This window comes from Alosa alosa, chromosome 5 (genome assembly GCF_017589495.1).
Source record: "Alosa alosa isolate M-15738 ecotype Scorff River chromosome 5, AALO_Geno_1.1, whole genome shotgun sequence".
In the NCBI taxonomy this organism is placed as follows: Eukaryota; Metazoa; Chordata; class Actinopteri; order Clupeiformes; family Clupeidae; genus Alosa; species Alosa alosa.
Window position 1 is genome coordinate 20,670,353 of NC_063193.1, and position 60,931 is coordinate 20,731,283.

The 60,931-nt window shown below is 43.5% G+C and overlaps 2 protein-coding genes and 1 non-coding gene across 5 annotated transcripts; all 3 read left to right on the forward strand.

The window, feature by feature from the left end:
* The first annotated feature begins 10,356 nt into the window (after positions 1-10,356).
* Positions 10,357-44,932, forward strand: notch1b (notch receptor 1b). The gene is given in 36 exon segments (XM_048243233.1): positions 10,357-10,620; positions 11,750-11,825; positions 20,848-21,110; positions 21,360-21,698; positions 23,476-23,598; positions 23,933-24,166; positions 24,375-24,530; positions 24,656-24,841; positions 25,425-25,538; positions 27,777-27,890; positions 28,412-28,645; positions 28,912-29,022; positions 29,902-30,094; positions 30,222-30,367; positions 30,491-30,604; positions 31,507-31,626; positions 31,942-32,094; positions 32,204-32,432; positions 32,965-33,166; positions 33,420-33,573; positions 33,759-33,943; positions 34,513-34,645; positions 35,079-35,336; positions 35,552-35,664; positions 35,905-36,479; positions 36,861-37,295; positions 37,467-37,615; positions 38,778-38,991; positions 39,413-39,503; positions 39,599-39,761; positions 40,879-41,177; positions 41,618-41,765; positions 42,068-42,165; positions 42,418-42,753; positions 42,756-43,106; positions 43,108-44,932. Coding segments are annotated over 36 exon segments (7,515 nt in total). The 5' UTR covers positions 10,357-10,562; the 3' UTR covers positions 43,756-44,932.
* Positions 28,220-28,284, forward strand: LOC125295371. Its single transcript, XR_007193662.1, has one exon. It is a non-coding gene; the product is annotated as a small nucleolar RNA SNORD42 (small nucleolar RNA).
* Positions 44,933-47,236: 2,304 nt separating the features above from the next.
* On the forward strand, positions 47,237-56,845 carry ubac1 (UBA domain containing 1). Of its 3 annotated transcripts, none has more exons than XM_048243651.1 (10): positions 47,237-47,703; positions 48,214-48,334; positions 48,450-48,523; positions 48,666-48,773; positions 49,985-50,087; positions 50,342-50,450; positions 51,091-51,370; positions 51,707-51,793; positions 52,256-52,394; positions 56,550-56,845. In XM_048243651.1, the coding sequence occupies exons 1-10, from the start codon at positions 47,566-47,568 to the stop codon at positions 56,663-56,665; spliced, it is 1,275 nt and encodes a 424-aa protein (XP_048099608.1). In that variant the 5' UTR covers positions 47,237-47,565; the 3' UTR covers positions 56,666-56,845. The 3 variants fall into 3 exon arrangements, with proteins under 3 accessions (XP_048099608.1, XP_048099610.1, XP_048099609.1); XM_048243653.1 differs by having other exon boundaries at positions 49,991-50,087; XM_048243652.1 differs by having other exon boundaries at positions 48,669-48,773.
* The last annotated feature ends 4,086 nt before the right edge of the window (positions 56,846-60,931 follow it).

The window sequence follows — 60,931 nt, forward strand, 5'->3', positions numbered from 1 at the left end:
ATCAACCAATAACCAACCACTGATCTAAAAATTAGAGGTGCATTTTCTGAACCTTCAACTGGTAAACTAGAAAGAGTGCTATACTGCATGCGAACTTCTGCTTCCATTTGTTTACATTTCTAATTGTGTATTTTTTCCTTTGTGCTTCGCAGTACTGTACAACAGCATTGTTTTCCTTTTCTCTGCTGCAATGATGTGGTCTGTCAACAAATAACCGCGCAAAGAGTCACAGCACAAATATCTCCAATCTCTTTCAATCAATCTCCCACATGCAGTAATGTGTAACTTTGTGTAAATTGATTTATGGGAGAGAAAAAGTGTGCATTTTCAATTACTGTCAACAAAACCATAGCCTTAGTTTACATTAGAAAATATTACAGTATTACTGGTTTTACAGGCTCTGCCATATTCAGTGACATTAACATTTAGTTTTCAAGCATCAACTATCACTAGGGATTTTTTTTAAGTTACAGGCCTTTGCAGGACATCCATTGTGTGGTGCTGTTTGTACTATTGTTTTGATATTGTTTTGCATAGGTATGTTAATATTGCATTCAATGTACTGTGTACACTGCCAGCAACTGAGAAAAAAAAAATATTTGAAGTGGTAGAGTCATGTAATTGAAGTGGTATTCTCTGATGAACGATGAACGTTCATTGAAGAGGAGCTTCACAGTCTTTATTTTGTGTTGTTTAAACTAACTCTGTCAAATCACCCCTCTTCCTCAAATGTATTATTATAAACATTGGAGAATAACCTCCACCAGAGCCGTATAGATATATATACGGCTCTGACTCCACCATCAAACATATTCTGAATGCCTTTTTAAAAAATGCGATACCGTATGGTGCAGTCCACCTTACCGTGATCCCAGCATTCATAGTTTACCCACCTCTTATTTTACCACAGCTAAGAACCTATCCTCGATTTCCTCCCATTTTCATGAGGACATATATGTCAAAGATTAGAACCACAAGGCAAGAGCACTGAGGCCATGATAGTGGATGGTTTGAGAAAAGGACATACATACATATATATATATATATATATATATATATATATATACACATTTAGTATGAAATAATTTCGCACCTTTCTTCATCAAGCACACCTAAACTCTCCCACAGGACCATGAGCTGAAATGAGATCCCCTGTTCACATGGTTCAAAAAAACAAAGCCGGTTATTTGACTGCCTCCAATGAATTGGCACCAACTGATCTTTTGTCTGCGTCGACAGTTCTCACAGGCCTGTGGGCCCTCCTTCCCTAATCACCCATATCTCTCTCTCTCTCTCCTGGCTCTGTAGAGTTCATAACCCACTCAGCAAGATTCAAACAGACCTGAAAAGTGTTGACACCTACGGTTAAAATGTTGTCATTGTTTACCCCGAGAGTCCCGAGGATTGAAATTTGAGGAGTCTGTGAACACTGACTGAATTTATGCCCTGTGTATTTTTTTCTCTTGAGAATATTTGTTCCAGTGATTCACAGGAGAAAACAGAGGTTGTTACCTGAACGATTAATTCAAGCAAACGAGCAGGCAGGTGGGAATCAGGTCTCTAATGCCTTGCCTTGGTCCTGGATAAGAGCAGGACTTTAATACTACCTCATACTATGTGTGGCCGAGCTGCGTGATAACAGAAACAAAGAGCCAGGAAGTGAGGTCATGGAAATAAAAACAGCTACATCCGTTGTATTTCAGGCTGTTTTTGACTCCAGCAACAAGTCACAGATGAGAGGGAAACAGTGCATCCATATCAACTACCACTGTCTTTGGAGAGGAATGGTGCTCCATCACAGCCACGGTTCAAGTGGGAATAGAACATTTGGTGTTGAGAGAGGAAGCATTAGTCATAACAGTCTTGACCCCATGATTGAAGTATGGATATTGAACAACTCCATAGATGTTAAGCAATGTGGGCCAAGTGCCAAAGAGTTCCTTTTATGTGCTATACAATAAGAGACTGTGGTTAAATTATTCTATTTTTTACAGAAATATTCATGAACATTGAAAAACGAGGTGCAAATGTCGGATTATGTACTGTATATTTTTGGAGCTAATTGGCTGAGCTGGATATAAAGCCTTACTATGAAATCATATTTGTAACCAATATTTAAATAAAATATTGTTGCTGTTTAGAATTGGAAAGGACCTTCTCCCTTTGGGAGCACTGTTCTGTGGTAAAGAGAAGAGGGTGGAGAGGAAGTCTGGAGTAGTAGGTGAGGTAATCTGTAGTCTTTTTGAGTTAGTTCTTTCAGATAAAGATAAAGTCTGACTGATAGGTCTCCCCGACGATTACAAAACTTCTGGAGGCTCTCCCTCGATTACAGCAGTTTTCCACAGGTCAAGTCCGCATGGTCCACTGACTAAGCCTATCATCATGTCTCTCCTTTCTTAGGCCTTAAGGCATTCCGAACTCATCATTTTGTCACTCAATCTTATGCAGCCTCCCATGAAAAAGACTTGTCATTCAATGATTGTAATACATATAATAACTTGCTTCATTTGTCAAGTTTGTGTTTTTTGTATGTTTGATCAGTGAGATTGTTAAATAAGTTGGTTGTAATCTTAATGAACTTGATATGCAGCAGCACCATAATTTCCCAACTATTAACCAAGGTTTATACATGTTTCAAGGATTACGCAAAATGTCTTTATCTATTAATACAGAGGGGCGGGCTAAATCCTTTATGAGCATGATCTGATTCTGATTCATTGATCTATTGGGCACTGCGGTTAATACATCAGTGCAGTTAATACATTGTCATGTTTTTTTTTTATTTGCAGACAACGGCTAATACACTGGAAAATACTATATTTGAATATATTTGAATTGTGAGAAATTATCTGAATAAGCGTTCTTTGAGAAACTGCAAATGGATGGACGTTTGGAAAACATTTTAGGACTATTTAAGTCTATTCTTTTGCAGTGCCTTATGTTATCTTGATCTTTGCTGGAATAGAACATAACAGTTAAATAGAATAGAACAAAGTATAGCACTTATCTATCAGTAATTTTAAGAATATGTGTATGTACCAAACAGTACACATACTGTGTACATGGCACCTGCTATTGCACACTCTCCTGAAGGACTTGGACTTGAATTTTTGCTGTGTTGGCTCCAAAGAATCAGCCTTGACTTAAGGCATGGCACGCAAAACCACACAATAGTTATTATGGCTTATCAAACAACAAAGGAAGCTATCATAGGAAGCATAACTTCCCACCTTAGTCTACAGTCACTAAGTGTTCTCTTTGTGAGCAGACTCATTGAAATTAACCCATGGCCCTGTAAACATTCCTTTTTCGTGACCTCTGAGCTGTTGGATGGCAGTATTCCATACCGGTAGTCTAGTATTGTTAATGCATTGATAGAAGTAGGTGAGGACCATCTAGGATCGTGATGATTCACTACAAATTCAGTCATTTACAGTCACACTTGTGAACCGGCATGAGGTAATGTGGTGAGACGAATGTGAAGAACGAATGAAAGGTGTGGATGAGTGGCCAGGTTTGGGAGTGGGCATGAAGAAAAGAACAGGGGGGCTAAAGCTGGGAGAAGTAGGGCGACAGGGGGTCTGCTCTGCGCTCTCTCACGCAACAAAGGAAGGAAGGGCTTCTGTGTGACTGGCGCAACATGACTTCCTGTTTGTGACCGGGCAGCCAAAAACAAAGGCCGCACGGCCACGGCCCCCCCGGCAGCAGCCAATGTCAAGCTGTAGGCTCGGGGCCGGGCTGACCTGCTGTGCGCCGTCGGGCCGTAGAACGTCTGCGCGTCCGTTATGCCACCGCAGGGAGATTATGCCACCGCGGGGTGGCAGCGTGCAGGTGAGGACGCCGTTGAAGTCACAGAGGCACTGTATGCGAATAGACATGTGTTGCGTAATTACTTCATCAGTGCAACGGCTTTCCAAGTTTCTCGCTGAAAGGGGCTAGGCCTCTTTGATCTCAGGGGCTGTTGACAGAATGTACAAACAGAAACACATTAATGCAAACACTCTCTCTCTCTCTCTCTCTCTCTCTCACACACACACACACACACACACACACACACAAATACCCCTTTTTATGATCCCTTGCTCTAGCCAGTGGTGAGTGCAGATCTCCATTGTTGCCCCTGGTTCCCCATCGTGTAGAGGGACCTAAAGTGCAGGAGGCCCAGAGAGTACAGGAATGACTTAATGATCCACCAAGGACTTCGATACCACAATAGGGCCATTTTTAGCATTTTACAAGGACCCTTTTTTCACAGATGTCATGTCATCTGTTCAGTCTGGCCAACATCTAACAGCGGATACCACCATGCAATTCAAGGGATGAGTTTTTTCTTCTTCTCTCAACATCTATTGTTGGCCTTCCAGACTGTACTCAGCCGGTGGCCCTGCAAAAAAGGCAGCTTGTCATTTGGCCCGCACTTACACCATTTGACTACCCCTTCTCTCAACCACGGGAGCTGTCTTTGAAGTGTCAGGACTTTTTGCAGGTGACAACATTTGCCACAGGGGTCACAACAGCAGCAAGTGGCACGTTTTTGTTCCTCAAACAGATTAGGCGTGAGGGGATCACCTAAGGAGTGAGGCTAGACCATGGGGTTTAGCGTTTGACTGTGATCAAAAGTGCCATTACAACTACATTACACACTGCTTAAGTTGTAGTGAAAGTCTTGTAAGAATGTACATTCAATCACTAGAAATACGTAGCCTACTTACAAAACAATACAGAAAGATGTAGCCTACTTTAAATATAGTTTTTTTTCTCAGTGATTTAACATTTTAAAAACAGTAAGTGCATTGCTCAAGAAAATATTAATGTTAATGCATATCAGTGCCATCATAATGAAATGTCCTTATGACATTGGGTGCTTTCGTAAATTCAATCTGACACACTCTGGACGCTCCGAGAGTGTGAAACTCTGAATAAACACACGATAATTCCGAATTTACGAACGGTTAAGTGTGCTCGGAGCGCTGAGTGGCAATTTACGAATGCACCCATTGTTTGTTTGACAGTCAGAATGCTTAATCATGTTTTCAATGAAACACTGACGCCTGGAAGTATATAACTTATATCCTTAGGATTTTAGATGAATACTATCCTGGACCTATTCATGTTTATGACGTCAAATTTATGATGTTGGTGGCGACACCAAGCAATTGATAATGTAAGAAACAGTTATATCAATAATTTGCAAGAAGTTGCTTATTGCTTGTTTAATGTGTTTTGTGTCCTTATAACATTTACTTTTACCATGATGTGAATTTCTGTTAGGTGTATCCGACCTTTTAACACCGGTCCATGGACAACAGATGTAAAATAGCCAAATAAACCTTAAATTAAAAATTAGTTGTCAGAGCATTTGTAATTTTTGCAAAAGAATGAGAATCTACTGCAATCCAGCACAAATCTATTACATGATGTGGAGTTTGAACATGCAGCTGTGATCATTGTAATTATGACGATCTGAATAATGCACCAAAGCGACAGAGAAAAACAAATATTCAGAGCACTCAGACCTTGTACCTTTACAGCAAGCGCTATTGTATTATAAAAATAAAGGGGCCTACTGTATTGTTACATATATCCTGTCTTCATGTTAAAGGATGTTTACAACTTTTCTTGATGCCATAATACACAACCTTGGAGTTCCGCAGTTTGAGTGTAGTTTATTTCACATCTGATTCTGAGCTGGGTTTATTGTCCACACTTTTGAGATATGTGTATTGTATCCGTTACTTTTTCAGTTGTGACAGGCCGCAGGGAAACTGCTCACTGCCTTGCGGCATGATCCATGGCCCTAAACTCCCCTGCACTACAGAATCCCTCTCTGAATCCTCACGACTCCCTCTACTTCGAACACCCCCAGGAAACTCTCAGATAAAACAATGGCCATGTTACATGTTGTGGGTAAACCCCAGACCAAACCAAGGTGTCAGCTGTATTTGATGTACTTGAGGTGTTATCTACCTGTGGCTGAGTGCCAGAGTGACTGGTGGTTCAACAGTCAGCCTTTCTTTCCCCTTTATCTCCACCCTCATCTGGTTTTGCTCTGCCCTCATCTCTGTTCTCATCTCTTGTCTCTATGTCACAGCATAACAGCACCACAAACTGATAAACCTAGAGCACATTCGTCCTCACTGTTTCTATTAGCAGATGGAGTGTTCTGCTATAGTATGTCGCCAATTGATATGCACTATACAAATTCCCTTTCCCTTCTTTTGTGCAGAATGTATCATGTTGTGTTTCTTTCTCTCTTTCTTTTCTTTAGCAACACAGTGTATCCTTTGATATACAATAATCTGCTTATTTCGTTTGTATCTCTAAACTTACCATGACCCCTCAAGTCTAGCTTTTCGGATTTAGAATGACAATCTTGTACATTATTTTACAAAAATTAGACTTTTCATATATTTTTGTTGTGTGAAAACAACGTTGCATTGCATTTTGATGGCAACAGCAAGTAGCAGAAAACCTTCCATCCTTCCATGAGTGTTCATTTGTGTTCAGCTATATTCGCCGGAGCAATGGAACACATAGGTACAGCATGCACAGGAGCAAAACAGCGAACTCTTGAAAACGGTAATGATATTGGTGTCCTGTTTACAAATAGATAATCTGAGTAGCAAAAGGTTCCCTCCATTGCATCTTTGTCTGGACATGTTTGAACATGTTCCAAGACCACACAGCTTTTCCCCTTCCATCTGCCATCTCAACTTAATTGTGGGCAACAGGGGAATTCTTGAATAAAAAAGTGTTTTCAATGACTTAGACCCTTGACATGAGGACATGGCATGCTTAATAAAAAATAGGTGGGCAAATGAACAAAACTAAAGGTTAGAAAAACATCTTTTATATAGAGATGTCATAATAACCCAACTCATTTCTAATAACTATCACTGCATTACAATCATGCAGTGTTCATGCATGGATTCACCTACGATCTTATTGGTGACAATGCAGTGGTCAAAGGTACAAAGACATAAAAATGCCTGTGAACATAATCATATATCATATATATATCATGAGAACGCGATATCTGACTTCAAGCTCAGCGATTGGCAAAAATGCATCAAAATGTATTTTTAGATAACATAGCAAATATCCTTTTTATCCTATCCTATTTTAAGTATATCAAAATAAACTACAAAATACAGTAGCCACGCTATGTATCAAAATAAAATACTAAAAATACACTTTAAAGGGAACGTGAAATCACTTTGCAAACCTTCCATATCTGTCTATTTAATCTATTCCTTCATTCTTCATGACTCTGTTGATTAAGTGGACAGTGTTTGAGAGCAACAGCTTTTCTTTGCCTATGAGACACACCATAAACCTACAAACAGTCAACAGATCAAGCTGACCTGCCTGTTACATCTCATATATACTGCCTATACTGTATCAGAGATGCAATCAAAAACACAACTGAACTTTTCAAGTGGTACAAAGTGGAGACAAGTCTCTGACATTGTCAATGCATGCACAGATTGCTTGATATTGCACTGTGTAACGCTGTTGATCAGGAAGGATCATGACCCTTTTAGTTGGTTTTAACTAACTGGGTACCGGGTAAGTGCTATATGGTGTTATATTAACACCAATGGGCATAAATATAAGTTTTTCTTTGTGGTGCTTTATAGGTGATACATGTAGCAAAGTTTTCAGCAATGTTGCCGGGCAAACACATAACCGGTTTCATGTGTTCTGTTTGGACGATTAAAGTTCTTAATAAACTAATGATTAAAGTTCTCATGAACTCCTCTTGCAGGGATCATTTTCCTGAATCTCAATATTCTGATCACAGCAAATTAACACAGCAAAAAAGTCAGCACCAGTCAGAGGCTACATTCATTGTTCACAAACATACACACCTATAAAGTATTTTGATACAAAATACAAAGCAATTTTACTCAACCCAATAACATACAAATTACAAAAATACTATTTTGTATTTGAAATATGTATTTTAAATACATGTATCATAAATACTGTCCATTCCTGTTCAAGCTGCACTGATGTTGTGGGCTTTGACCTTGAGAAAGGTTGTGTGTGAAATACTGCAAGCAGATATCATATTTTACCACTAAAGTAGACTGGGCCAACTGTTGAGGAGATGAAGTATAGGGACTATATTGCTCGTATATTTGTTCACATGCATTACATCCAGATGCAGATCAGTGTGGCCAAACTGTCCACCTAAAAACCTAAAACTGTCCACCTTTTCGTCAATTTTCAATGTACTCAGTGTAGATTTGGTGCTATTTCGAGGAAGATTCAGAGTGCCTCTGGCTAAAAAGTCATTATTCAACAAATCCTTCATTCCCAATGTAATACATACACATCACACACACTCTGCTTTCAATCAAAAGAACATTTTCTAACATGGCAACAATAAAGCTTTTTGAATCTTGAATCTTAATACTGGCGAAAAGGGTAGTGCTCCTTCCTGCAACAACAACATTACAATACCAGGGGTTCCGGGTGTGCATTAGAAATGTCAGAGACTACATTCTTCGTATTGTGAATCAATGTAGCAACAAAATAAGTTTGAGACCATTATTTTAAGTACAGGAACTGCAATGTCATGCTTTAAACCTTCACTTAACATTTCGTACAAGTGGGCTGTCTCAAACTTACTATTGGTGAATATTTCACCACAGAATGTATATACATATACACCAGCTAAGCTCCGTGGGTTGAAAAGTTCCTGGATGTGGCTGCAATATAATTACTATCTGCACCACTTAGCCCTAATGCTAAGTGAATAGGGTATTATCTACTACACTGAAGAGCCAAAGCCTAAATCAAATTCACCTTACCAAGCCTATTTACTCTCTTTAAATGAATAAACTGTTATTAGAATATATTTGTTTTTCCAGATTTTGCTCTCCTACCGGTGCCACATTTCTATCACCACATCTTTCTCTAACTGATCTGCACGGCCTCGTTATCGACAGGTACAATGTGTCATAACAAGCTGTGCACAGGCTCCCACTGACGTCTGTGGGATCTGAGAGAAATGTAGCAGTGTCGTCCCCTATCCTGTGTGTGACCAGAACATAACATCAGCGTCTTAAATGGAGTCGCAGGAAATAAATGGCCAATCCTGAGGGGGTTAGACATGTTTTGCCCTGATCTTTGAGGCCTGTGGGAAGTTCTCATGTCCTGCTAAAAATGGGTGCAGTCACAACAAGACCACTGGATGTATGGGGGGGGGGGGGCTGTGCTGTGCTGACAGCTTGGGAATCATTCAGGGAGATGCCATTTACTTGCTTACAATGCAATACAATATAGGCAGCAGATGCATATTCAGAGGAAAATCTTGTCTATCAAAAGCTGGCATGGGATCACTGTCTGGTCAAAACACGGGCAATGTAATGGATCTCACCCCTGTGGTGCAGGGCCTAAGTCCTCCAGCAGTATAGCAATGATTCAAAGGTACAGTGTCAAAGAAATCACTGGAATGAAAGCAGTGTATTCACGGTCCCGTGCTCTTCAATGATATAGTCTATATAATGCACCAACTTTAATGAACGACCAAGATGCTGTTAATCTAATTTAAACTGAACCAATTACAATAGTGTTTGTATGGCATCTGTCAGATTTGAGAAACTGTAATAGGATCTTACCACCATTGTTTCAGGTGATGGAGTAGAGTTGGATTTTATGGCTTAGTCAGCGGCTATCTTATCAGTAATGGGAAAATCTGATCAGGATTGTGTGGCAACAATTACCCCCAGATTGTAGGCCTATCTGAATTAACTTTGATGACATGGCTTATTAGGTTGGAAATGGGTTGTGATGGAAAGGCTGAAGAATTTTAGATTTTCTTAGTTAGAACTACAACAATCTGATGTTTTGGAGTCATGAAGTTTTGGTTTGGTGTCTGTGTGTGTATGTGTGTGTGTGATAAGTCAAATATCATCTCATATCTATGCAAATAGGCAAATGTAATCACTCCAGGCACAACAAACTGAAAAAAACTTTGAGAAACTGTTAAACATTAACATATTAGCCTAGGCTACACTGTACATGAGCCTATAGCCAAAATCAGTTGGACTACAAAATCCTGTTACATGTCTATAAAGGAGAAAGGATGTATACAACATAATTACACGTTTCACGTTTTAGAATATTATCAGAATACCATGAAATTAATTAGCCTACTCTTCATACCTGTCTGAATTCGTAGGCAAAATTATTACCTTGCATATCCCACTTAAACTGGTTGAGATACGTTTTTAAGCAGTAGGCGTGTTTTTCCCACTGCCACTTCAGAAAGTTGCCTAAAGTAAATGAATAGTTAGGAGAGGTAGTGGTGCGGAAGGAGAACGCCCCTAGACGCGGACCGGAGAATGGAGATGTGAACAGGGGGTCGCAGTCACAGTTGGAGAATCAACGAGTTCACATCACTGCACGGAGTTCGTGGGGACAAAAGAAACGCTCACATTTTTGTATTATTCTTAAATCGTTTTCTGGACTTTTGTGAAGGAAAAAATAACATTGGATCTATGTTAACCCTACGTGGAATTAAAGAGAATTTTTAAACCCGACGAGGAGGAATGCATCGATTCCTTGTGAAACTAACCACTCTACTCGTATTGATAGCTCTAACGAAAGGTAAGAGCAAGCTAGGTTCTTTTGTGGACCATCTCTTTGCCTGATTCTTTGACATTTTTGTTGACTTGTTATAACGTAATCATGTAGAGGCTAGTTCAACTTGTAAAGTTACCCATCACACTTCTAAATCGTATGACAATTGACAAAGTGTAAAGTAACTTAACGTGAATCTGTGTGTTAGGATGGTTGTATGAGGACACTTGTTGCACGAGACTGGCGCATGTGAAGCATCCAAATAGAATGTTTCTCAGAATGTGCACCAGATTTATCTTTCTAGATGTAGCACAGCACAGCAATTGTTTGTTCGTTTATTCGGTTTTGTAGAGCGTTTTTATCAGACATTTACAAATGTCTTTAAAACTACTTTAGTCAGAACTGTAGGCTATTATATTTGGTCCTCTAAAATAACAGTTTATTGGAATGACAAGGTTTCCATTTCAGTGCGCAATTTACTTTCCCTTAACGATTTTACATAGATATGTGGAGACTATAGGTTATATGCTGATTGAAAACAATAACCCTACCTAAACAACTATTGTTTTCTTTATGCGTGAGAGCGTACTTTCGAATAAGGGATGGGCTCGGCACAGTAGTGTTCACTTCCTTTTGAGTGACTAAATGTACCGAGGATTTATTTGTAAAACTTCAGCAGACTTGTGCAGGCGTGTTTGAATCAAGTTTCAAGCAAATAGTCTCCATGGATCTACCAAATATAGTACATTCTTAGGAACAGCTGCAGATGGAAGAATGCATGTACCAGGATGGTGTCAAGTCCCACTGCCCGCAAACATCACTTTAAGGTGCCAGTAATCACACCAAAGTCTCACTCCTGCTGGATTGAGAGCTTAATGTCACCTGGAAAACTGCAAATCGTTTTGTGATTGAATAACAATGCTTATGCGTTTTACTTTCACATTAACATTTGTATTGTTTTCTTCGATACGTTTGGTTTGGCCTTTGTGTGTGTGTGTGTGTATGTGCATGAATATTTTGTGAAGTTGCCGAACAGATTTTGAGATTGGTTTGGTGTGAGGAATTGTAAATGTTATGTTATGTTATGTTATGTTATGTTATTTATTTATTTATTTTTGTTGAATGCATATGTATGCTAACCGTTTTGTGTTTGCAGGGCAAGGATGCACTGGGCCTGACGTGTGCCTGAATGGAGGCATCTGTGAGCCCACCCCTAATGGCAGAGAATGCAAGTAAGTGAAAGACTCAGAACAGAAATCCTCTTCAATGAAAGAACACTTTCTCTGATTTTTTTATCTGAGAATCCAGCCTACTTGGAGTCATTAAAAAATCAGAATTTTAATGAATTTGCCCGGGATTTTGCAAGTGCATGTTAAAGTTTACCCCAACATGGCAACCAGTGGTATTGTGTTTTGAATTCTGCTTTCTTCTTTCATATGCACATTCTTCGAAAGAAAGCTTTGCCATAGCCAATGAATGAATGGCAGGACCGTTGATTGTGCATGTGGGGGTGGGGGGGGGGTGTGTGTATGTGTGCGTGCGCGTGCGTGCGTGTGTGTGTATGGGTGTTTTTGGTCAGAGGTCACACTTTTTCCCCATCCTCTGGACCTGCTGTTGGTGAATACAAGCCACTTCTGCAGCAGAAGTCTCAGATACGTTCAAAGCCCTAAATCTTGTTTCTCTTTTCTTTCACGGAGTGACAGCTGGGCTTTGCCAGAAGCTCGACGCCCATTGTTCCCGAGTCTAGATTAATTCTGTGTGACTAATCTGTGTGAGGCTTCGCAGAATACTCAGACCCCCACCCCTTACCCCTAACCCTGGCTTGGGGTTTTGTCCTGTTTTCAATGGGTATTCACTCTTGCAATTTACATGAGAAGGACAGATGGTAGTGGAGTGTAATTAAACTGGATGTTTTCATAATTGCAAGAAATATGCAATGGGAGAGGCAAACAAATTGTACCGTGGCACATTTGTTCAGACTCTTCACAAATTTGAACAACAAGTGTCTTTGATTAAAAATATTTATAGTCACCTGCTGTCCCTCTTATCCCTCAGTCTTCTAACAAAGACCTGTTGCGGATCAAGTTTCTGCACTCTTTCCATTCAAGACCAGAAGTGTCTATTTACTGTTTTTCTCTCTTTGTCTCTTTTTTTTTTAATCGACATGAGTTTAGAAACTGGAGATTTGAGCGGACAGATAAAAGCTGAAATGGGTTAGGCCTTGTTCTTTTTGGCCTCTCCTGAGGCAGGCAGGCAGGCGGGCTAATGCAGGGAGCCACTCTGGCCGGGGGCCACATCTTAATTCTCCACTGGCAGCCAGCGTGCCACAGTCGGGGTACAAAGGGCCGCATTGTGCCGGCATGTCCTCAGACTCATCCAATTAAACATGGAGATACGATGAGCAGAGAGTCCGGGCCCGGGACACTCGATGACACTCTCTGTCCACTCTTTCATGTATTGTTTCCTCGGTAACAAAGAGGACTGACCAAAACTCCAGCTGCTTGTCTGGAAATGTTTTGGCAAGGACCTTAATATCATATTTTGTTTGTGTCTTTGTTTATGGATCATCTCTAACAATAAGCGTGTGTCTTCTCTTTTTCCAACGCCAAAGTCATTAGGATAAAGTCTCACATTGGTCTAACTACATCAGTATTTTTAGTTGAAGCAGATGTTATCACCCCACTTTCCATTGATAGATATATATATATATTAGTCCTCACAGGTCTATTTCTGGTCACTTGAAGTTAGCATTTGCCTCTTAAATGTTTCTCACTCACTTGGATTTAAGTCACACCAAGCATGGTGTCCTGTTTCATTGGACTTCCTCCGCCATTAAGCTCCCAGTTATGTAGCCACCGGTTGTTTCCTCGGGCAGTATTGCTGTGACCTCGTAACTACTCAACTTGTACCTCTGTGGTTGGTTGGGCCGACATCCCTGTGGTAAAACAAATGGTGGCATGAAGTACACATGAAGTTTGTACCGCAGTGTTGACTTGATTTATTTTCAATAACTTTAACTTCGACATAGGTTTATGTTGTCTAACCCATAAATGTGACCACTGACATGTCATCTATATGGCCTTTGCACATTTTTTGCTAGTATTAGTGGTGTTCATCCCAAGGCTGTAAAATCATGTGGTTGTAATGCTTTAAAAGCATAAAATACCATGTCTGCTGTCCAAAATAAGACAGACCTATCTATGTCCAAGTCACAAGTGGCCGCTGTAACTAGCTGGACATGACATCAATCGTGCTCTGATCAGACAGAAAACAGAGTAGGCATATTCAGAGTAGGCATTTCACCTTGTATCCATGACAACAAGAGCTCTTTGAAGTTTTAGGGAGTGACATTCGGTTTGGCCATATGTTCTCTTGGTGCAACACGCTGTGCTCTCCTAGCCTGGAGTCTTCCTCCTGCTACTTCACTAATTTTAGTGGTTGAGTCATGGTCCATGAGTGTTTAGGTGACTTTGCCCATGAAGTGATGGAAAGTCAGTTCTATTCATGATGGCAGGTTTCATATTGAAGATCACACTTTCAGACTGTTTTGGTGGCGTGGTAGGCCTTGTGCGTGGTTGTCATCATAGGCCCAGTGCCTAGAGAAGAACTCAGTGCTGTCACATGTTCAGAAGACTCTATTAGTGGAATTTAGGATGCACACGTCTCACTCATTAGACAAGTTAACAAGTCAATTAAGCGTGTGCCGTCCCCCATGACGTTTCGCCGGTTGGACACACCTCTCTAGACTCTAGTGAAAAACAGCTCTGTTTACGCGAGGTGCCTTTGTGTCAGCTGTCACTCACTCGCTCACTGAAATAGCCTGGCACTGGCGGTGGTGAAGGACACCGCTGTCTCTACTTGACATGCCATGCCAAGGATGCCATCTCGCATATCTGCAGCTGAGAATGAGGCGCAGCCAGAGCCAGGGATTGATTATCTCCAAGGCTCCCCGGGTACCAAGCCAAACAACTGAGTCTGACATGTCTACGAGCGCCTTGGGCCTGGCAACCAGCGATGGATTCCAAGGGCGCTAGATTGACACTGGCCAGTTGGACTCTAGAGGCTTAGAGCCCAAGATGTAGGACGATGATAGATGTCAAGTGGCTGAAAGTTCACCTGCTTTCCTTCAGCAAATTTTATGCCTGTCAAACTCCTTGATACAGCGAGGCATGTGACCGTAATGCTGCAGCAGGCTAAGTCAAGGAGACTTGACTTTTAGAGGCTGATGGGAGGATCTTCTCGGTCACAGATGCATAGCAGAGTCCAGACGTCTGACTGTTGAATTTTTCACAACGAAATCAAGAGATGTTTCGCTGAGACTGAGCAGGTGGTGTGAGAAAGCTCTGAAGTTGTGTAATAATTTAACTTTTTTTTTTATTTTTTTTTTGTTTTGTTTAGAGGCTGTGAAGTCATAATATCAAAGTTAGATGCATTTATCCTCCAAACTCCCAGCAGAGGCACTCGATGGCAAAAGACCTCTAATTTGGGTGAGATTTTGTGAAGACTGGAACTACTGTAAAAAGCTCTATAGTGGGAAGGCTAGTCCATGTGCAGCAGAGAGAGGATGGCCTCCTCAATGCCCCCATTGTTTGTTGTGGAGGGGAGGTGAGGTATGCTCTGCTTCCCTCTTCTTTGAGAGACAGGAAATGAGCTCTCTGAAGTCAGAGGAAGAGAAGGTGCTGTCTCCGATCATATGAGGACAGAAAGCCCATGGTTAAGAAAAAGGATGCTGGGCTACTCTCTCACTTGGCAAGCACACTGGGGCCTGGATGAAAAGGATTGTCAATGAATGAATTGATTGTGGGTGGATAGTAGTGTGTCAATATCAGGCTAGTGCACATTTAAACTCATTGAAAACATTGAGAAATCCCTCCACCTTTATTTATTAAAAATAAGGGCTGTGTAATGTATAACACTCGGTCATGCTTGACTAGTAGTGAGCCTGAAACGTTTGTTTGTGTGTGTGTGTGTGTGTGTGTGTCTTGGACCACTGAGCTGTAAAGAGAGGGAACATGTGTTAAAGTGGCAGGTGTTACTTCAAGACCTGGCTGCAGAACATGTGCCACATTTGATTTGGACTTTTACTAGACTGAGTACCTTTAGTCCCACCATGTATTTCTTTGAGTTGACTGGTCTTTCTTTCTGTTGCATTTGTTTAATAAAACAGAGGTTTTGGGAGAGGCTGGATGCTTTTAGTTATACAAAGACCTACAAAAACGGACAGTAGCTGTGTGTAACTAGGGTTTCCATTATGTCGACTTTTCTAAGCAGCTAGCTTCTAAGTTTATCTCAGCCAGCTTGAAATCCATCCCTTTAGGGTGCAGCACCTGAAATTGATCAGTTAAACTAAGTGACCTCATGAGTCAAGGAGATGTTGGGGGGGGGACTGCTTGTTATCCCCTCACATCCACAATACCAGACAGAAAGTACTGCCGATTTCCAAACACCTGAAAACACTTACCTGGTTCCCAGGCCCGTAAAGCCACCAGGAGCTGTTCTCATCAGACCAGACAGGATGTAGGAGGCCTCGGGACACGGGGGACCTGGTGGAACATGGGCTCCCCATTTGGGATTGGGGTTGAGGGGACACATAAAAAGGAAGGGACAAATGCAAACAAACAGATGTGGGCCTCTGGTAGGGATTCCGTACAGAGAGAGAGAGGAGGGATGGTGGGAATTCTTCCTTTAAGACCAGACCCAGTCCTCCTGGGGGTTTCTAAGTTTTTCTATAGGATCTCACTGTACTGTACAAGTACTGAGGAGAGAAAGGGAGAGAGGAGGGGACATAAGTATGGTGGAAAAACTGAAAGGCCAGACAACTTTACTGTCAAACGGGCTGAAAATGTTACAAGGATTATTCTTTTGGGGGGTTCACACATGTAAATACTGCAACAGATAGCACCTCATACATTTGACTCTAGTGGCTTTTTAGCTTGTGGATGGTGCTTCCCTTTGTCCTTTGAGACCCCTGTCTCACCTCACCTCCAGATAGCAGCAGAAAGCCAGAGAGAGAGAGAGAGGGAGAGAGAGATTCATTTCTCTGAAAGAGGCCCTTTATTGGGTGACTTGTTGGTGGCAGATGGCAGACTGAGTGACTTGGGCGGGGTGGGGGTGGTGGCTGTGACTCATCTGGCCAAGGGTCAGGTGTCAAGAAAACATCTGCTGTGTCCCAGCACACATTACTACACTGGCTCAAGCCTGTTGCCACGGGCTACTGGTGTCTTTTGTAGGGAGGAATCCCAACAGTGGGCAAAATAGGGTGGACAAAGGGAAGCACCAGTGGAAAACAGAGTTGACCTGATGATGATGATGATATCATGACTGTGACAATAGGCCTTACGTTTTAGGGTTAAACTGTAGTGTGTATCATCTGTTGGGCTTGTGCTTGTGAGAGATTTACATTGTTTTGTTGTCTCATGGTATCTCATGAATGGATTAAATTATGTCATAAGCACTTGGCTAAATTCACAGGGGTATTATATGTGCTGATTTTGAAAAAACAAATCGACCATTCTTTAGTGTTTTTGTTTTTTTTCCCTATAAATGTTTTGGCAGTCACAGTTGACCCCTAGTGTGTGTCTGCTCGTCTCAGTCTAAATCAACCCTAATGGATTATTTGACGGTTGTGTGCCAAGTGAGGGGGCAAACTGGCGGCATTCTCTGGGCAGCAGGCTGGCGTTGACTCTCTGCGTAACCTTATTGCTTGCTTGCCGAAAGCACCACGAGGAGGCTGGCTGGCTGGCTGGGCTGCCTGCCTCCTGTGTTTACATTTGATGCCCGCATGAGAAGTGTTACTATTTGCCTGGCTGGGCTAGACACGAGCCCATTCTCAAAGCTGGTGTGATTTCTCGCACAGTCATGTTAAATGTGCTTGCAGGCTGTCTGTATAGAGACGTGCAGATAGGGTGACTTTTTTTTTTTTTTTTTCCAAATTGCAGCATTCTGCCGTGGCAGGAGCTGACTCCCAGAGACCTCTCAGGCCTAGAGACATAAAACTCAGGCTAATTTCCTTTATTTCAGGCTTCCCCTGCTTGTCTGTTGGCCCTTGTGAAGGGTTATTAAAGGGGGCTGCTGTGAAAGCTCTCCCTTCAGGAATGTTATTAAGGTTGCTTTCATCTTTTGAGGAAACCGAGGGACAGTAAACATCAGGTGCTTTGTTCCCAGGCTAGCAGTTGTAAATGGCTTTGGAAATTTAAATGACTAGACTCCAAAACACCAGGGTTCAAAAGGTAAATGAGATTAAAATCACTGGTCAAAGAATACAACTGTATCAAAATAAAACAACTGACAAAAAACTGAGTAAGCTTTTTGAACACAAAATTCACCCACATAACAGGAACCCCTCTCTTCAATAATTTTGTTTAGCACCACAGACGTGTCAAAGCTACTAAAACTACTGAAATTCTCTGTGCTACATATTTCGCAATAGACAATGTAATCAAAGCATTAGAGAGTATACACACACACTCACCTTTATCTACAGGTGTTACATAGTAAGGAATTCCCAATTTGTTTTTATCAAGATTTACTACAGGAATAAGGTAACTTAACTAAACAAACTATTTCTAATGAGCCTGGACTTTGGAGTCTCTATTAGGGGAGAAGAGTTTAATCAAGGTGAAAAATGGAGTGTGAGTGGGGCTGTATTGGTCTTTAGAGGTGTGTCATCCAAAAACGTGAAAGTGAAAATAACGTTCAGATGGAGGAAGGTGCTAGAAGTGTGAGCTGAAAAGCAAAAGGCATGGAGTGGGTGAGAGAGATTGAGTCAGAGAGAGAGAGAGAGAGAGAGGAGAAGAGAGAAGAGGAGGTTTAACAGCTGAATGCACAACTATCAGCTTGGAGGCGCTCGACCCGCGGTCAGCCATGAATGGCGCGTGGAACAATGGGTCTACTCATGCTGCCTCCCCACGCTGCACCGCGGTAGGGGACGCCTTTCAGCTGCCACCCCCCCAACACACACACACGTACACACACACACACACACACACACACACACTCTATCTTCTGAGTGTGTGTGTGTGTGAGGGAGACAGAGAGTGTGTGTGTTTGTGTGTCTATTTGAGGAGGGAGGGCAGGGTGTGCTGAAGGGGGCATGGAGGGAGGAGGAGGGTGGGGAGAGGGAGCGTGCTATGGATAGCAGCTGCCAGTCGCTCATTAACATGCGCACCTGCTCCCTGTGGCCCTTTTTTAGAGTAAGGTCCAGGCATGCCTCCCAGCCACACCATCCCATTTGGCCCCTGTGTCTCCCCTCCAGCCAACACCACCACCACCAACCCCCAACCCCACCCTCTTGCCCCCAACCCCACCCCATCCCATCCCAGTTTTTAAATGATATTCTCATTAGACTGCCAAAGACTAACGCTGAATGGATAACATGATTATCGTGTGAATGCTAACTTTAGCTCCTTGACCGACAGCAGAACCTGTGGAAGGATGCAGAGAGAGGCCTATACACGATAGTTCCAGGATGTAGTGACATTCTGGTGAGTCAGTGGATGAGACCTTGCAGCTTGGGCTCACAACTAAAGGTGATTTTGGTTTGGTGGTTGGTTTGGTCCATTTCCAACTAAGTGTAGGAATGGCAGGACAATGAGGGGAAATATAGTATTGTGTGAGGTAAAGGGGTGCCATTTCTACACCCCCTCCCCCTTTACAGGCCTTTGTCGTGAACCACCCCCACCCCTCAACCTCCCCAAAGTCCCTTCCACAGCAACCCCCAGTTGTGTTTTCTTTTCCTGCTCAGAATGATTTAGCATCTTAATCCCTGGAGAGACAGCGTAAAAAGCACCCATCACCCCAGGCTCGGCTATTGCCCTGCCCCATCAGACCCTACTGAGGCCTAAAAGGAAAGTGTTTTTGGTAACGATCGGGAGTCAACCACTGTAATGGCACAATCTATGGTGAAGGTGCTAAGTGATTTTGCCACTCCTATGCCAAAGCCCACTGTTCTTCATCCAGGAAGTGAGATCTTTTCTGTAACACAATGCTAATTGACAGACAGATCTGAAGTCTGGAGCTACAGATGTCTCTGGCAGAAATGCATCATTAATCATGATGCTATGTCTTAGACCCCTAAAATGCTGCATTGATCACCAAACCATCCGTGTAAGAGTGTGAATAGCCAAATGCTGAGCACTTGGTTAGATGATTAGGCTGTTTAGCTTGTGTGGGTTGTATTGTTATTACTTTGCCCATTTGTGAAACAAACGCCATTTGTCGCAGCACATGGTGGCCTGTGTGGTCTCTTTGGTCAGCACCACATGACATTTGACCAAGTCAGTAATGGGGAAGCATTACAGAGTGGATTGGAATAGATCATCCAAATACTTAAAGAGTTAAGAGTTAAAAACCATGTATGCTTTCTATCTTATTCCATGAGAGGTTCCCTGAAGTGGTGAACCTACATGGACATGCACATGCTTTTTGTTGCCTCTCCATCTTTGTTCAGTTCACTCTTATTTACAATGAACATCCATGTTGATGATTTTGAAAGACAGACTGATACGAAGCAGTTACTGTTTGGGGAATTCCCGAAACATTTTTAAAATGATTCCCACAGAAACCATTTGCTTTTGTTGACTGAGCACATTATGTAATCCATCTTGACATGTGTCATGGAGTGGTCATATGGTTTTAGAGAAACAATACAAGGTGGTCTGCTGCAGTAATGCTATGTGAAAGAGGACCATGTGCACTCATGCGTTCACACCCTGGGAAACTGTCCCTTTTTAGTAGATTAAAAAAATGGCCTTCCACTGGAATTTTTCTGTATTAACTTTGTAGCAATCTTTGTAGGGTCAACAACTCTCCCATAATGCCAGAGTGGCCACTTGGGAACTTCCCTCCCACTCAAGCTCGTCTTTGCTTAGTTTGACCCATTTTGGATTAAAACAAGCAGACTGCTGGTCAATATAAGGTCTTGTGAGTAGCCAAACAGCAGTGTGTGGTGTCCGAGCACAAAGGGCACTATTCCTTTGCAGGCCCCTCACCAGCGGCCTCTGTCCACTCTACCTCATTTGTTTAAAAAAGTGGGGCATACTGCTGAGTAATGAATCATTAGAGTAGAGAAAGAGAGAGAGAGAAAGAGAGAGAGAGAGAAAAAATGGGGAAGAGATGGGGAGGGCAAGACCAAGTGAGACTTTTTTTAAGAGCTGACTTGAATTGATCCTAGAGTATAATCTCTCTATCTGTCTATCTCTCTCTCTCTCTCTCTCTCTCTCTCTCTCTCTCTCTCTCTGTCTCCTCTCTTATCAGGTGTCCGGAGAAATACCTGGGATCGAGATGTGAGCACCACAACCCCTGTTACTTCAGCCCCTGTGAAAATGGAGGCACCTGTCAGGTGGCTAAACGCGGCATCCGGTACGAGGCTGTCTGCAATTGCCGGCCAGGCTTTATGGACAAGCTGTGCCTGACGCCGATGGACAACGTGTGTTTGAACTCTCCTTGCCGAAATGGAGGCACCTGCGAACTTCTCAGCACCAGGGACTACCGATGTAGATGCCGCCCTGGTTGGTCAGGTGAGACTGTCAAGAGAGCACTGCCAACATAGAGAGTGCTGTCCGGGCCTTAGAACACTCTGTTATGTGTCTATCACATAACATACATGACATTTTGTTATCTCGTTATTTTATTTATTTATGTATTTATCCATTATTTTACCAGGTGAGTCCCATGGAGATCTTACATCTCTTTTTCAAGCATGCTCTGAGCCCTGTGCACAACAATTCTTGAGACATGATGATAATTGTTTTGTTTTTTCACTCTAGGTAAAACATGCCAGCAGGCAGATCCCTGTGCCTCGAACCCCTGTGCCAACAGCGGTACTTGTAGAGCCTTCGAATCCCATTACTTGTGCGACTGCCCGCCAACCTTCTACGGACAGACCTGTAAGCAGGATGTCAATGAGTGCACCCAGAACCCTAACATCTGCAAGAATGGCGGCACTTGTGTCAACGAGGTGGGAACCTACCATTGCCGCTGCCCACAGGAGTACACTGGCAAACACTGCGAGACCCTCTACATGCCCTGCAATCCATCGCCCTGCAACAATGGGGGCACTTGTGTGCAGAAAGGAGATACCACCTACCAGTGCACTTGCCTTCCAGGTATGTTTTTTGTGTGTGTCTGTGTACAAATACATCCACAGTAGATATTTTAAAGTGAACATGTAATCAGAGATGTAAAAATCCGGCTTCGGAAAGTAAAAGTCGTGTATTGGTTCTACCTGTGCGCTTAAATAGGTGATTTCACTAATTAGTTGATCAACCTGGCTTAAGACAGAGACTTCTTAATTAAGAGACACACCACTCAAAGAATCTCCCATAGAAATGGATGGGGTTAGTTCATAACGCAAACATGGCAGTTATCTACACATATTCCGCCAGCAAAAGTTGAGATGTGAATACATCGTGCGAATGTGTTTGTGTTGTATGTATGCTGCTGAGACCTTGAATTTCCCCTGGGGATCAATAAAGTATCTATCTATCTATCTATCTATCTATCTATGTTGTGAATAAATCGTGCCAAACATGTGTTGTGATCTCGCAGCTGGAGCGAGGTTGGTGTCTTGTAGCCTTTGCTTAAGAGTTGTGCTAATTAGAATGAGTAAGTGAATGGTTGGAACAAAAAAGTGGCAGGACTTTTACTTTCTGAAGCCGGACTTCTACACCTCTGCATGTAATATCAAATGGTCGAGGCAGACAATCTTACAAGCCAGTACTGGAGTTGTAGTCCAGGTACAGGTGACCCAGTACTGGAGAATACCTGTCGGTGATGCGCCACTTTTTTGAAAATTTACTTTGTAAATATTTTGACTGAACAATGTCATGCAGAAGGCACAGCAGCTTGACAAACATTTCCTGACTGGAATGTGGACATACAGTGGACAATGTAGCTTGTCCTGAGCTATAGTAGAGCATCTGAATGAATGAGACATGTTTTTCATGTCTTTTAGCACTGTGCCAATGTAAATGTGAGTCTGTTCTTATGTGTGTAAGTTTGCATCTATGACTATCTGCACGCCTGTGAGTGCAGTGTGTGATTGTGTACCAGGGGGCAGGAAAACATTTGCGCTTATCATGAGGAAACGGTCGAAGGACAACATCCTCAGTCTGGATAAGTGCTTTCCTGGCCTGTGCTTTTCAAAATGGCCGCCTGGCCACGGCCATTGTCTGTGATTTAAAAATGGCGGAGGATCCCGTCCGAGCGGCTTCTCCGACCTACTCCAAGCCTGCCAGCGCTTCCTGTCTCCTCTCTGGCCTGTGCTCCTCTATCCCTCTATCCATTTCTCTCTCCCTCCTCTATCCCTCTCTCTCTCTATATCTCTCTCTCTCTCTATCCTCTCTCCTCCTTCTCCTCTATCCTCTCCTCTATCCTCTCTCTCTCCTCTATCTCTCTCTCCCTCCTCGATCCCTCTCTCTCTCTCCTCTATCCCTCTCTCTCTCTTTCTCCTCTATCCCTCTCTCTCTTCTCTATCCCTCTCTCTCTCATCCCTGACTGAGCCAGAGCAGCTGCTGCTGATTGTAGCAAGAGAGGAAACAGCGGTCAGTGTCAGTGAGGTTTGCTGTCCCTAATACAGCCGAGGCCAACTTTTACGACAAAAAAGTTGAATGAAAAAATGAAAGGAAACCGATGACGGACAAACGGGCACCTGTGTGTATTATTTTTTTTCCAAATAAAGATATGAAAAAGGAGAGCATCAAGTCTAATATGAATATTCCAGGAAAAATAAATTATAAGAAGTTTTATTTAGGAATAATGGCAACTTTTTCCAGGTTATGTACATCGCTTCTAAATTGCCTTTGCTTGTAAGATGTGACAGACAGTTCAGTTGTCAGGACAGTTTGAGGCTAAAATGTCTTCTCCACCTTTTAATTCTTTCAGGTTTCAATGGGCAGAACTGTGAACACAACATCAATGACTGTACAGACCACCTGTGTGAGAATGAAGGTGTATGTGTGGATGGAGTGAACACTTACAACTGCCAATGCAAACCGGAGTGGACAGGTACTACACTGACATGCATCCTGTCATATTTGTGTGTATTTCAAATGAATATATTTCAAGTTTATAGTATTCAAACAGCAGGCTATGACATTCTTATTTCATCTAGAATGAATTTGTGTCTTAGTTAGAAATTAGTTTATCTACATTATTAGGAGACATATCCTGTGATCTACTGTACTACTGAGGATCACATACCTCAGTGTTCAAGTTTGATTTAATGTTCATGTGGCCAATAACTGTTGTGATGCATCTGGTAAGCTCTGCTTCCTCACTGGAGTGTAGGTATGCACAGGTCGGCACCGCTAAGAGAGCTCTATTGCTTTGTGTTTCACAGGTCAGCTATGCCGGGAGGACGTCAACGAGTGTGACCTGATGCCAAACGCCTGCCAGAACGGTGGCACCTGCCTCAACTCCCTGGGCGGCTACCACTGTGTGTGCGTGAACGGCTGGTCGGGAGACGACTGCAGCGAGAACATCGACGACTGCGCCGATGCTGCCTGCGCCGCCGGCGCCACCTGCCACGACCGCGTGGCCTCCTTCTACTGCGAGTGCCCCCCTGGTAGAACAGGTCAGTTTCAAGCTCGTCCAGTTGCTACAGCCAGATACATCAAATGTTTATATTTTCAATTCAATTGCGTTGTATTTCTTTTCAAATTTTTTTTAATGTTTTTTATATATATACTTAATGTTGATGTTCTGTTAATAAGACTAAGAATAAGGTTATGGGTTGCACAGTGTAAGTGCTGACGTGGGTTCTTGCCTATGTGTTGATACAGGTCTGCTCTGCCATTTGGAGGATGCCTGCATAAGCAGTCCGTGCAAAAAAGGGTCCAACTGTGACACGAATCCCGTAAACGGCAAAGCGATCTGCACCTGTCCCGCGGGCTACGTTGGGGCATCCTGCGACGTTGACATTGACGAGTGCTCGCTGGGTAAGAATCTTTTCGGTGGCACCTTTTAGTAAAGCATTTGAATAGGTGTACCTGGGCTGAGGTTATACTCACTGGTTTGCTCATGTGGTCTGATGATGGCTGATGTTTGTTGGTGTGCTCTGCAGGTTCCAACCCTTGTGAGCATGGAGGGAAGTGCCTCAACACCAAAGGCTCGTTTCAGTGCAGATGCCCTGCTGGCTACATAGGTGCCCGCTGTGAGCTCGATATCAACGAGTGCATGTCCAACCCTTGCCAAAACGATGCAACCTGCCTGGACCAAATTGGAGGTTTTAAATGCATCTGCATGCCAGGTAAGGGTCCCGCTTAGCAGTTAGGAGCTAGCCGGTACTTTACTCAAGTCGTTTAGTTAAATAGCCAGTATAGAATAGCACATCCACACCCACATTTAACAGTGTTATGCCTCTAGTCTTGGACAATGCTTTATCATTAGCTTCCTTTGTTCAGAGAAGTAACCCTAAACTAGCCTGTGTTATGCATATGATGTCAATTTACCCATCAACCCAAGCAACCTGGCTAGAGTACAAAGGTTTGGTTGATTGATTTCTGCTCTCCTTAATAATGCTGAGGATGACTTAACGCTAATTGGTCCATAAAGCAACAGCCATCCAAAGCTCATGTTATATGTCAAAAATAGAGATAGTTCCACCGCACACTGTTTTATTCAGAGCGAACAACTTTTACTTGATTTTATTCAGAGCGAACAACGCGTTTCGCATACAGCGTCCTCAGGTTCGCTCAGGTATCTCTTGTTATATGTATGCACTAGTAATTCACAATCTGGCCGGGTAAACAAAAGCTTTTTTTGGGCGGGGGAGGATTGATCTCCCTCCATTCTTAATAATGCTGAAGATGATTCTCCATGTTAATTGGCAGGCTACGAGGGAATCTACTGCCAGATCGATACCAACGAGTGCGCCAGCATGCCCTGTCTGAACAATGGGGAGTGCATCGACAAGATCAACAGCTTTGAGTGCCAGTGCCCCACAGGTGAGTGTATGCAGGGGTCGATCCCACCCACATCCCCCATCCCCATCCACCCCCCCAGGACAGGGCCAGAGGGGTGCAGTAAATCCTCACCTCCAGGCGAGCTTAGGGAGCCAGAGGCTGGACGGCCAGGGGAAAATCCATAAGAGGGCTTTTTTAGAAGTGATCTCAGCCAGAGTGCACATCGAAATGCAGCTCGCGCACACTTCCACGTGTGCATACACAACTGTTTTGGAGTTTGGAGGGGTAGATATCCCTTAGAATTGTTTGGAGGCTGTTATGAAAAGCAACTAGCAACAACAATACATCTTTAGAGTCTGTGCACATGATGTGAACTTTATATTGACTGAATATGTATGATGTTAATCAAAGGAACCACTGATGCCAGACAATTCGCATAGCCGTTATTTAGCCTGAATCCTTTTCTTTCTTTAGATCTCATTTCTGTAAACAAGGGAGAAATAAAGACCCAGCTGCCTACATTCCTTATATTGTTGTGGTGTTTTGTAGGGTCAGTACCAGTTTATTGATTTCTTTAAATGTTTTTAATCAAGTTTAATGATATAAAGGGATTCCACTGGTGAGAGACTATGGTGACCATGGTTCCTGGAGGTCTTTGTGCTGTTGTGTTTTTTGCGTGGGGTGCCTCAGGAATGTAACAAGCAAGAGGGACTCTTTTTTTTTATTTTTTCCCGCCAAACGTGTGTTTTTGTAAAGTTTTTTTCCTTCCTCGTTTCTTTTCCCTCTTCTTCTTGGCGCCAGTGAAAGGGAGCGGCCGGGAGGGGGGAGGAGAGGGTGCCATGTAAAAAGGGACAGATTAAAGGTGCCCCCTCACAAAAGGACAAACGGCGTCGCATTTCATCTCAGGATGTGGAGGAATGAGCACGCCGGGAGTGAGGCTGCACTGGGCTCTGCGGCTGAAAAGCTACTCTAGTTTGGCAAGCGCTGGTAGTGTTGGAGGGGTGGGGTGGAGAGTGTGCCCGGTTGGGGGCCTAAAATCCTAGAGCATTTGGAGATTTGTGGGGCCCGGCATGCTGTACTGAAAAGGTGTGTGTGTGTGTGTGTGTGTGTGGTGAAGCATCAGGCCCCCCAGTTCTCCTTGAGATGTAAATTAGTCCCTTTGGAAAGCATGTCAGCCCGGGGCGCCTTTCATTTATGTACACAGCAGTCTCCACAGCAACTGTGGCCGGGATTTTTGAAATGTTCGACAGCAGCACCGGTGCAGAAAGTCCCAGTGACTCAGGAGGGCCATCGCATATGGAAGCACAAGAGAGCCAAGTGCACAGGGTCACAGGGAAGACCACATACCCACAGCCAAGACCCTCAGCTCTGCTCTGTCATTTCTCAATTTAAAAATGACAGTTGTGTTCGTGCTCCCTCAAATGCTAAACCCCAAGTGTAAACAGAAGTGTAGCAGCCTAAAACAAATAAGGAGGGTAGTTTGGGTATGCGCGGCAACAGAGACATGACTTTTATTGTGCAGGCCAGTGCTGGGAGCACACTGGCAGGCAGCAGACGTTGTTAGAGGAGATTAGAATAACTGGGGGAGAGCGAGGGCCTGCTGGGTTCCTCTGAATGATGATGGCGGTGAATGGAGGGGGTCGCCGGGTCAGACAGGGCCCTTTTGTGAAGGGGCCAGTCTGCGAGTAGGATGAAGGCAGGCTGGGCGAATTTCCCCCATTGTGATGGAAAATGTTTCGGAAGAACAAAAGCAAGCAGCAACCGGCGCGGCTCAAGTGCTGCATTGGGGCAGACAGCGCAGCTTTTGTCTGGCCCGGGCTATGGTCAGAGGAGGGCCCCTGAAGGACCCCCCAAACACCCCCCTCCACCCCCCACCCCATGTAACACCCCGCACCCCCAGCCCTCTACTCCATTCTGGCCTCCCTTATAGGGTCCTGCTGAAAGGAGATTTGAAAGGCAAGGAGTAGGGTTGGGGATAGCGGAGGGGGCTGAGGTGTCAGTGAATGCAAGGTGGCAGCCCCTGCTCCCCAACCCCACCCCAACCCCAAACTCCTCACCCCCACCCCAACCCCTGACCCCCCTCTTCCTCCTCCTGCTCTCCCAAATGCTCACATGGGCCCTGTAATGGCCGTGTTGGGAGGAGATGACTGAAGGAATGGCAGGCTTTGCTAGAGTGAGAAGCAGCAGGAGTGAAAGAAGGACACACACACACACACAACCCCAACCCCCCTTCCCTTGGCCTGGGTTTCTCACCACTCCCCTCCCTCCTTCTCTTCTCAGGCTTCAGTGGGAGCCAATGCCAGGTGGATGCAGATGAGTGCGCCAGCACACCATGCAAGAATGGCGCCAAATGCACAGACGGGCCCAACAAGTACACATGTGAATGCACTGAAGGTACGAGCACATCACACAGTCAGCCCTGTCGGCATACTCTACTCTTCATACTACATTTGTCTGTACACAGTCAGCCCTGTCGGCATACTCTGCTCTTCATACTATATTTGGCTGTACACAGTCAGCCCTGTCGGCATACTCTGCTCTTCACACTACATTTGGCTGTACACAGTCAGTCCTGTCGGCATACTCTGCTCTTCACACTACATTTGGCTGCCCTATATGCCCCGGCACTGGGGTGGCTCTGCTTACCACTGAAGTTGATTGGAGGATGTTATGAAAAGCAACTAGCACACAAAATTCGCCTTATAACGGTTGACCACATGTCTGTGCATATGATGTGAAGTTTATATTAACTGAATACTTGAAGAATTCAAAGGAACCACTGATGCGAGACAATTCAGACATGGTTTTTATAAAGAATGTTTTTTTTAGATCTGCATTCTAAATGGAGAAATTAAAAAAAAAAAAGAGTTGGTCAGAATAACATTATTTGACGCCTTGTGCGTTTCCCCACTCAGGTTACACCGGACAGCACTGCGAGCTTGACGTCGACGAATGTGCGTCCAACCCTTGCCACTATGGCACATGCAAGGACGGCCTGGCCTCCTTCAGCTGCCAGTGCAAGGCGGGCTACACCGGGCGCCTGTGCGAGACCAACATCAACGAGTGCCTCAGCCAGCCATGCCAGAACGGAGGCACCTGCCAGGACAGCGTCAACGCCTACCGTTGCCTCTGCCCCAAGGGCACCTCAGGTAAAGCGAGCGCATCTTAAAGTCCTCAGGCATTGTGCCTGATTTCAGGTGTGGGATGGGTATATATTTGAAAGTAGATAGTGATGCATAATGGTTTTTAACTTCAGGCTCAGACATTTTCCTTGCTTTGAGCCCTGAGCAAGTCATACAAATAAATTAGACTTGGCTTGACTTATCCTTGTTGAGTCTGCAATCACACCAGTTGTTTTGTGAGAACAAATGCATGTCAGGAACTGTAGGCTCAAACCCAATGGATGACTCCACAGGTATCAACTGTGAAATCGACTTGGATGACTGCAAAAGCAACCCGTGTGACTCCGGGACGTGCATCGACAAGATCAACGGCTACGAGTGCACGTGCAAGCCAGGCTACACAGGTAAGAAAACGGAAACAGAAATGAGTCAGTAAGTGTAATAAAGCGGTCTAGGTAAGGAGTAACCTGAGTAAATGGCACATGAAACAGAAGCGCTGTGTAGCACCGTGTCGTTGTGGCGCTGAGGGTTCCGTGTTGTGGCGCTGAGGTTCCGTGTTGTGGCGCTGAGGTTCCGTGTTGTGGCGCTGAGGGTTCCGTGTGTGCTGACTGGGCGGGCCTGCGGGAACGCCTCCGCTCAGGTAAGAAAGGGTTACGCAGGTGGGAGCGGAGACAAAGGAGGGTGTGGGGAAGACAGCTGGCCAGCGAGCGCTGCACCTCCCACCCACCCCATCCCCTCAGACCCGGGTGTCAGTTTACCAGAGCACACACACACACACACACACACGCACACACAGACTGAGGCACAATCCCTTGCCGGTCCCTAGGCTGTGGCACGGACACACAAGCCACCTCAGTCCACATTCAGCTGAAAGGACATCGGAACATCTGGGACTCAAACGGGAGAAACGATTTTGGGAAAGATTTTGAAAGTCAATCTCTTAAAAGGGAGGGGGCAGGTGGGGTGAGGTGGAGGTGGTGGTGGAGCTGGGAGCAGGTTTGCTGAGTGTAGTTGGCCAGCACTGAAAAGACTGCGTGTGAACAGTGTCTGCAGTTGAATGGTGTCTGTTGCAGCAAGTGGAAAGTCAAAAGGAATCCTACACCCTAAATACTGTACAAGTGCAGCCATAGCAGCATGAATAGAAATTGGCCCCTTTTAAGAGGCTTTGTTGTTTAGTATGCACTGAGTCTTTAACATAATAGACACCTACAAAGGTCTGCAAGAATCAAAATAAACTGCAGCACAGAGCAGAGCCAATGTTTTTGTTTGAACTTGCATTGCAGGAACCATGTGCAACATCAACATTGATGAGTGTCAGAGTAACCCGTGCCATAACGGGGGCACCTGTGTGGATGGCATCAACGGCTTCACCTGCCAGTGTCGTGAAGGCTTCCAGGACCCTACCTGTCGCTCCCAGATCAACGAGTGCCTTAGCAACCCCTGCATCCATGGCCACTGTCAAGATCAGGTCAACGGGTATGTTGGGGTCATTTCAAATTTCCAGACTATTTAGGTCTTTGTTATACTCAGTTTGGCTAAACACCACATGCTGCCCCAGTTGATGTTGAAGATGACCTCAATTTTGTATTTTGTTTGTCTGCAGCTACAACTGTATCTGTGACAACGGCTGGAGTGGCCAAAACTGTGACATCAACAACAATGAGTGCGACTCCAACCCCTGCATGAACGGAGGCAGCTGCCGCGACATGACCAGTGGCTACTACTGCACGTGCCGGGCTGGCTTCAGCGGTCAGTGGCGCCTCCAAGGCCTCCATGCTCGTGCCCAGCATTGTGACCATACCCCCTTGACCCCTGACCCCGGCCCTAACCTGACCATTTGTGTTTTTTTGTGTTTTAACCTCTGCTCTGTAGGTCCTAACTGCCAAACTAACATTAACGAGTGTGCCTCCAACCCATGCCTCAACCAAGGCAACTGTATCGATGATGTCGCGGGCTACAAATGCAACTGCATACTGCCTTACACTGGTATGAAAACGGGCTTTTCTTTTGTTGTGGATGGTTTGTTTTGTTTCGATCATTCATGTAAATGTTGTTGAGCCCTAGTTCATCTGCTCCCATGTATGTGTTTTGAGCTTTGAAGTTTACTTGTGGTGGTTTTTGGCATGTTCTCAGTATGTCCCCTCGACTTTGGCCATGTTGACAGAGAGGGGAAAAACTTGTCTCTAGAAAGCCCAAGTTGTTGATGAGGTTAAGCAGCAAGGCTTCCTCCTTCACAGAGAGAGCTGGTCATCTGTTGATCTTGCACCCCCTTCCTACCGCCCACACTCTCCCTCAGAGAGGAGTGTTTCTGATAGCAGCGTAGGAAAACTCTGTCCTGAAAGCCCTCCAAAAGCCCAGCGCTCCCCCTGGGTTGTATTATTTGAGAAAACAGATAGTGATGAGCAGCCCCTCTGGCCCGAGATGCCGAAAATCTGTCCTCTCCGAACCGATCCTTCTGGAAAAATCCACACGCTCGGCCCTGTTGTAATAACAGCGTTCTCGCCTGGTATGGGGTGGGAACAGTAACCCTGACACATTTCCTGTTTCCCCACTTCCATTCTCACAGAAAAGCAAATGACTGCACAATGGCAGGAAGTTCAGCCCTGCTTCCTGCCCTGAGCCTGGATGTCATGGAAACAGATAGGGAAATGTCTGGGAAGAGGCAAACTGCTTGCTCTCCTTCTCAAAATATATCAGTTATCAGTCAGTCATTAATCAGTAAAGTCTAAAAAAGAAGACAGCCGGCCCTAATTAAACACAGTTTGCATCCAGCGAGTGGAACAGCCGCTTGTTGTTGTTGTTATTATTATTATTATTCCGGTCTGTGTGGGATGCCTGTGTATGTGCCTGCGGATGCGTAATCACTGTCCTTGTCCTCTCCTTCCCAGGGGAGAATTGTGAGACCTTGCTGGAGCCCTGCGCGCCCAAGCCCTGCAAGAACGGGGGCGAGTGCCGCGAGTCGGAGGACTACGAGAGCTTCTCCTGTGTCTGTCCCAAAGGCTGGCAAGGTGTGTGGGGGACACACCAGAGCACCGCACACTTCACATTTCTGAGATGCTTTCACATGATAGAACTCTTAACCCTTAAAGGTGTAGGTTTTTGAACATTCTAAGTTCCGCAACAATTGAAGGTTCTAAAATTCTATGTTGAATTCAATGAACCCAGATATTCTTTAGAATGTTCATTTCCCAACATTCCCGTCACACCGGTGTGACGGTACTCCTTTAAGGGTTAAAACATAAAGCACAGTACAGTATGACTCTTTATGAATATGTGTCATTTATCTTGAATGAATGCTAAACCCCCATCACTGTTGATTTTAGGTCAGACCTGTGAGATCGACATAAATGAATGTGTGAAGAATCCCTGTAAGAACGGAGCCTCCTGCCAAAACACTATTGGAAGCTACCAGTGCAGCTGCAAATCCGGGTTCACCGCACGCAACTGTGAGACCGACATTGACGACTGCAAGCCCAGTAAGCCCCAGAACTCCATCTCCCATCAGTCTCCACTGTTCTCCCGATCCTCATATTGTTGGATTAAAGCCTCCTAACCGCTCTATGCTCTTTGTCTCTCCCCCACCAGACCCGTGCAACAACGGCGGCATCTGCAAAGACGGCGTGAACAGCTTCGTCTGCTCGTGCCAGCCGGGCTTCCGTGGCACGCGCTGCGAGGAGGACATCAACGAGTGCGAGAGCAACCCGTGCAAGAACGGCGCCAACTGCACCGACTTCGTTGACAGCTACACGTGCACGTGCCCACCGGGCTTCAGCGGAATCCACTGTGAGAACAACACGCCCGACTGCACAGAGAGGTGAGCGCACTCTACAGGCGTCAAAAGGTTAGGCAGGATGAGTCCAACCACCCCCTAACCCCACCCCACCCCCGTGGTGATGGCTTGGCCACAGCAGCCGCTGCCACAAGGCAGGCTAGGAAGCGCCGGGTCCAGGGGAGGGGGAAGTCCACCGCCACACACTAGCTGCCGAGTGATCTGTGAAATCACAGCTGGACTGGCCCAGAAGGCCTAACCAGCGCCCTTTCCTGTCTGAACCTGACTTTCCACCTATTCTGGGCTCGACAAGAAAAGCTATCCCATGTGCTACGGAACAGTCACAATAGGCTTGTTAATTTTTTTCCTGGTCCACTGGCGCCCCCTTTGGTTCATTTCTAAACTACAACTATAGGCACAGTAAATATTAGCCATAGACTCTGGATACTTCAGGACATTCATGGTACGATCATTTAATCATAGAAGCAATTGTTTATTGTATGGCAATATGCGCCTGAACTAGAATAGAACACATTAGTTAATTTGCACCTATTTATGTTTTTTTTTTTTATTCTAGTTCCTGTTTTAATGGGGGCACCTGCGTGGATGGCATCAACACCTTCACCTGCCTATGTCCACCCGGCTTCACTGGCAGCTACTGCCAGCACGACATCAATGAGTGCGACTCCAAGCCATGTCTGAATGGGGGCACATGCCAGGACAGCTTTGGCACCTACAAGTGTACCTGTCCTCAAGGCTATACTGGACTCAACTGTCAGGTAAAGATACCCTTCTCCACAACCTCCAATTCCCAGACCATCAGTCTCAAGCAGTATAGGTTCTGTGGTTGTTCAGAGGCATTGACTTTGTCACAGACGTTTCACCTTTAATCCCATAGTTATTATGCACTTAAATCCACAATCAGTTGTTTGTACAAAGTCCACCCCTTATTGTTGTTTGATGTTTTCACAACACATGAACCATACACAAGAAGAAGTATGTATAAGACACAATTGTTTTTACCTCTCTTAGAACCTGGTGCGGTGGTGCGACTCCTCTCCATGCAAGAACGGGGGCAAGTGCTGGCAGACTGGCACCACCTACAGCTGTGAGTGCCAGAGTGGCTGGACAGGGCTCTACTGTGATGTGCCCAGTGTGTCCTGTGAAGTGGCCGCCAAACAGCAAGGTAAGCTCCACCATATTTACTTAAACTACCATTTTACCAATTTTAATATTTTTAAACTATTTATTTATTGTGCTGTATATATTGCTAGAATGATTTTTGGACAGTATAGCTATAGTATAGAGACTGTGTGATCTGTGAGTGGTTTCATGAGACCTGACGTCCGTCTTTTCCCTGGCTTGCTGCAGGTGTGGAGGTGACCCACCTGTGCCGTAACTCTGGTCAGTGCCTGGACGCTGGCAACACGCACTTCTGCCGCTGCCAGGCGGGCTACACGGGCAGCTACTGTGAGGAGCAGGTGGACGAGTGTGTGCCCAACCCCTGCCAGAACGGAGCCACCTGCACTGACTACCTGGGAGGATACACCTGCGAGGTGAGTCTGAGTGGGATTGTTTTATGGCTGTTAGTAGATTATTTTTTACAGTACTTTTTTTACAGTACTTTGCTACAGTAGTTTAGAGACTGTCAATTCAGGTGTGGGCTGTTTAAATGTTGAAACTAGATAATTATCTTTAACGACTTTAGAAAAAACTAAATGTAAGTCTGTTCATGATGGCTGTTTTTTTTATTTAGATAGTTCTGTGGAGATCTGTCAGTAGCAGCTAAAACAAGTAGCAAGTTGTATTAACCGATCAGGAAACTCCCTGTGAGGAATTTCTGCCTGCTGATGAGTTTCTTTAGAAGACCACAGTTGCTAAGTGGACTGGACGCTTCAAACATGGCTACCAGCTGTTTTAAGCTGATGTATGAATGGTTGGTTGGGTGTAGGAAATGTTTGCTGACCAGTCAAAAAAGACGGGGGGTGAGCTAGGTAATCAAAAATAACACTGTCTTCATGCTAGGCATTGATTTGTCTCTCATACCCTTTATCTACACTTTCCCTCCCTCTCTCTCTCTCTCTCTCTCTCTCTCTCTCTCTCCCTATCCTCTTCTCTGTCTCAGTGTGTTCCTGGCTATCACGGGACAAACTGCTCCAACGAGATCAATGAGTGCCTCTCGCAGCCCTGCCAGAACAGAGGCACCTGCATCGACCTGATCAATACCTACAAATGCTCGTGTCCCCGGGGAACCCAAGGTCAGGATGCCACTCCACCTCCTCACACCTCCCCAAGTGTTTCATCTTCCCGACCCCCTCCTGCCTCTCCTCTTCTGCATTAATGAGGGATTAAGTGCATCCAGCAGGCAGGAAATCTGCCCTGCATCCCTCCCCAACACACACATACACACACACACTGAGGGTGGAGGGGTTGCTGAACTGTCTGACGCGCATTAAGAGATCTCGCTAATTACCCTAACATCTGAAAATCAACGCTAATTGGCGCCGTTCTAAACAGAATAGTTCTCTGTTAGTCATCAGATATCAGCCCTGTTATTCTTTTTTGTGTCATTTTTATTCAGTATTATGACTTTATATTTCAGTGTTGTTACTCAGTATCAGCTCTTTGCTACACAGTGGGAAGATACATGTTTTTTATTAACGGTGAAATGCCAAACCTTGTCACATTCAGGTATCCACTGTGAGATCAATGTGGACGACTGCAACCCGTCCACTGACCCGGTCACTAAGGAGCCCAAGTGTTTCAACGGCGGCGAGTGTGTGGACGGCGTGGGCGGCTACCACTGCATCTGCCCCGCTGGCTATGTGGGTGAGCGCTGCGAGGGCGACGTCAACGAGTGCCTGTCCAACCCCTGCGACCCGCGCGGCACACACAACTGCGTCCAGCTCACCAACAACTACCGCTGCGAGTGCCGCACTGGATACACAGGTACCGTCCACCCTCGCGCAGTGTCCTTGGCCCCTAAGCTGGGTTAGCTGATTAGCACAGTATAGGAATTAGAAAGTAAAGCAGCTGAGTCCCTTTAGCTCGCTCACTGGCAGAATTCAAGTAAAAACATAGCAGGGCACTTGGGCCTTTGAAGAGATATTTGCTTTGGTTTGTCATTGGAACGCGACATTAAAGTTCCTTCATTTCCCCTGTAGGCAAGCGTTGTGAGCAGGTGTTTGATGGCTGTAAGAGTAAGCCCTGTCGTAACGGAGGTACCTGTGCAGTGGCCAGCAACACGGCCCATGGATTCATCTGCAGGTGTCCACCGGTGAGTGAGCCCGTCACTCCTCAAAATGAAATGCACAAAATGAAATGCATATACAAATAGAATGAACAGAATTTCTAAACATGCTTAGATAAGCATATCTATAAGGTTTATAAGGTATTGTCATTTTGTGTATCTACTTGTGTCTACTGTACATGGCATTTATGCTCAGAAGGAACCTCTCTTTTATCCGTACGGTTAGCTGTCAGTAATGAGGTTACTCAACTCCATGTTCATCTTTAGGGATTCACTGGCTCCACCTGTGAGGGTGATGCTCACTCGTGTGGCACCCTGCACTGCCGCAACGGCGGCTCCTGCATCTCCGGCCACAAGAGTCCGCGCTGCCTGTGTCCGGCCGCCTTCACCGGGCCCGAGTGCCAGTACCCGGCCGACAGTCCGTGCCAAAGCAACCCGTGCTACAACAGCGGCACGTGTCAGTACACCAGTGAGGAGCCCTACTACCACTGCATCTGCCCGGTCCACTTCAACGGCCTGCTCTGCCACGTGCTGGACTACGGCTTCCGGGGCGGCTTACCGGGCCGCGACGTCACGCCGGCGCCCGAGGTGGAGGCCAGCTGCGAGATCGACGACTGCAACGGCCGCTCGGGCGACAGCGTTTGCGACAGCAAGTGTAACAACTACGCGTGCGACTGGGACGGCGGCGACTGCTCGCTCAACTTCGACGATCCGTGGAAGAACTGCTCGGCGGCACTGCAGTGCTGGCGCTACTTCAACGACGGCAAGTGCGACGAGCAGTGTGACAACGCCGGCTGCCTCTATGACGGCTTCGACTGCCAGCACCTGGAGGGCCAGTGCAAGTGAGTGTCATCTTAACCCGTACCGGATTTTAAAAGGAGTAGAAATGTCTACTATAATTTCCCAACTGTTAGCCGCGGCTTATACATTGATTTTGCACATTTTCTTCAGCTATGAGGTTTTGTTTCTTTTAACTTAAAAATAAAACACTGTCCTGCGGCTTATACACAATACGACTAATACACAGGAAATTACTGTATGAGTGTTTTTATATTTGATGTAACCATAATGGATCTGTAAGGATTGGTCCATAAGGATACATGCAAAATTGCCCTTGACTGGATATTATCCTCATCACAATATGACAGCCTGTAGTGTTTTCAGATATGAAAGGGTCACAGGACCCACTGAGATGCTGATTTATTTGTATTGTTGTTTTTCAGCCCGCTTTACGACCAATACTGTAAGGACCACTATGCCGATGGGCACTGCGATCAGGGGTGCAATAACGCCGAGTGTGAGTGGGATGGTCTGGACTGTGCCAACAACGTCCCGGAGAAGCTGGCGGTGGGGCGCCTGGTGCTGGTGGTGCGCATCCACCCGGATCAGCTGCGCAGCAACTTCTCGGGCTTCCTGCGCGAGCTGAGCCGCGTGCTTCACACCAACGTGGTGTTCCGCCGCGACGCCAAGGGCGAGCTCATGATCTACCCATACTACGGCAACGAGCAGGAGCTCAAGAAGCACGCCGTCAAGAAGCGCTCAGTGGCTGACGGCTGGGCCGACGCGCGCGCCAGCGTCATGGCCACGCTGACGGACGGCATGCACCGCGTGGTCAACCTGCGGCGGCGGCGAGAGCTGGATCAGATGCAGATCAAAGGGTGCGCGTGTGTGTGTGTGTGTGTGTGTGTGTGTCATAGCTAAGCATTGATATATAATGGCCATATTAAGGAATAAGCCCAATGCGGTGATAATAAACAAGGGTTGATTAACACGTAAGCAAAAAAACAATAAACAAACTAACAAATAAATAATCCCACTCTCTTCTGTAGGTCGGTGGTGTACCTGGAGATTGACAACCGGCAGTGCTTCCAGCAGTCTACCGAGTGCTTCCAGAGTGCCACTGATGTGGCGGCTTTCCTAGGAGCCCTCGCCTCCAGTGGCAACCTGGACATGCCCTACGTCATCGAGGCTGTGGCCAGTAAGTAACCACACCACTTTGTGGATCACATATTTATATTTCAAACGCTCAAACCCTGCTCTACGCATCCCTGTTGGACTTTTTTCCTTCCCCCCCTTTTTTTTCTTTTTTTTTTCTTAATTTTTTTCGTAAACATCCCATTGGAGCACAAGAAGTGCTAGATCCTGATTTTTGTCTCCAAAATGGTGAATTCCACCAAATAAACTCATCTGACCATATTGCCAAAACACCTCTACATTTTAACATATGAGCACATAGATATGGTAATCTTCTTCTGTCAGTCTATGCCTCCGTCTGTCTCTCTCTCTCCCTCTCTCTTTCCCTCTCCCCCTCTCTCTCCATCTCTATCTCTCTCTCACACATACACACTACACACACGCACATACACATTACACACACACACACACACACACACACACACACACACACACACACACACACACACACACACACACACTAACACACACATACTCACAGACACACACTAACACACACAGACACACACTTCCTCGTGCAATGAAGGGCTGCTGCAACCTTCACCTCGTTGAGTGTAATACCAGGACTTAGAGCATCTCCAAGGGTTTAGGTGGGGAGAGTTTATCATTTCAAAATCGTTAGTGGAAAGAAAGGGTGGGGTGGGGGGGAATTGATCGGGAGTGTGCTAGAAGTTGGGAGTCTTTGTTATCTTGAAAATCCTAATAAATCCTTCGTCTTTACAGCTTAAAGCGTGCGCAGTAATTTGAAGTTCATTAATCCCTAATTTTTTTCCTCCCTTAAAGAAGGACTGGTAAAGTTGTCTCTTGGCACCCTGGGCTGAAAGAGAAGAGGAGGTGTTCTGTTCTCTCGTTTTTTTCCCCCCTCCTCTCTCTCTCCGCCTCTCCTGCTTCTCCTTCTCCTTCTTCTAGCTCTTTTATGATCAGGAGTGGTTAGCAATTCTGATTATTACCCAATGAAACGGCCCCGATTTTTAATGCACGCTCCCCTCTTGGTTGGCCTCTCCCCGCTCGCACTCGAACGGGATATTTTTCCGCTGCCGTCCGCCCGCGCGCCATGGCGAGGAGCCGGGACGGTCCCGCGCCCGCCCCGAACGACTGGCCAGTTCGCCCGCTCCTCTTTGCTGATTCGACGACTCACGCTCCATCCCATCTCTCTCTGTCCGCAGGCGAGAACACCCAGCCACCGCCCAACGAGCTCTACCCCATCTACGTGGTGCTGGCCGGCCTCATCATGCTGGCCTTCGTCGGTGTGGGCATGGTGGCGTCCCGCAAGCGGCGCCGCGAGCAGGGCCAGCTCTGGTTCCCCGAGGGCTTCAAGGCCAGCGAGTCCAACAAGAAGAAGCGCCGCGAGCCGGTCGGCGAGGACTCCGTCGGCCTCAAGTAAGAGTCCACACGTGTGCCGTCCTTTGCGGGCGTTTTCCCTCCATTTCAGGAGTTGGTGTGTGTGTATATGTGTGTGTGTGGGGGTGGAGAGTGTTTTGGGTGGGGGCTGTTGGGGGTGGGAGTTGTTGAATGGGGGTGGAGGGGGGTTTGGTTAAACTGGGGTGGAGGAAGGGGACTTTGATCATCTGCTGCACTGATACAGCGGGTCACGATCACTGCAGAATTAATTGACTCGTTAAAGCTGTGGAGAAGAGGGTGGGGGTTCAGTCAGCAGCAGAGGTTTGGGCTGTGGTTAAGGACCGTGCCTATAAGGGAGAGAGTGGGACAGCAGTTGCAGCAGTACCTCTGCATGGCTCTCTCTAGTGTAGGGGTCTGCAAGTCATATTGCAGAGCACTCATCATGGCTGTGTCTCTCCAGGCCATTGAAGAACCTGTCGGACATCTCCTTAATGGATGACAACCAGAACGAATGGGGAGACGAGGAACCATCAGAACACAAACGCTTTAGGGTGAGGACTTTTCTAGACTTTTCTTCCACTCTTTTAACAATTAGCTGTGTTCCAGTGAGTATGTGTAGGGATGTGCTAATCGTTAGGCTCTTCAGTTTGAGGAGCAGGCGATGCTGGACCTCGATGACCATACAGACCACCGGCAGTGGACCCAACAGCACCTGGATGCTGCCGACCTCCGCATCCCTTCCATTGCCCCCACACCTCCACAAGGCGAAATCGAGAATGACTGCATGGATGTGAATGTCCGTGGACCAGGTATGGGACCCTTTTTATGGCCTTTTCATCAATGCAGATCTCTGGGTCATCTGGAGATGTGTCGACAAATCAGAAGCACTATATTTCACAATATTTCAGATTTATCATTTTTTTATTTTGCTTAAATTGCATTGCCCATGATATTATTTGATAATTGATTTAATTACATAATAATTAATTTAATGAGTTGTTGTTGTTAATTATTATTATTATTATTATTATTATTATTATTGGCCATTTTGTATTGTTTTTCAATGCTGTATAAAGTTAAGTAATCATTTTATCAGATTGTCAAAGAACCAGAGTGTTAACATTGCTGTTTAGGTTTGTAGATTCTGACAGTCTGACAGTGTTCTGCTGTTTACACATCATTTGGTCTGCTCTGATCATATGGATGAGGGGTGTGTGTGTGTGTGTGTGTGTGTGTGTGTGTGTGTGCACGTGTGCTCATGCTTGTGTGTGTGTGTGTGTTACCCTGAGCTCTATGTTTAAGCCCCAGTTCCTGGGGGAAAGGGGATCCACTTCAAAGCAGCTGACTGAGCTGACACCTATTGGGAATCTTTCTCTCTTTTTCAGGGAAATAACCCTCGATTAAAAACAGAGATTTTATGTGGGTTTTGGATACCTTTAAAAGAAAGAAATATCAAAATAAAAATCATTCAGTATTGATTTAAATGTGTCTAATAATAGTGGTATAAAATGCCTTTCAAAAAGTTATTTTGAAGTTTTAATGCTTGGGTCTGACCAAGAGGGATATGCTACAAACTACTGTTTTGTGAAGAAGAAAAATCTGTGAAGCCTTGCAGCTGAATTGCTGCCGCAGCCAGCCCAGGAGCTTAGTTTTGTGAGCACCGTAAACTCCATGTGCCTATCTGAATCCAATACAAAAGATTTATGCTGATAAACCCTTGCATGCCGCTCAGAATTCAGTTTTGACCCATTTTCTTTCAAATGGTCTTCCGTGTTTGTTGCTTTGTAGTGGATCATTACTTCAAATTGTCCTTGGGCCGGTCTCTGCTCTCCTCACACACTCATGTTATGGTTAATTTGTTGATTCATTTATCTTTCTCTCTCCCTCTCTCTTTCTCCCCCTCTCTCCGTTTCCTCGCCCCCGCAGATGGCTTCACTCCTCTGATGATCGCGTCCTGCAGCGGAGGTGGTCTGGAAACGGGCAACAGCGAGGAGGAAGAGGACACTTCGGCCAACGTCATCAACGACTTCATCTACCAGGGCGCCAACCTGCACAACCAGACGGACCGCACGGGCGAGACGGCATTGCACCTCGCTGCCCGCTACGCCCGCTCCGACGCCGCCAAGCGCCTCCTGGAGGCCAGTGCTGACGCCAACATCCAGGACAACATGGGCCGCACGCCCCTCCACGCCGCCGTGGCTGCTGACGCTCAGGGAGTCTTCCAGGTGAGGAGCCTCAGCCTGCTGATGACCGTTGAACGGCTCACATGGTCCCTGTGGCCACCGACAACAACTTCAAGTTTTTTTTTTCTCAGGCAAAACAAAAAGATCCACATTGTCAAAAGAGTATTTTATTTATTTATTTTTAGCAGAACAGATAAAGAAAACAACAAAATCCAGAAAAAAAATCACCCAGACTGTGGAATTTTTGTGTTTTTTTTTATTATTGTATAGCAAGGTTACCGAACCTCAAAATGGTCAATGGATTTTTGGTTTTGTTTATTAAAGTTCTACAAACATGTTAGCGTGTCAGCGTCGGCCAGCACAAGCACTGATACAATATTTTATCTTATATTTAAAACAATTTAATCTCAGGTCTAATCTCAACTGTTACCATGTCTTTGAAATCCATTAACTGAACTGAGGCATACCATTTCGCTCCAAAGATTTTGATTCGGAATCGTGCCACGGACTTGGACGCCCGTATGCATGACGGCACGACCCCTCTGATCCTGGCTGCTCGACTGGCAGTTGAGGGGATGGTGGAGGAGCTGATCAACTGCCACGCTGATGTCAATGCTGTTGATGACTTTGGTAAGTCAGAATTGCTTGCTCTGTGCTGTCACTTCTTCATTCACTATATTAATATGGGACATTTTTGAAAATACAATGATGTGACATGTAAGCTGCTTAGAGGACTAAACATTGATATTCTTAGAAGTAATATGTCTGAATTCTATATTCCTTTGAATATTTTTTGCATTTTTTTTTTTTCAATTATGGCCATTTTTCAAGGTACACCAGTAACCACAATAAAGAATGTTGAAAGCAAATTGCACAATGGACTTTGAGTCACCTTTTTAATTTTTCTTTTTTTCAATGTGTGTGCACTGCAGGTAAATCCGCTCTTCACTGGGCAGCAGCTGTGAACAACATGGACGCAGCCATGGTTCTGCTGAAAAATGGAGCGAACAAGGACATGCAGAACAATAAGGTTAGCCTTTTTTTCTGACAGTAAACCACTCTTTAAAGTGTGGGTAAAATAAACACCATAATGTCATCTTTAAAGAGACATTCACCTGAATTCACTTAAACTGAATTAAATAAACAAACAGTATAAAGAACCTTTTTCATTTCGTTGCATGTTGATTAAGATGAAATATAAGGAATTCTGAATATGTTATGATTATCTTGAAAAATGTATTCTTCTGCCAGATTCTGAATGTTTTTTTTTCTCACATCTCAGGAGGAGACACCCTTATTCCTGGCAGCCCGTGAGGGCAGCTACGAGACGGCAAAGGTCCTGCTGGAGCACTTTGCCAACCGCGAGATCACGGACCACATGGACCGCCTGCCACGAGACATCGCCCAGGAGCGCATGCACCACGACATCGTGCGCCTGCTGGACGAGTACAACCTGGTGCGCAGCCCGCCTGTGCACAGCGCCCCACTGACCAACAGCCTGTCGCCTCCGCTCTGCTCGCCCAACGGCTACCTGAACAGCATGAAGCCGGCCGTCCAGAACAAGAAGGCCCGCAAGCCCGGCAGCGGCTCCGCCAAGGGCCTGGCCTGCAAGGACGGTGGAAGGACATGAAGAACAAGAAGAAGAAGCCCCAGGAGGGCGGCCGCGGCGGAGGCGGTCTGCTGGACAGCTCGGCTGTGCTCTCGCCCGTCGACTCGCTGGAGTCGCCGCACGGCTACATCTCGGACGTGTCATCACCGCCGCTCATGACCTCGCCCTTCCATCACTCACCTACGTCCATGGCACTGGGCCACCTGCAGGCCCTGCCGCCCGAGGCCCACCTGGCCAGCGTCAACCACCTGGGCATGGCTAACAAGCAGTTTGACCCGCTCCCCCCACGCCTCACCCACCTGCCTATGGCCAGTGCTGGGAATGGCCAGTGCGACTGGCTGTCCCGGATGCACGGCGGCATGGGCCAGCCAGCAACAGTTCAACACCCTCGGCGGCAACCGCGGCCAACAAGGCGGCATGGGTCACCAGGGCAATGGCTCGGTGTCACACGGCCTGATGCACAACGGGCTGTCCTCGTCCGCACTCTCGCAGATGATGGGCTTCCCGGCCATGCCCAGCAGCCACCTGGGCAACCAGACTCACCTGATGCAGGGGCAGTCGATGCAACAAATGCAGCTCCAGCAGCTCCAACAGCAGCAGCAGAACTCAAATCCGCCCAGCAGCGTGAGCCCGGGCTTCATCTCGGCAGACATGGGCGGCCCCGACGTCATCCAGCAAGGCACGGGCGGCAACGGCTCGCTCCCCATCCACACTATCCTGCCCCAGGAGACTCAGATCATGTCCGCCCAGCTCGGGCCCGGCCTGGCCAGCACCCAGTTCCTCACTCCGCCCTCGCAGCACAGCTACTCGGCCACCATGGAGGGCAACACGCCCAACCACCAGCTCCAGGTGCCGGACCACCCCTTCCTCACCCCGTCCCCCGGCTCCCCAGACCAATGGTCCAGCTCCTCCCCACACTCAAACATGTCTGACTGGTCCGAGGGCATCTCCAGTCCCCCCACTAGCATGCAGTCGCAGATCGGGCACATTCCAAATGACCACTTTAAGTAACCTTTTTTTATTCTTTGATACTAACAGAAAGTTTTTTCCCCTCCCCCATTTTTTATTTATTAATGCCTCATTTTTATTTATACTTGTTTCTTGTTTGTCTGCTTAAAGATTTTTTTTTATTTTGTTGTCCTATCACTGGGTTACTGAGAGCGGCGTGGCTTTTGTCCTGTAGATTTGGTTTGTATCCTTCCGGTTGGTCTGCATTTCTCGGTTTCTGGTGTGCACACTGGGTATTTATTGGTCTTAATTTTTGACTTACTTTCTTTTCCATCAGTTGTTTTTCAGTCTTTGTTCTTTTAAAATATTTTCTATATAATTGTATAAACTTGTTAAATACGTTTTATCATGAGGACATTTTATAGTTTTTTTATTTCATTTATTTCATCAGTACAGTATTTAGACAGAGTTTTTTTCTATACCTTTGTTTTAATTTCCAACAGAACAATCACAGGGATGATGTTTTTTTTCTTTCATTGTTCAGATGTCTTAAAAGTGCATGTTTGCCAATTTATTCATATTAAAAAATGTTGAAATATACATCACTACTGTTTTTTGCTGTTATTATCAGATACCTGTTATTATTTGTTGTATTGTGGGAGATGTTTTGAATAATGATAATCTTCCATTCCAGTTGCTGCGATACAACCATGTGGTTGATGTTCTCCGGATGTGGAGGGGTTTGAGACTGAACCCTTCTCTCTTCCCATGTATTTTGAGTTGGAGCCTCTATCTGAATAAAAAGGACTTTGCGTGTGCTTATCATGTGAGCTTGATCATGTTTCAGAAATCTAAAGTCTTCAGCGCGTCATGCAAAGTACGACAATTTCAAGTTACCCAAGTTCAAAACATGCAACAGTACACACAAATAATATATTTTTTTCTCAGTTTTACTGAGGTATAGACAAATATAAATATATTCAGAGTAATCCAGGAAGTATTTTACAGGCCAGAACATTATTAACAAATATTGACTATGTGTTAAGCAATATTTATTGACCTCTGCTTAGTCTGTCTGTGTTGGACAGTGTATGAAATTAATAACGATCAACTGAATAAAATGGCTTCGTGAAATATATAAAAGTTCTCTATCTGCAAAATTGTAGTTTACATTAAATGTATTTTGTCAATTCTGTAAAATTGTTCCTTTCAACAATAAATTTCACTGTTTGGTATCTGATATTTGTTTGTGTTCATGTGTATATTATACCTACTGTATATATTAGAACTGTTATATAATAGAGTTGTATATGCAACTCATTCTGTATTAGTACCTTCAAATAATAGAGTTCATCTTTTGAGAATGGTGGAATGATTTCTCAATTTGATCCCAATTATTCAAAATGTGACACATTTGGACTAATTGATTTAGGGCTAACTGCACTAATCTTTGTCTAAATTTAAAATCAACCAATCATGTCATGAGTAGGCTAGCCTATATGAGTCATAGTCCTGAGCTCTTAGATAGTAACATTGTTTTGGACAGTCTGATGCCAAAAAAGACCTTTTGAGATTTCAACATCACTGAAAATCCACACTAATGGCTTATGCCAAGTGATATCCCAATTACATCAACTGCATCAAAAACCAAGCCTTGCAAAATTTCTCATACATAGATGGGGATAATAAATGAATCTGGCATTTTTACTGACCACATTGTAGAGATAATGTAATGCCTAAGCCAATTGCTACCAGGCACCTGACCCTTATTGGCAGTAGCACTAACTGTTAATTCTATGGAGTGCATTGCCAGCAGTGTATGTGTGTGTTTGTTTGTGTGTGTTAGAGAGAAAAAAAAATGTAGGAAGACGTGGAGATCACTGTGCCATTGTATCAAAAGATTAGCCTGTTTTCAGCTCAGCTTAAAACGAATTGCTAATTGATTCAAACTGGTGAGACTTTTCAGTTTAGATTTCCTTCCCTCACCATAAAGCCTAGCTAGCCTTACCTTTAGTGAGAGACAAAGCGAGAGAGTGAATGTTATATATTATATTTCATATTATTATTATTATTATTATTATTATTATTATATCATGTACAAGGTGAGAGGCACCTCATGGTTGCTCTCATATCCTAGGGTGGAACGTACAGAAAAAAATAACTATTTGGACCAGAGCTCTGATTTTAAGTTATTGCTCCCTCAAGTGGTGAGACAGAGCAGCTTCAACCACGGGTTGTAAATATTTCATTAATAGTAATTTAATTCACCTAACACATGTACATTATAGTCTATTTTCAAGCAAGGCCAGTTGTTATCTACAGCCTATGCCTATTTTTATTTCTTTTTTTATTATTATTAGACTTTACAGTCTGTCAATGGGCACAGAGGGAATTCGCATATATGTTTGCGCTGCCATTTCCTCTCCATATCGTAACCCCACATAAATCAATTCAAATTTTGTAGGCGAAGACTGCTATCAAGATAGCAGTCTTCTTCAATTTATTCGTTCACGGTTCAAATTTCACTGGCCTCTGACAAAAACAAACCTCGGTGTATGAGCAGCAGTCAACATTACTTTCACGTCGAGGTTGTTTTAAAATAAAAGTCATTTGATCTCATTAATCTCTTTAAACAGGCTTAAATGTTCAAATTCACAACTTGCACATATATGAAGAATCATATAGAATAGAGTATAGAATATCTTTATTGTCATTGTACATGTAGGCCTAGGCTACAACGAAATTTGAAAGTGCATGTCTTATCTGTGCAAAAGAGAGTTAAATTAAAAAAAAAATTGAAGAAAATAGTAATCCTCTAAAATGAATAAATAATAATACATTTTAGAGGATTACTATAAGTTCGTTTATCTAGGTTAGGCTATGTTATGTTAATTTTATTCAGGGTATACACATACTGATTTCTGAAGTTTCTACAAACAGACAAGAACCCTACAAAAGTACAGGCTACTAAGACATGTGGATCGACAGAATGTTCTTAGAAAATGCTACGTTGATAGATTAAACTAACCTGTCTCAGTATAGACATTTGTTATAGTTGCCCTTTTTTCATGGACTGTTGTTCTATTCTTTTTAAAATGCTATGTTACATTTTCATGAGATGTAGCCTACACATTGTGATTAGAACCACCAGTCTAAGTTCAGCAAACAATACATGTATGTAATGTTTTGTAGTAGCCTAGGCCTAGGCCTAAGCATATAGGAGCAGATGGTAAGAGCCTACCACAGATTACATTAACCTATTTTGAAAATCAGACTTGTAGACTTTCCTACTGCTTTTTTTATTCAGCTATGTTTTATCATTATTATTTATATTTGAGTATATTATTTATATTTGAGTATATTAAGTACACTGTATCTCACAACAGTAAAACGCTGAAATGGAGGAAAATGTGAAGAAAGTGAGTATAGCCTGGGCTCCATGAAGTATGACTGCTAAAACTGCTAAGGTGCCTCTGAGACTTTTAATATGAAAGGAAGTACAATGTTTGCGAGGCGGATGTACGCTTTGTTGTCACGTAAAACTGATATTCACGGGACAGTGGTGATGATAGTGGCTAGCTACTGCAGCTGCCTCCTTGGGGGAGTGTGAAGCATACGGTTATTGATATGAAGTCACTCAACGGTGCACCAACTATGAGCAATCGGACAGTAGTCTTAGTTTAATCGACGCAAGTCCCTGTTGGGTTTCATAATTTTTTCGAGCAGATACCTAGCAATAAGACAGTGTGGGACAGTAACATTCACCGCTGTCGCTAGCAGGCTAGTCTAGCAAGCTACAAGCTGACATATCAGTCGAACCCTGTTAAGATAGCTCGCTAACATTAGCTAGCTCAAACGAACGTCAGGGCAGCTATGTTTGTACAAGAGGAAAAGATCTTTGCTGGGAAAGTTTTAAAGATTCATATATGCACCATGGAGGGTGTGGAATGGCTGGAGGAAGTTACAGAAGATACCACTATTGAAAAACTTAAAGAAAGGTGCTTGAAACACGTAAGTTATGTATTTGGCTGGTGTTAATGTTGTGTCGTTGGCATCAACGTCACTGAGATATTATTGACAGGTATCTATGTAGCTAGCTAACCTTGTAACCTATGCTTGTAACGTTACACGTCAGTCAACATTGTATTTAGACGTAATGGTCGTAGGCCTATTTGAAACGCTCCGTGTTATTTCTAAAGTATTAATAGCAACCTGGTTGGCAGTGTTATTTATAACATGGTGGATAGGTTAGAAGGGCCCTAGAACTGGCACAATAACTTAGTTATAACTCTTGCTTCATATATCATGACGTGGAAAGCAGACGAATGTCAGTGCATTGTTGTGAAGTATTGTTAAGCTTGAGGTTATAATTTACTCTCGAAATAATATACCTCTTCCCATTGAATGCACTGGTTGAACGGGTCCAAATCTCACGCACCCAAAATCCCATTCTCAAATGTTTTTATATACCCAGCCTGGTAGTGAAATTGGGCCCAAGTATTTTCTTTCTTTTATTCCTAGTGTGTTCATGGAAGTCTGGAAGATCCAAAGGTTCTCACACACCATAAACTTATTCACGCAGCATCAGAAAGGGTTCTTTCTGAAACCAAAACAGTAGCTGATGAGAACCTTAAAGAAAAAGGTAGGCTATAGTCAATAGGCATGATCCATATCCATATTCAGTGTGCATGCATGTAACCATTGGCACGTATTCGTCAGTCATCAGACCTAAGATGTTTTCTGTATGTTCTTACCAGATGTGCTTTTGTTAATTAAAAAAAGACCACCTCCACCGCCACCCAAAATGGTAGACATTGCAGCTGAGGAGAAGGTATGCTGAAAGTTTACAAGTTTTTTACCTAAACTGTGCACTCTGAAAAATTTCTTTAAACCATTTGAATGGCCTTCCTTGTTCTGGTCACATTGTATTGACTTACCATGTGCATCTGAGTGATCTGCTCTTTCATCCTCAGAAGAAGCAAGAAAGTAAGGCCCCAGACAAAGATGCCATTCTTAAAGCCACAGCTAACCTATCTACTCGACACACAGACCGCACAGTAACTCAGCACAATATTCGGGATGTGAGTATGTGGTTGCTGAGAGTTATATTGTAACAATACCGAATTTGTAGCAGGGCTTAAAATTCATTTTTCAAAATGGGGGGGATTCCCCCCTTAGGTTATTCATGTAGGGGGGATTTACACAATTTGGGGGGGGGGGGTCGATTCTGATACCAAGTCAAGAATTGCGATTTCAATACTTCGATACTTTTTTTAAAAAAGTGTTTGATTTTGGAGCCCCCACCACCCTGACGTCATCAGTAATATATACTGTAGTGGGATCATTCACAACAGTGGACATCCTAGATTCTGCTTGACTCTCTCCACACACACAAACACACACTGAAAATGATAGCTTATGTGATATGTTTCTATCATATATTTTTGAATTCATATAGAGTGTATTTATTTAATAATGCATTTAGCATTTTACTAGTAATTACTAGTAGCTAAACATATTTAGTAATTTGAATGCCTCATATTGACGTTTAACCCATAACACTTAGGCATATCTTTAATGTGGTGTGTAGGTCCAATTGAGTGCACATTGCTGATGAGTAGGTGTAATTGAGTGCCTGTCACTTTAAGAAAATACGTGAGAGTAATTCTATGGAGTAATTAGCCCCCTTCAACCTGACGGTTTTAGGCTATAGTCGCTAGTGAATAAAAGTTGTGCATAGTGCGGTATGTGTATGCAAATTATTATGTTTTCTATGTCATTAGATACAATAAATGTTCAAAAAACTAACATGTCGAAGACAATCTTTCTGGGATCAAGTGTTGACGTGACCTGAGCTAGCAGGATCGTTACCAAGGAGCTCTTTCCAGATGTAAAAGTTTGCCATGGTAGCGTAGCCTATTTGCGTAAGCGCAAAGTGGTTCTCTCTCTCTCTCTCTCTCTCCGTGTGTGTGTGCGTCTGCATGAGGCTATGTTCAATTCAACTCGCCACTTAATGATTAGGCTATATTAACGTCATCAGACAGGCAGTAAAAGTGTATGCGGGAATTTCTCGCATTATGATGGCTAGAGTTGCGGGACTTGAACAAATTATGCGCAATACCCGCAATCCCGCAGTGAAATTTAAGCCCTGTTGTAGGCAACTGTGCTTGATTAATGCATTGTGTGATGGTCATGCAAACAAGTAAAGTTTATGGAGTACTGTATGTGCACATATGAGCATGGTCATACTAAATGTTCCTCTGTTTGTTTGTTGTTGAATCATTGCAAAAAGTTTCAGACAGAGCTAAGGAAGATCCTTGTATCACTCATTGAAGTGGCACAGAAACTCCTTGCTTTGAATCCAGATGCAGTTGAGCTTTTCAAGAAGGCCAATGGTCAGTAGCATTCCACCCTTAGCTGAACTTACGAAAAAAAATAACAGAGTACAATTTTGTGCATGTATATAGTTTTGATTGTATTGAAATTGTTTCGAAAGGATTTCGACACCTTTGCATGATTTCCCCTCATGGTTTAATATGCATGTCCAATACATGTGATAACCTCTAATGCAAGATCCATCCATAATACATCAATCACTGCATACAGTGTAAACATTTCCTTGATTATATGTCTTGTCGTCCCTTGGCAGCCATGTTGGATGAGGACGAGGAGGACCGGGTGGATGAGACAGCCTTGCAACAGCTCACTGAAATGGGCTTCCCTGAGAGCAGAGCAGTCAAGGCCCTCCGCCTAAACCAGTGAGTGCTTCCCTGTGCCTAACTCATGACCATGATGAACAGTGTCACTGCAACAGTGCCTGCTTCTGATGGTTTTATAGCTGTGTGTGTGTGTGTGTGTGTGTGTGTGTGTGTGTGTGTGTGTGTGTGTGTGTGTGTTGGAAAAGACTCAAGTGTTCAAGTGCACAATCCTGACTCTGTAAATGGGAATCAAAGTGCTTCAGGGCTGATCCCACAGTGTAATTTGATTGGCTGTAAAAAACCTTTATTTTTCAGAATTGAGGCCTGAACAGACTTTGACAGTGTATAGTTTGACCAACCCTGTGTTTTCGTCATTTCTGAAATGTAGCAGGTGGTATGTTAACTTTGTGATGTGTTAAAATATAATTTTTTAGGGATGCATTTGACTTACTTTATTAAGTGACTGATGCACTGAACATTTTTGATGAACATTGAAATTGCATAGTGGAAAATCAAATTAAATTTAGTTTTGTTTTGTTTGTACAATTTAACTCATTTATATTTACTGTATGTTTTAAGATGTATGAATGGTGGGCTTTATTGTCATACAGTTGCTCAGTGTATTGTGAAAAGTCATCACCAAGTTATACAAAGTCTTAGAACTCATAATGTAACATCAGCCTGTCTCTCTTTTTATCAGCATGTCAGTAACCCAGGCCATGGAATGGCTAATTGAGCACGTGGATGACCCCACTGCTGATGCCCCTCTGGTGAACCAGGAGGCCTCGGGGGCATCCGCTGCTGCTGCTGCTGCTGCTGCTTCTGCTGCTTCTGTTGCTGCTTCGGCGTCAGGCGCCACAGCCTCGGGACCTCTCTCCCGGATCTCTGAGCCTTCCAGCACAGAGGAGGCCAAACAAGACGAGCTCACCGAGATCTTCAAGAGGATCCGACGGAAACGAGAGTTCCGACCAGACTCACGGGTGAGAGAGTGGAACCAGGTGGATGAGATTCTGTTTGGAGAGTGCAAACAGAATCTCATCCATAATGAGGCTCAGATACTGAATGTTCTGTGTTGTACCATGCACACGTGGTGCAGAAGGAGGATGTTGCTAATATACAACCCAGTTTGCAAACTGTTGTCAAAATGGTTGTTTAGTTTGCTGGTAAAATGCCCATCAGCACCACCCATTGTAATTTTTTTGCTTGTTTTTGTTTGTTTGTTTATTTATTTATTTATTTATTGAGTTGTTTGTAATAAGTTAGTTCATGACAATAACATATCTTTAAGGAGTCTGTGTTACCCCTGCTCTCTCCAGGCTGTCATTGCACTGATGGAGATGGGCTTTGATGAAAAGGAAGTGGTCGATGCCCTTCGGGTCAATAATAACCAGCAGGACGCTGCGGTAGGTGGACTGTTATATGTGACTAGAAGACTGTTTGTCCCACACCCCTCGGTATTGGTACAGCTTTTTGTTAGAAAGAAATCATGCATGTCCTTTTTTAAAAGGTGTCTAAGAACTTGCCCATTACATTAATTTGATCTCAGACAAGGAACAGGGGCTGTCTTTGTACAACAGCTGTTGTATTAATGGCTATGGTAAATAGCCCATCACTACAAATTAGACTGAAAAATAATGACTGATGATTCATTTTTAGTGTTTTGATTTGTGTATTTATGGTGTCTGTTTATGTTCATTATATTTGGATATTGCATTGATATTATTGTTATTATTACGTAATGCAGGCTTAACAACTTTTTAAAAACTGTTTACTATTCATTTTAACTATTGTAATGTTTATATTCTGTTAGTCGCTTTAGACAAAAGCGTGCACTAAATTCCATAACCATTCCTTGTGTTGTGCAGTGTGAGTGGTTGCTTGGGGACCGGAAGCCTTCGCCAGAGGACCTGGACAAGGGAATTGATACCAACAGCCCTCTGTTTCAAGCCATACTTGAAAACCCTGTGGTCCAGCTTGGCTTAACGAATCCAAAAACTTTGTTAGGTAAGCACAATGCTTTCCAGCTTCTTTTCAAAGTGTGGTATTACCTTTGAAATGATCCTTACCATCGTCTGCAGTGCATTTACTGATTTCCATCTGGGTCATTCTGTGTCATATCAGACAAAATCCAGGAAAATGGTGGCTGCACCTCCTGCTCTCCGCTCTATGTTTTCATCCATTTTTTCACCCTTGATTTTGTATAATTTTTACACTCTCAAAGATGCCTTATCTTGAAAGCCATGTTTTGGCATTAATATCTTTATATTGTTCCTAGCCTGCCCATTAGTTTTATATAAGGCTCTAGATATGGAAGAAAGTGCACAACTGGTAATATTGAGGGTCTTGTAAACTCACTTTGTGTATCCACATGGCACCAATCATTATTCATCTAATCATCTGCAAATACAATACTTTATTAATGTTGAGCCAATATTTGAGGTCTCTGCAACAAATGCACATCAAGATATTAAAGCAATGGTTCGGAGTGAATTTCACCCTAGTGTCATATGCACAATGACCGCGAGCCAAACACACCCCCAGAAGCTTTTTTCCGTTGGTCAAACATTGGTCGAGTTCGCACTATCAGTCTATGTATCAGCCCAATGGCTTAGCACTTTTGGAACCAGAAGTGTATCTCGTAAGTTACCCCACTAATAATGTCCGGAATATTACCAAACTTCTACAGTAGCACAAAAAGGGTCTGTACTCATAAAACGAGGCATTGGAAAGTTTGTAAGTAGCCTACACCAGGATTTTATTTTAATAACACTTGCCTGATAGCTTCTACTCTCTGCTGCTACCGCTACGTCGATGTCACTTCCGTGATTTGGGAAAAGCCCAACGTTACATTGTATACTGAGAGAAAGTGGAATAGAACATTATGTCCAATATTCCAATATGTGGTTTAATGTTCTGCATTATGTCCAATATTCCAATATGTGGTTTAATGTTCTGCATTTCTCATTAGTGGGTCACTTTGATACTAAAAGTATGATTCAATGTAATGACTATGATATCTGTACTGTCCTTGTGTATATCTGTGTGTGACTATGTATTTAGAGATAAGCGGGAATATTATGACTTTGCAGTGTTTCACTGTTCTGCATGGCTGCATCAGTAGCTATCTGCTCCGAATTGCCAGGTTGCCACTAATCAGAGTCTGATTCAGTGTAGTCCACATGAGATGGGATGACCAACGCCATCTCCCATCAGCCTGGAAGGATACTTAAACCCTAACTATTTCCTTGTCTAGTTAGAGCAGCTGATGGATCTTTAGGTGAAGTCATGCTGTCTCTCCCTTGATGCGCATCATTGTAAATAAACTCTGTTCCTGATTTTTCATACTATTGGTCTGACTGGGTCTCTATTCATCTATGGCATCAAAATTACCATCAATACCTATGGGTTTTCATTCTTGGCCCTGAGACAAAACAGTGATTTTGACTTACTTTGGAACGCAATATAAATAAATTATTATACATTTTTCTCAGATTTTCCTAAATAGTCATCAACCGTTGGAGTATAATTTTAATTTTATTGAACAAACCTCCCAATGAGAACTGTATTTTTTTTAAAAATATAAAACTCAAAATGCACTGTTCCAAATTATTATGCACAACAGAGTTTCAAGACATTTTATAGTTTGTAAAGAACTAAAAATGGTCATTTGTTGAATTTGCAGCATTAGGAGGTTATAATTAAATCAAAAGTTATTTCAATCAAAAACATCTTAACAGGCCAAGTTACATGTTAAAGGGACACCAGGCAAGCCTGATGCTTTTTCTCTACGAAGCTCCCCGTAGCGTCTGTATGTGTCGATACGTGTGCGAGCCCTTGCTCGGTCTGAAGCTCTTTTCCTTTTCTTAGCATCTTCCGTCAAGGGTTTTCACTGCTTCTTCGCCGGCTCTGCCATTATACACACGTTTGCAACAATCGCTAGTGTTTCGTTAGCCTGCCTCTGTGCTGGGGATGCAGGATGTAAACTGATCCTGCTTATCGCGATGTCTGAGACTTTGTGAGACTGAAGGTCGGCGGGTAGGAACTTGCAAGCGGGATATTCTTCCTACAGGCAGTAGGGGCCGGCGAGAGAGTCTTCATTCGCCCTGTAATGAGTAATTTAACTATATACCAACTTAGGAAGATGATTAACGCGAAAACGTTGCCTGGTGTCCCTTTAACATAGGACCCCTTCATTGGTCCTATGTTATCACCTTCACAACCTTCATCACCTTCACAATTCTTGCATCCATTGCACTTGTGACTTCTTGGAGAGTTTCTGCTTTAATGTCTTTGCAGGATGTCAGAATAGCCTTCCAGAGCTGCTGCTTGGATGTGAACTGCCTCCCACCCTCATAGATCTTTTGCTTGATGATGCTCCAAAGGTTCTCAATAGGGTTGAGGTCAGGGGAAGATGGGGGCCACACCATGAGTTTCTCTCCTTTTATGCCCATAGCAGCCAATGACCCAGAGGTATTCTTTGCAGCATGAGATGGTGCATCGTCATGCATAAAGATGATTTTGCTACGGAAGGCACGGTTCTTCTTTTTGTACCACGAAAGAAAGTGGTCAGTCAGAAACTCTACATACTTTGCTGAGGTCATTTTCACACCGTCAGGGACCCTAAAGGGGCCTACCAGCTCTCTCCCCATGATTCTGGCCCAAAACATGAATCCGCCACCTTCTTGCTGATGTCTCAGCCTTGTTGGGACATGGTGGCCATTTACCAACCATCCATTACTCCATCCATGTAGACCATCTAGGGTTGCACGGCACTCATCCGTAAACAAAACTGTTTGAAAATGAGTCTTCATGTATTCCTGAGCCCACTGCAACCGTTTCTGCTTGTGAGCATTGTTTAAAGGTGGGCCGAATAGTAGGTTTATGCACATTTGCAAACTTCTTAAGGATCCTACACCTTGAGGTTCGCGGGACTCCAGCGGCTTCAAATACCTGTTTGCTGCTTTGCAATGGCATTTTAGCAGCTGCTCTCTTAATCCTATGAATTTGTCTGGCAGAAACCTTCCTTATTATGCCTTTGTCTGCACAAACCCTCCTGTGCTCTGAATCAGCGACAAATCTCTTCACAGTACGATGATTAGCATAAGATTTCGGGAAATGTTTTCATACCTTGTCCAAGGTAGTGCACAATTTCACGCTTTTCAGCAGCAGAGAGATCCTTTTTCTTTCCCATATTGCTTGAAACCTGTGGCATGCTTAATAATGTGGAACATCCTTCTTAAGTAGTTTTCCTTTGATTGGGCTCACCTGGCAAACTGATTATCTAGATTGATTTCAATGATCCAAAGAGCCCTGAGACACAATACCATCCATGAGTTTAATTAAAAAAACAAAAAAATAAATGTTTATAACACTTAAATCCAATTTGCCTAATCATTTGGAACACAGTGTATCTATGGTACACTATTGTACAGTAAATGCCCATATACTGAGCTACTTTCCCATATTTTTGCACGTTTTCCAAATCTAGGGACTCAAACTTTTAATGGTTCAGTCATACTGAGAACACCCTACAAAGTTTGGGCTGCCTATGAATAATACTTTTCATTATATTAATGCCCAAATATTGCTGACCAGACAATGTGATTTTCAGGCTGTGAAAGGAAAGTAATTTCAAGGGCTGAATAATACAAAGACATAGATTTTAACAGAAATATTTTACCGGCCTTGGTTTTGGGACCCATTCTGGATATAGACAAGATTTGAACAAAATCTGAGATGGTGTAGCAACAACCTTATCCAATTTGACACAGAATGAACCATTTAATAGCCTAAACCCTCACACCTCACACTTTTGCCCTGTGGATTAACAAAACAAGTGCTGGACTAATTGCTGTTGCACAGACCAAGGTGTCATGCTAGAATACTGACAAATGGATAAGCTTTTCTTATTATTCTGGGTTTTAGCTTGTTCTACATTCTATTTGCAGCTAGAGTGTTTTGACTGAGTCAGATAAGGCTAGTTATACAGCACATTTCCTACATAGAGGCAGTTCAGTGTGCTATATAAACAAATCTATCAATTGCTAACATCACATTTACATTTGTGAGTTTTAATGCTGAGAATCTGATTATCTTTTTATGAAATGCATATGACCATATACGTTTGAGTAAGCTTTTTTTATGTTTGTTTGTTGTCAGCTTTCGAGGACATGCTGGAGAATCCACTGAACAGCACGCAGTGGATGAATGACCCAGAGACGGGGCCGGTGATGCTTCAGATCTCCCGAATCTTTCAAACACTCAACCGCACATGAAGGCATACCTCAGCGCGGGTGTGCGGGGATGGCAGGAGGATCTGTATGCCCAAAAGAGTCACAGGAGGGGATGAATGTAACAGTAATAATGAGATAAAGTTGCATAGTCCACAGAGATTCTGCACACGTCCTTCACATTTTGTTTTTTATATATGTGTGTGTGTGTATATATATGTATATATATATATATATATATATATATATATATATATATATATATATATATTTAAAAGAAAAAAGATCTGTTACTGTGTGTGAGTATGTTTGCGTGTGTGAGAGAGTCAAAAATATTGTTGCTGTCAGATGAAAACGCCAAATTTCCCATTTCAGCTGTTTGGTTTTTCCAGAAGTGTATTCGGTCTTATTTATTTGTTTTAATTAATTTAGTAGTATAGTATGCCCCCCTGCCTTATGTATATGTAGTATGCACTCAAAAGTCATTTAAATTTTATCAAAAGAAGCTGTATTAGAGGTTCAATTATAAGTCAAAGTAGCCTGTTAACACTGATGTCCAGGGCAGTTTCTAGTGACCAATTACTGTATGTCTTATAATGAGAGGTTACACAGTCATCGCTGTAGTGCAGTTTTATTTGTGTCTGTTAATCCTTAAAGGTGTGGGTTTTTGAACATTCTAACATAAGATTCCGTTCCGCAATTTAAATTCTTTAGAACGTTCATTTTCCAACATTCCCGTCACACCGGTCTGACGGTACACCTTTAAGGTTTAAGTATGCCTGCTACTATGTATTTATATTTATTTAGCAAACACTTTTATTCAAATAAACTTTCACTACATGGAAGGCACACATTTTATCAGTATGCCTGCTCCTTGAGGGAAAACCTTCTGACCGTGCTGGCGCTTCACTCTGCCAGCTTCAGGGACACGTATGCATAACACCATATACACTATACATTGTAAATGTTTTCTAAAGATCAAATTGCATACTTCAGCTCTCATCAACATATCATTCTGATCTGTAATCTATTCTTGGCTTGTCCATTTAGACTGTAGTGAGATTGAAATGACACTGGTAGAAGTGAGCTGGAAACTTCCTGGACATCAGAATATGGGGACATTTTTACTAGGTTACAAGGGCTATATGTCAAATGAAATCATTCCACTAAGTGTATTTGTAGTATGCGCATATGAAAAGACTTTATATGCATACATATGACATGGTTTTCATATAAAGATCAATATAAAGTGATCAGCTTTGTGCTGTAGAAGGTACAGCTCACTCAGTTGTGTGGTAACAGCACATTTCATGGACAATATTATTTTGCAAAGTAGAAATGGTTTAATTACATTTATCCATGCTTTTTAAAAAACAAATATTATGGTGATTGTAACATTGTGTTACAATATTGATATGGATGTTTTCTTCTGACAGCAGCGTATTATTTTAACCCCATTCATGTTTACACCTTCAAAAAGCTGTTTTTGTCTGTAGCGATATTAAACACCACATTTCTAATTCATAAGTAAAGGCTGACCCTACACTGTGCTAGGTTAATCAAGAGCACTGCTTAGTTTGAACATTGTTTTGTTACTCTGGAACATTTCAGAAATGTTTTGTGAACACTATTAGCCTTGAACTTTCACCCAAGCTTAACAAAAACATAGTTTTTATGGCAGAGAAACTATTGGCAGATCCCTTTTTTACACTTCTAAATAAAGTTTAGTGTCAGGTGATGTGTTTACATATCAACATATTGCGAAAAATACGTAAGCTTTTTAGTCAGAATATTATGAAATTAGATGGTTTCAAAGTCATGCCTCTTCTAAGGATAGTTTTAGTATGTGTGATCTTAGTGTTGGTTATTTAAAGTAAGAGAATGAAAAAGCAAGAGTATTACGATAGATTTCCTTTTACTTCCCAGGAACCTCTGTTTGCTTGGCCATAGATGAGGCTTTGGTTCTTTTGAGGTTCACACATTCATGAATCAGTTCATTGAAATGTCAGGATGATTGACATTGAGTAGATGCTTTTACTTTGTGAAGTGACATTAGGTGGTTGTTTGTGTCATCTCTCAAGGTGTCAGGGGGAAAATGGACAATTGCTTAATTGTAATGGAAAAGAAAAGGAACTGACTGCAGTGCTAAGGTGCTGGTTTTGAGTGGACTGGCGTCAGGCTCAGGCTGTAGTCTTTAGGAACTCTGTGGACTTATCTGTATGATGAAGGAACTTCTTATTTGTTTCATGGTGTGATTCATAATGCTTTATAGTGTAACTTTTTAAACACAAACTGAAAGTGGAAGAGCTTTGTGAGGCCTTACAACTGATGATATTGATGGCTTGCCGTTATATCAGGCAACAGAGCATATGAAAAGCCTTTACTATGGTAACCACTTACCTTGCCTTTATAGAAACGTGATCCATGACTTGTCCTTGTGTGTCTAGTATTCTGTTTTATGTCAGTCATGATGTATTATGGTATTTATTTGTAACTTGTCCAGAATGTCCATCATATTGTTTCTCATGGCACTTCATCACTGACATCACCGTCTGCTGCTGATAAAGGATCATAATTCACCTATGAATAATGCTCACAAGCTGAGTAGTGTACAGGGTGTTAATATTGGGTTTTGGAGATTGGAATAGAGCATTAAAGCTTGGTTTCAATGATAATTTACTTAATATATGTGGTGTGTACCTACTAGACTTTCAGGTTCACTCAGTGTACTGTCAAATAATACTTGTTTGCATGTTGTCCAAAGCTTAGTATTTATACAAGTTAAACGAAAGGAAGTCATATTATATAATGTGTGTGTGGGTTTCTTTTTTTATTTTTAAATTTAAAAGAAATTGTTCAAGTCAACAGAGGTGCTCTTATGCAGAATTAACAAAAGAGTTTGGTTGGATGTTAGAAGAATTCAATATTTATGTATATTTGCACAGTGAAGAACAATTTCGATGTGAACATTTTAAAGTCTGAAAATTATATTTGGCCATCAGTTTGGAAGTGACTTTCAGCTGGTATTGTGAGTAGAGGCAAAAGACTTACGAATTTATGCCAAGTTTGGAGTGTTTTATTCAATATTTGAATGCAGTGTTGATGTGATGGAATTTAAATAGGTCTGTTGGGAAACTTCCCTTTTATTAGTTAGATGTTTTGGGTGGAGTGAGAAGGTTTTTCTGATTAAGATCAAATAATGAAATTATTTAGTTTGTTTTTTGTTTCATTTCTGTTGCTATTGGGAGGGAGAGGGTATTGTGTGTCTTAAGCCAAAAAATAAAAGTTTAAAAGTCACATTGCAAAGAGGATAATTTCCCCAATAGCAGGTTCTTATTGCTATTGCTATTGGAATTTATATTCGTATATGTCTGAATGTCTAGGGTCAATGAATTAATTATGCCTCAAATGTGTTCCGGAAAGTTTAGCAAAGTTGGTGGCATCACTGTGATCTGTTTTAAATATTGGGCCTTGTTCTTAAAATCTTAATCATTTAACTACAAAATAAGACTATGGCAGTGCAGCTTAAGGGTCCTGGCTGCTTATACTGCATTTCAAATAAGTCAAGAAGTAAAAGTCATTGTAATTTTGCAGAGATTAGGAAAAGCAGCTAGTAATTGAGGCCATATGCAACATATAACACATCTCAAGTAATCCGTTTTAATGGTCAAGTTGAACATTAGAGCTTGATACCCAATTTCATAAGAAATGAATTTCCATGAAAATATGCTGTAGGCCTACCGATCTCTGAGACATTGTCTCAAATGCTCATCCTGTTGTAGTCCTCTCAGGATGCATGACCACGCCAGTTGTGTGTCACATGTCTGATAATCAAGTTGTGATGCAAAGACCCTACCGTAGTCACAGGTCATCTTCTGTAGTCACACCTGCTGCTTCAACATCTAGAGCCATGGAGGGCTCCCTGAAGTGACCTAGCTGGAGTAGTCACTTATTGTAATATCACATTTCCCCGCACACGTCTGCCTCATGTCTCTGGTTAAAAACTTACACAATCTCCACACCTCTTAAAATGTGAAAAGCCTTGTAACAACTTGTTTTCATTTAGATCATAATGAATGAAATAATAATAATAATAAAAACATTTGGATTCAGCTTTGTGTTCTGTTGTTTCTCAACCCTGTCAATATCTCATGTGATATAGTTTTGTGAGGTTTAGGTTGTCTGCCTTACGCTGATACCAGTATGATCAGATGTTGAAATGTGCCGTTTCATGGGCTTAGTTTAACAGACTAGGCTACTACAGTACATTGTATGACCTATCACAGTGAAGGCTTGGAAACATTTAGTTGC

What these genes read in the sequence shown, in the direction of transcription:
- ubac1 (XM_048243651.1), top strand. Translation starts at nt 47,566, where the DNA reads ATGTTTGTACAAGAGGAAAAGATCTTTGCTGGGAAAGTTTTAAAGATT. An exon ending in TGAGAACCTTAAAGAAAAAG is followed by an intron (nt 48,335 to 48,449) that starts GTAGGCTATAGT and finishes TGTTCTTACCAG; the next exon opens with ATGTGCTTTTGTTAATTAAA. An exon ending in CTCAGCACAATATTCGGGAT is followed by an intron (nt 48,774 to 49,984) that starts GTGAGTATGTGG and finishes CATTGCAAAAAG; the next exon opens with TTTCAGACAGAGCTAAGGAA.